Source organism: Vicugna pacos, unplaced genomic scaffold, assembly GCF_048564905.1.
Source record: "Vicugna pacos unplaced genomic scaffold, VicPac4 scaffold_20, whole genome shotgun sequence".
NCBI lineage: Eukaryota > Metazoa > Chordata > Mammalia > Artiodactyla > Camelidae > Vicugna > Vicugna pacos.
Window position 1 is genome coordinate 90,401,071 of NW_027328741.1, and position 71,600 is coordinate 90,472,670.

Here is a 71,600-nt window from a genome sequence, read left to right on the forward strand (position 1 = left end):
ATATTTACCTATACTGTCTTGAAAAAATGAGGCCTCATAAAGATTCAAGTTGAATCAAAGATTCCCCTCACTTACAACACTCCCTTCACCGCAGGGAAGATATAAACACAACATTTGCTGAATCTAGCGGAAGGCCATCGTTTCTAGGTGTGAGCTAAGTATTCAATTCCTATCTATTTCAGCCGAGACTATTTGAATTTTAAAGAGTTCACTGTTTTTTACAGAGTGTGAAGCTGGAGGAACTCTGAATCTAGGAGGAGCTTGCTCTTCTTGTAATGGCTTCATTGCAGCTCAGGTACTGATCATTCAAAATGGGTGCCTGAGAGGAGGGGAGGGAAGGGCAAGTGCTTGCTATCTAGGCCCAAACCTGGGAAAAGGCTTACCTGGGCTTGTTGAATTTTGGTCTGAATGGCTTGGGAATGCCCCTTGGGACGTGTGGATTCTCACGACCTCTTCCAAGAACAGGAGCGTTTTGATCATCTCTGCCATCTCTTTTCTTGCAACGTCAGAGACTTTGGACCCGTTCCTGGAGAAGAGAATTGAGGAACTTCCTCAAGTCCACATTGGCACTCCGTATGTTTCTGCCAATAGCAGCGAGGTTCAATATGTCTCATGAATGTCTTTTGAGCCTGGTATCCTCTACAGCTGTCTCCACGCCAGTATTCTCCATTGTAGCAGAACATCTCTCATCCATGTGTTCGCATCTCTCCTCAATCCGTGCAGCCAGCTTTTCGGCCAGCTTCTCTTCGTGTCTCCCCTAAAGTCGACTTCACCAGGACTGGGCAAGTCTGAAAGTACCTCGGAGCCTGACCAGTAAGCTGATGACAGGCAGATCTTCCACTGTCTGCCCTTTCAGGTTCTGGAAACTGACCTGTGACCTCAGGTCTTTGGGCAGCAGCAGTATCTCGAACTTACACAGCTTCCCGGACCAAACACCTAAGCCAAGCTCCACAGAGGGCGGCAGCCCCTCCATCACACTGATCCACCCACAGAACTCTGCCCGGTTACCTAGGATCCAACAGCCACAACAAGCCTCGCGGTAAACACCAACATTCCACCTGGAATCCAACCGCTAACTGCCATCCCCAATGGCTGCTGCATCTTGTCAGTGTTGGGGGAGGGGCTGCATCCGACGAGAGGTTCCTAAGGTAAATGTGATTCTACCCACTAGCGTCCCATGGGCCTTTCTTCTTCCCTCTTTCCTTTTGTTCAGAGCTCTATGCACCGTACCAATGGAGGGAAGGGTGTCCCTTTTCAGTTGATGGTTTCACACGTCTTTAAACTTTCTAACAGTTCACAGTACACAGGGACCCACTAAAGGAGACTTATGTTCCTATAATATCCGTACATCCGGAATACATATGCGTCGCCTGATTTCTGCTGAAACACCCACACTCTCAGGACATGGATCCATTGGATTCATGGGGGCTGAAATTCCAAGAAATGAAACCAACCCCAATGTGCACTTTGCTGTCGGTCTCTTTTGCACTTAGTACACTTTGGCAGAGCTACTTGCCTTTGTTATAGGCTTCTTACATTTCTTCTCTACGTAGCCTAGAATATGGCATTCCTTCATCCTGTTGGAAGACATACAAGTCTACATCACGGACTAGGAAACCATTTGATTCCAAATCGGCATTAGTGTTAGGTCACGATATGCTCTTATGAATCAAAATTTACGAATATGAATGCACGCTTCTGATTTCCGAATACAAGTGTGCTGAGTACATGCAAGCCACGATACTGGGTCGATGCGTTCTGAATGACCCTTGACCTCACCTTGAGTATTTTCTTTTGAATAATCATGGTTCCCTTTGTATGTGTCAGCCAACCATACCATTTTGGTGCTTGTTTGTTGGTTTGATTCTTTGTTGGTCTTCTTCTCGCTTGTTTTGCAAACACGTCAGGCCATGCATCTCTCCTTTCGCTTCAAACAGAGTCAAATAAGCTGATTCACTTAAGAGAGTGCTTCCAATCACCTATGATTTCCTGCTTCCCTCTCCCATCTTTAGGGTTTTGATGTCCTCCTTAAGTTCTTCTTCTTTCTTCTCTGCCACACATGCTCTTCTTGCATTTCCAATAATGGTTTCTTCTTTCCATTCCATCTTGCTGCTTTTCTATTCAGGGGAGTTTTCTCAACCTTTCTTTTAGAAAAACGTTTGAACTGCTGAATTCTTTTAAGATTTGCCGGTCTGTAGAATTCTCTAGCTCTGCCGTTATTTGAAATGGTGTTCATGTGGCATAGGCTACCCTAGGTGGCAGCATTTGGCCATTCAGGATATGGTCTGTGTCCTGGCACTCCTCCCTGTCCTGCAATATTGCTGCCGAGATATCAGCTGAAACCCCTCTGGAGGTTTCCTTGTGACTATGTTGTTTCCTCCAGGTGCATTGTAAATCACTCGGATATTCGTGAACTTTGTTGATTTGAATCATACAGCTGCTGGTAGGTCTATTGGGATTCCACCTCCTTCGGATGCTGTGTAATTCCTGAATTCGCATAGATGATTCTTTCTTGGCTTTCAGCAAGTTTCAGTCTGATTTTTCTACAGATAAATTCTCAGACACTTTTTGTTTCTTTATCTCTTGCTTTTCCATCTGGGGCTCATGATTTCTATTCTTTCATGCCCTGTCTTAACCCAGGGTTCAACTGCAATGTTTTCATTTGTTTGCACTTGCTTTCCTATGTCTGCTTCTGACCGAGGTTTTTCTCTTCCCCTGTCTTCAACAGTCATTCACGCGTCCCTCTGCATTATCTAGTCTGCTAAGGACTGAATTTTAGCCCTGATATTATCACAACCATTGAGTTTCCTGATATTTTTGGCTCGTGTTGAGACTTTCTCTTCCCCTTTTCTGGTATTCTGCCTTTTGTGATTCTGAGACACTGGTGTTCTTCAGTGTTTTCCTGACCTTCATTTTCAACACTTGTTCTGGATAGCGTTTTGCAGACTAGTTGTTTGAAAGCTTATCTTTTGCGCCTTCAATATCTTTGGAACTGAAAATGGTACTTCCTGTTTCTTTTACTGTTCTTCTTCATCTCTACTGGTCAGGTAATATCAGGTATCTAATGTAGACTTCTAGGGCTTTGTTAATTGAAAATTTTAGACTCTTGTCTCTACGCAATTCCATGGGATTTCTGTGAGGACAATTTCTCCTAGACATTGATGCCATAACCTGTACCTGTGTGTGTTGTTTGGTATATCTCCAATTGCTGGTGTTGCATTAGTTGTGATGAACAACCCATACTACTTCGATTAGCATAACTTCATTTTGATTATACTTATCTCACACTTCTGAAAGTGCACAGGACACTTCCTCTTGTGGAAATGAAGCTTCTAAAAGTTCTCAGCTCTGCATTCTTCTCTATGTCATTTTGGAGTGTTTCCAAAACAGCAAACTGAGAGTGCTCTTCTGCTTTTTATTGCCACGGGAATGTCCCAATGAAATCAGTTCTTTCCAGAGCTTCTCTGTCTACAGAAACACCAGTGGAAGCATATCTATGGATGTCACATATCAGGGCCTGCTGGAATGATCCCGCAGACCTTCCTTGTTGTCCTAGGTGCCGTACCGTGCCGGTGCCATCCAAAATGTAGCATCCGCCTTTGGGAGATAGTGCTGAAGGGAATGCTTCCTCTTCTCACGCTGTGGACTTGGACCACTCTCCCTTGTCCTCTCATCCTTGTGGCACGGGTGCACGAAGGCAACCACAGAGTTGTTGCGCATCCTGTGACTCAAAACAAACCATAATCCCAGCCCAGGTTATGAATGTAGCATATCCTAAGGCTTTTCATTCTGATTTCAAATTCAAGGCCCCCTGGATCCCTCAGACCAGATGCACGATATCTCTGATTCAGCCCCACACGTGCTCTATTGGCAAAATTCCCAATTGGTCCCTGGTCCTGCAGATGTACTGGGTGTGGCCATGGGACATATCGGTAATCGCAACCGCGCGACCAGTGTGGTTGATTTATTATTGGTACACAGTTCGGTTTGCTCTCTTGATTCGACCCACCACATCCCACAACGCACTCCAGATCCCTGAGACTCCGCGTGTGCCATCATCCGTAGCTCTATGCCTCACTGACCATTGCCTCTGCTACCTCAAATTTGGCAGCTTGGATCTTGGTCTCAGAATTAACTGTGGGGATATTTTGCGCTGGTTTCTTTGAGTTCTCTCAGCCAAGCATCTGCTGTGCACTCTTGTAAATCTCAGCACATCACCTTCAAACCCATGTCTCCTGTCCGCTTGAGAGTGTGCGTCCAAGTTAAACAGAGTTTCACCCTTGTTGCTCCATCACCAGGGGTCCGAACCTGCACTGGTTTCCATTCCCTGCTTTGCATTCTCCTGCTTCCAGGTGTCCTGAGGCCTCATCCTGTCTTTGGGAGTAACAGACCTCTCTTCGGCCAGTGTCCTATGCTAAGGGCTGGGTGAGTGGATGTTTCCATTGCTCTGTACATGGGAGCGAGTGAGTGCAGGTTGCACTTCTTCTCTGCCAACTGGGCATCGATGAATCAACACTACCCAGATACATTTCACAGAAATGTGATATTTGCTTAGCTCTTTGTTTCTATACAGCCGTGGTGGGAGGGATTGTCCGAAGACAACTATTTTGACATTGTGTTGATATCCCATTTGCAGTCTTTAAGAAGTTTAACAGAACTCATTTACATGTTTTGGGAGTTATACGAAAATGGAGTTATTTTTTGAAACACACTAAATCGACCTAGAAGCCAGACTTGTCAATTTTGGTAACATTGTGTCAGCTCTACGGAAAAGCTAGACAGATAGAATGCAAACTAGCAGTCCAAACTGTTCAAGGGGTCATGTCAGCTCTTTAAGGTTGAAGCCTCCGAAACCAACAGGAACCATGAAATAACTTTTGGAAACATGGAATAACCCCCAACCTTGGATACACTTGTGCATGTGGTGCCCTTTATCCCAATGACACCTACTGGCCAATGTTGGCATTTCACGGGGTAACATCCCTCTCTAGGAAAATACAAGAGGAAACAAACCAAATATATACATTTAGGTTTGAATCCAAAAGCACCTAGAGGCATTCTAGCTAGGAGAATCCTGCTGCAGTTATGCTAGTCTATTGAGAACCAGGTGTTTTTCTATCAGTGTTGAGAACGCTTAATCATCCGATCCTGTAGTTTAAAGCCATTTAACGCAACCAAGTCTGCACCCCCATGATATAGTGCCCCCGGGGGCTTGACTCAAGTGAAAGACGATCCACATAAGCTGTGTCTTTAATGTCATTGGCGACTTTTACAGTTCAGTTCACTTTCTGACTTGTACTATTTACCTTCACTGTCTTGAAAAACTGAAGCCTAATACAGATTCATGTTCAGTCAAAGATTCCCCTCACTTACCACACTCCCTTCACCCCAGGGAAGACATAAACACAACATTTGCTGAATCTAGCGGAAGGACATCGTTTCTAGGTGTGAGCTAAGTATTCAAGTTTACCTATTTCAGCCGAGACTATTTGACCTTTAAGGTGTTCACTGTTGTTCACAGAGAGTGAAGCTGGAGGAACTCTGATTCTAGGAGGGGCTTGCTCTTCTCGTAATGGCTTCATTGCAGCTCAGGTACTGATCCTTCAAAATGGATGCCTGAGTGGAGGGGAGGGAAGGGCAAGTGCTCACTAGCTAGGCCCAAACCTGGGAAAAGGCTTACCTGGGCTTGTTGAATTTTGGTCTGAATGGCTTGGGAATGCCCCTTGGGACGTGTGGATTCTCACGACCTCTTCCAAGAACAGGAGCGTTTTGATCATCTCTGCCATTTCTTCTCCTTCAGACGTCAGGGACCTTGGACCCGTTATTGGAGAAGAGAATTGAGGAACTTCCTCAAGTCCACGTTGGCACTCCGTATGTTTCTGCCTGTATCAGTGAGTTTCAATATGTCTCATGAATGTCTTTTGAGCCTGGTATCCTCTACAGCTGTCTCCACGCCAGTATTCTCCATTGTAGCAGAACATCTCTCATCCATGTGTTCGCATCTCTCCTCAATCCGTGCAGCCAGCTTATCGGCCAGCTTCTCTACGTGTCTCCCCTAAAGTCGACTTCACCAGGACTGGGCAAGTCTGAAAGTACCTCGGAGCCTGACCAGTAAGCTGATGACAGGCAGATCTTCCACTGTCTGCCCTTTCAGGTTCTGGAAACTGACCTGTGACCTCAGGTCTTTGGGCAGCAGCAGTATCTCGAACTTACACAGCTTCCCGGACCAAACACCTAAGCCAAGCTCCACAGAGGGCGGCAGCCCCTCCATCACACTGATCCACCCACAGAACTCTGCCCGGTTATCTAGGATCCAACAGCCACAACAAGCCTCGCGGTAAACACCAACATTCCACCTGGAATCCAACCGCTAACTGCCATCCCCAATGGCTGCTGCATCTTGTCAGTGTTGGGGGAGGGGCTGCATCCGACGAGAGGTTCCTAAGGTAAATGTGATTCTACCCACTAGCGTCCCATGGGCCTTTCTTCTTCCCTCTTTCCTTTTGTTCAGAGCTCTATGCACCGTACCAATGGAGGGAAGGGTGTCCCTTTTCAGTTGATGGTTTCACACGTCTTTAAACTTTCTAACAGTTCACAGTACACAGGGACCCACTAAAGGAGACTTATGTTCCTATAATATCCGTACATCCGGAATACATATGCGTCGCCTGATTTCTGCTGAAACACCCACACTCTCAGGACATGGATCCATTGGATTCATGGGGGCTGAAATTCCAAGAAATGAAACCAACCCCAATGTGCACTTTGCTGTCGGTCTCTTTTGCACTTAGTACACTTTGGCAGAGCTACTTGCCTTTGTTATAGGCTTCTTACATTTCTTCTCTACGTAGCCTAGAATATGGCATTCCTTCATCCTGTTGGAAGACATACAAGTCTACATCACGGACTAGGAAACCATTTGATTCCAAATCGGCATTAGTGTTAGGTCACGATATGCTCTTATGAATCAAAATTTACGAATATGAATGCACGCTTCTGATTTCCGAATACAAGTGTGCTGAGTACATGCAAGCCACGATACTGGGTCGATGCGTTCTGAATGACCCTTGACCTCACCTTGAGTATTTTCTTTTGAATAATCATGGTTCCCTTTGTATGTGTCAGCCAACCATACCATTTTGGTGCTTGTTTGTTGGTTTGATTCTTTGTTGGTCTTCTTCTCGCTTGTTTTGCAAACACGTCAGGCCATGCATCTCTCCTTTCGCTTCAAACAGAGTCAAATAAGCTGATTCACTTAAGAGAGTGCTTCCAATCACCTATGATTTCCTGCTTCCCTCTCCCATCTTTAGGGTTTTGATGTCCTCCTTAAGTTCTTCTTCTTTCTTCTCTGCCACACATGCTCTTCTTGCATTTCCAATAATGGTTTCTTCTTTCCATTCCATCTTGCTGCTTTTCTATTCAGGGGAGTTTTCTCAACCTTTCTTTTAGAAAAACGTTTGAACTGCTGAATTCTTTTAAGATTTGCCGGTCTGTAGAATTCTCTAGCTCTGCCGTTATTTGAAATGGTGTTCATGTGGCATAGGCTACCCTAGGTGGCAGCATTTGGCCATTCAGGATATGGTCTGTGTCCTGGCACTCCTCCCTGTCCTGCAATATTGCTGCCGAGATATCAGCTGAAACCCCTCTGGAGGTTTCCTTGTGACTATGTTGTTTCCTCCAGGTGCATTGTAAATCACTCGGATATTCGTGAACTTTGTTGATTTGAATCATACAGCTGCTGGTAGGTCTATTGGGATTCCACCTCCTTCGGATGCTGTGTAATTCCTGAATTCGCATAGATGATTCTTTCTTGGCTTTCAGCAAGTTTCAGTCTGATTTTTCTACAGATAAATTCTCAGACACTTTTTGTTTCTTTATCTCTTGCTTTTCCATCTGGGACTCATGATTTCTATTCTTTCATGCCCTGTCTTAACCCAGGGTTCAACTGCAATGTTTTCATTTGTTTGCACTTGCTTTCCTATGTCTGCTTCTGAACGAGGTTTTTCTCTTCCCCTGTCTTCAACAGTCATTCACGCGTCCCTCTGCATTATCTAGTCTGCTAAGGACTGAATTTTAGCCCTGATATTATCACAACCATTGAGTTTCCTGATATTTTTGGCTCGTGTTGAGACTTTCTCTTCCCCTTTTCTGGTATTCTGCCTTTTGTGATTCTGAGACACTGGTGTTCTTCAGTGTTTTCCTGACCTTCATTTTCAACACTTGTTCTGGATAGCGTTTTGCAGACTAGTTGTTTGAAAGCTTATCTTTTGCGCCTTCAATATCTTTGGAACTGAAAATGGTACTTCCTGTTTCTTTTACTGTTCTTCTTCATCTCTACTGGTCAGGTAATATCAGGTATCTAATGTAGACTTCTAGGGCTTTGTTAATTGAAAATTTTAGACTCTTGTCTCTACGCAATTCCATGGGATTTCTGTGAGGACAATTTCTCCTAGACATTGATGCCATAACCTGTACCTGTGTGTGTTGTTTGGTATATCTCCAATTGCTGGTGTTGCATTAGTTGTGATGAACAACCCATACTACTTCGATTAGCATAACTTCATTTTGATTATACTTATCTCACACTTCTGAAAGTGCACAGGACACTTCCTCTTGTGGAAATGAAGCTTCTAAAAGTTCTCAGCTCTGCATTCTTCTCTATGTCATTTTGGAGTGTTTCCAAAACAGCAAACTGAGAGTGCTCTTCTGCTTTTTATTGCCACGGGAATGTCCCAATGAAATCAGTTCTTTCCAGAGCTTCTCTGTCTACAGAAACACCAGTGGAAGCATATCTATGGATGTCACATATCAGGGCCTGCTGGAATGATCCCGCAGACCTTCCTTGTTGTCCTAGGTGCCGTACCGTGCCGGTGCCATCCAAAATGTAGCATCCGCCTTTGGGAGATAGTGCTGAAGGGAATGCTTCCTCTTCTCACGCTGTGGACTTGGACCACTCTCCCTTGTCCTCTCATCCTTGTGGCACGGGTGCACGAAGGCAACCACAGAGTTGTTGCGCATCCTGTGACTCAAACCAAACCATAATCCCAGCCCAGGTTATGAATGTAGCATATCCTAAGGCTTTTCATTCTGATTTCAAATTCAAGGCCCCCTGGATCCCTCAGACCAGATGCACGATATCTCTGATTCAGCCCCACACGTGCTCTATTGGCAAAATTCCCAATTGGTCCCTGGTCCTGCAGATGTACTGGGTGTGGCCATGGGACATATCGGTAATCGCAACCGCGCGACCAGTGTGGTTGATTTATTATTGGTACACAGTTCGGTTTGCTCTCTTGATTCGACCCACCACATCCCACAACGCACTCCAGATCCCTGAGACTCCGCGTGTGCCATCATCCGTAGCTCTATGCCTCACTGACCATTGCCTCTGCTACCTCAAATTTGGCAGCTTGGATCTTGGTCTCAGAATTAACTGTGGGGATATTTTGCGCTGGTTTCTTTGAGTTCTCTCAGCCAAGCATCTGCTGTGCACTCTTGTAAATCTCAGCACATCACCTTCAAACCCATGTCTCCTGTCCGCTTGAGAGTGTGCGTCCAAGTTAAACAGAGTTTCACCCTTGTTGCTCCATCACCAGGGGTCCGAACCTGCACTGGTTTCCATTCCCTGCTTTGCATTCTCCTGCTTCCAGGTGTCCTGAGGCCTCATCCTGTCTTTGGGAGTAACAGACCTCTCTTCGGCCAGTGTCCTATGCTAAGGGCTGGGTGAGTGGATGTTTCCATTGCTCTGTACATGGGAGCGAGTGAGTGCAGGTTGCACTTCTTCTCTGCCAACTGGGCATCGATGAATCAACACTATCCAGATACATTTCACAGAAATGTGATATTTGCTTAGCTCTTTGTTTCTATACAGCCGTGGTGGGAGGGATTGTCCGAAGACAACTATTTTGACATTGTGTTGATATCCCATTTGCAGTCTTTAAGAAGTTTAACAGAACTCATTTACATGTTTTGGGAGTTATACGAAAATGGAGTTATTTTTTGAAACACACTAAATCGACCTAGAAGCCAGACTTGTCAATTTTGGTAACATTGTGTCAGCTCTACGGAAAAGCTAGACAGATAGAATGCAAACTAGCAGTCCAAACTGTTCAAGGGGTCATGTCAGCTCTTTAAGGTTGAAGCCTCCGAAACCAACAGGAACCATGAAATAACTTTTGGAAACATGGAATAACCCCCAACCTTGGATACACTTGTGCATGTGGTGCCCTTTATCCCAATGACACCTACTGGCCAATGTTGGCATTTCACGGGGTAACATCCCTCTCTAGGAAAATACAAGAGGAAACAAACCAAATATATACATTTAGGTTTGAATCCAAAAGCACCTAGAGGCATTCTAGCTAGGAGAATCCTGCTGCAGTTATGCTAGTCTATTGAGAACCAGGTGTTTTTCTATCAGTGTTGAGAACGCTTAATCATCCGATCCTGTAGTTTAAAGCCATTTAACGCAACCAAGTCTGCACCCCCATGATATAGTGCCCCCGGGGGCTTGACTCAAGTGAAAGACGATCCACATAAGCTGTGTCTTTAATGTCATTGGCGACTTTTACAGTTCAGTTCACTTTCTGACTTGTACTATTTACCTTCACTGTCTTGAAAAACTGAAGCCTAATACAGATTCATGTTCAGTCAAAGATTCCCCTCACTTACCACACTCCCTTCACCCCAGGGAAGACATAAACACAACATTTGCTGAATCTAGCGGAAGGACATCGTTTCTAGGTGTGAGCTAAGTATTCAAGTTTACCTATTTCAGCCGAGACTATTTGACCTTTAAGGTGTTCACTGTTGTTCACAGAGAGTGAAGCTGGAGGAACTCTGATTCTAGGAGGGGCTTGCTCTTCTCGTAATGGCTTCATTGCAGCTCAGGTACTGATCCTTCAAAATGGATGCCTGAGTGGAGGGGAGGGAAGGGCAAGTGCTCACTAGCTAGGCCCAAACCTGGGAAAAGGCTTACCTGGGCTTGTTGAATTTTGGTCTGAATGGCTTGGGAATGCCCCTTGGGACGTGTGGATTCTCACGACCTCTTCCAAGAACAGGAGCGTTTTGATCATCTCTGCCATTTCTTCTCCTTCAGACGTCAGGGACCTTGGACCCGTTATTGGAGAAGAGAATTGAGGAACTTCCTCAAGTCCACGTTGGCACTCCGTATGTTTCTGCCTGTATCAGTGAGTTTCAATATGTCTCATGAATGTCTTTTGAGCCTGGTATCCTCTACAGCTGTCTCCACGCCAGTATTCTCCATTGTAGCAGAACATCTCTCATCCATGTGTTCGCATCTCTCCTCAATCCGTGCAGCCAGCTTATCGGCCAGCTTCTCTACGTGTCTCCCCTAAAGTCGACTTCACCAGGACTGGGCAAGTCTGAAAGTACCTCGGAGCCTGACCAGTAAGCTGATGACAGGCAGATCTTCCACTGTCTGCCCTTTCAGGTTCTGGAAACTGACCTGTGACCTCAGGTCTTTGGGCAGCAGCAGTATCTCGAACTTACACAGCTTCCCGGACCAAACACCTAAGCCAAGCTCCACAGAGGGCGGCAGCCCCTCCATCACACTGATCCACCCACAGAACTCTGCCCGGTTACCTAGGATCCAACAGCCACAACAAGCCTCGCGGTAAACACCAACATTCCACCTGGAATCCAACCGCTAACTGCCATCCCCAATGGCTGCTGCATCTTGTCAGTGTTGGGGGAGGGGCTGCATCCGACGAGAGGTTCCTAAGGTAAATGTGATTCTACCCACTAGCGTCCCATGGGCCTTTCTTCTTCCCTCTTTCCTTTTGTTCAGAGCTCTATGCACCGTACCAATGGAGGGAAGGGTGTCCCTTTTCAGTTGATGGTTTCACACGTCTTTAAACTTTCTAACAGTTCACAGTACACAGGGACCCACTAAAGGAGACTCATGTTCCTATAATATCCGTACATCCGGAATACATATGCGTCGCCTGATTTCTGCTGAAACACCCACACTCTCAGGACATGGATCCATTGGATTCATGGGGGCTGAAATTCCAAGAAATGAAACCAACCCCAATGTGCACTTTGCTGTCGGTCTCTTTTGCACTTAGTACACTTTGGCAGAGCTACTTGCCTTTGTTATAGGCTTCTTACATTTCTTCTCTACGTAGCCTAGAATATGGCATTCCTTCATCCTGTTGGAAGACATACAAATCTACATCACGGACTAGGAAACCATTTGATTCCAAATCGGCATTAGTGTTAGGTCACGATATGCTCTTATGAATCAAAATTTACGAATATGAATGCACGCTTCTGATTTCCGAATACAAGTGTGCTGAGTACATGCAAGCCACGATACTGGGTCGATGCGTTCTGAATGACCCTTGACCTCACCTTGAGTATTTTCTTTTGAATAATCATGGTTCCCTTTGTATGTGTCAGCCAACCATACCATTTTGGTGCTTGTTTGTTGGTTTGATTCTTTGTTGGTCTTCTTCTCACTTGTTTTGCAAACACGTCAGGCCATGCATCTCTCCTTTCGCTTCAAACAGAGTCAAATAAGCTGATTCACTTAAGAGAGTGCTTCCAATCACCTATGATTTCCTGCTTCCCTCTCCCATCTTTAGGGTTTTGATGTCCTCCTTAAGTTCTTCTTCTTTCTTCTCTGCCACACATGCTCTTCTTGCATTTCCAATAATGGTTTCTTCTTTCCATTCCATCTTGCTGCTTTTCTATTCAGGGGAGTTTTCTCAACCTTTCTTTTAGAAAAACGTTTGAACTGCTGAATTCTTTTAAGATTTGCCGGTCTGTAGAATTCTCTAGCTCTGCCGTTATTTGAAATGGTGTTCATGTGGCATAGGCTACCCTAGGTGGCAGCATTTGGCCATTCAGGATATGGTCTGTGTCCTGGCACTCCTCCCTGTCCTGCAATATTGCTGCCGAGATATCAGCTGAAACCCCTCTGGAGGTTTCCTTGTGACTATGTTGTTTCCTCCAGGTGCATTGTAAATCACTCGGATATTCGTGAACTTTGTTGATTTGAATCATACAGCTGCTGGTAGGTCTATTGGGATTCCACCTCCTTCGGATGCTGTGTAATTCCTGAATTCGCATAGATGATTCTTTCTTGGCTTTCAGCAAGTTTCAGTCTGATTTTTCTACAGATAAATTCTCAGACACTTTTTGTTTCTTTATCTCTTGCTTTTCCATCTGGGGCTCATGATTTCTATTCTTTCATGCCCTGTCTTAACCCAGGGTTCAACTGCAATGTTTTCATTTGTTTGCACTTGCTTTCCTATGTCTGCTTCTGACCGAGGTTTTTCTCTTCCCCTGTCTTCAACAGTCATTCACGCGTCCCTCTGCATTATCTAGTCTGCTAAGGACTGAATTTTAGCCCTGATATTATGACAACCATTGAGTTTCCTGATATTTTTGGCTCGTGTTGAGACTTTCTCTTCCCCTTTTCTGGTATTCTGCCTTTTGTGATTCTGAGACACTGGTGTTCTTCAGTGTTTTCCTGACCTTCATTTTCAACACTTGTTCTGGATAGCGTTTTGCAGACTAGTTGTTTGAAAGCTTATCTTTTGCGCCTTCAATATCTTTGGAACTGAAAATGGTACTTCCTGTTTCTTTTACTGTTCTTCTTCATCTCTACTGGTCAGGTAATATCAGGTATCTAATGTAGACTTCTAGGGCTTTGTTAATTGAAAATTTTAGACTCTTGTCTCTACGCAATTCCATGGGATTTCTGTGAGGACAATTTCTCCTAGACATTGATGCCATAACCTGTACCTGTGTGTGTTGTTTGGTATATCTCCAATTGCTGGTGTTGCATTAGTTGTGATGAACAACCCATACTACTTCGATTAGCATAACTTCATTTTGATTATACTTATCTCACACTTCTGAAAGTGCACAGGACACTTCCTCTTGTGGAAATGAAGCTTCTAAAAGTTCTCAGCTCTGCATTCTTCTCTATGTCATTTTGGAGTGTTTCCAAAACAGCAAACTGAGAGTGCTCTTCTGCTTTTTATTGCCACGGGAATGTCCCAATGAAATCAGTTCTTTCCAGAGCTTCTCTGTCTACAGAAACACCAGTGGAAGCATATCTATGGATGTCACATATCAGGGCCTGCTGGAATGATCCCGCAGACCTTCCTTGTTGTCCTAGGTGCCGTACCGTGCCGGTGCCATCCAAAATGTAGCATCCGCCTTTGGGAGATAGTGCTGAAGGGAATGCTTCCTCTTCTCACGCTGTGGACTTGGACCACTCTCCCTTGTCCTCTCATCCTTGTGGCACGGGTGCACGAAGGCAACCACAGAGTTGTTGCGCATCCTGTGACTCAAACCAAACCATAATCCCAGCCCAGGTTATGAATGTAGCATATCCTAAGGCTTTTCATTCTGATTTCAAATTCAAGGCCCCCTGGATCCCTCAGACCAGATGCACGATATCTCTGATTCAGCCCCACACGTGCTCTATTGGCAAAATTCCCAATTGGTCCCTGGTCCTGCAGATGTACTGGGTGTGGCCATGGGACATATCGGTAATCGCAACCGCGCGACCAGTGTGGTTGATTTATTATTGGTACACAGTTCGGTTTGCTCTCTTGATTCGACCCACCACATCCCACAACGCACTCCAGATCCCTGAGACTCCGCGTGTGCCATCATCCGTAGCTCTATGCCTCACTGACCATTGCCTCTGCTACCTCAAATTTGGCAGCTTGGATCTTGGTCTCAGAATTAACTGTGGGGATATTTTGCGCTGGTTTCTTTGAGTTCTCTCAGCCAAGCATCTGCTGTGCACTCTTGTAAATCTCAGCACATCACCTTCAAACCCATGTCTCCTGTCCGCTTGAGAGTGTGCGTCCAAGTTAAACAGAGTTTCACCCTTGTTGCTCCATCACCAGGGGTCCGAACCTGCACTGGTTTCCATTCCCTGCTTTGCATTCTCCTGCTTCCAGGTGTCCTGAGGCCTCATCCTGTCTTTGGGAGTAACAGACCTCTCTTCGGCCAGTGTCCTATGCTAAGGGCTGGGTGAGTGGATGTTTCCATTGCTCTGTACATGGGAGCGAGTGAGTGCAGGTTGCACTTCTTCTCTGCCAACTGGGCATCGATGAATCAACACTATCCAGATACATTTCACAGAAATGTGATATTTGCTTAGCTCTTTGTTTCTATACAGCCGTGGTGGGAGGGATTGTCCGAAGACAACTATTTTGACATTGTGTTGATATCCCATTTGCAGTCTTTAAGAAGTTTAACAGAACTCATTTACATGTTTTGGGAGTTATACGAAAATGGAGTTATTTTTTGAAACACACTAAATCGACCTAGAAGCCAGACTTGTCAATTTTGGTAACATTGTGTCAGCTCTACGGAAAAGCTAGACAGATAGAATGCAAACTAGCAGTCCAAACTGTTCAAGGGGTCATGTCAGCTCTTTAAGGTTGAAGCCTCCGAAACCAACAGGAACCATGAAATAACTTTTGGAAACATGGAATAACCCCCAACCTTGGATACACTTGTGCATGTGGTGCCCTTTATCCCAATGACACCTACTGGCCAATGTTGGCATTTCACGGGGTAACATCCCTCTCTAGGAAAATACAAGAGGAAACAAACCAAATATATACATTTAGGTTTGAATCCAAAAGCACCTAGAGGCATTCTAGCTAGGAGAATCCTGCTGCAGTTATGCTAGTCTATTGAGAACCAGGTGTTTTTCTATCAGTGTTGAGAACGCTTAATCATCCGATCCTGTAGTTTAAAGCCATTTAACGCAACCAAGTCTGCACCCCCATGATATAGTGCCCCCGGGGGCTTGACTCAAGTGAAAGACGATCCACATAAGCTGTGTCTTTAATGTCATTGGCGACTTTTACAGTTCAGTTCACTTTCTGACTTGTACTATTTACCTTCACTGTCTTGAAAAACTGAAGCCTAATACAGATTCATGTTCAGTCAAAGATTCCCCTCACTTACCACACTCCCTTCACCCCAGGGAAGACATAAACACAACATTTGCTGAATCTAGCGGAAGGACATCGTTTCTAGGTGTGAGCTAAGTATTCAAGTTTACCTATTTCAGCCGAGACTATTTGACCTTTAAGGTGTTCACTGTTGTTCACAGAGAGTGAAGCTGGAGGAACTCTGATTCTAGGAGGGGCTTGCTCTTCTCGTAATGGCTTCATTGCAGCTCAGGTACTGATCCTTCAAAATGGATGCCTGAGTGGAGGGGAGGGAAGGGCAAGTGCTCACTAGCTAGGCCCAAACCTGGGAAAAGGCTTACCTGGGCTTGTTGAATTTTGGTCTGAATGGCTTGGGAATGCCCCTTGGGACGTGTGGATTCTCACGACCTCTTCCAAGAACAGGAGCGTTTTGATCATCTCTGCCATTTCTTCTCCTTCAGACGTCAGGGACCTTGGACCCGTTATTGGAGAAGAGAATTGAGGAACTTCCTCAAGTCCACGTTGGCACTCCGTATGTTTCTGCCTGTATCAGTGAGTTTCAATATGTCTCATGAATGTCTTTTGAGCCTGGTATCCTCTACAGCTGTCTCCACGCCAGTATTCTCCATTGTAGCAGAACATCTCTCATCCATGTGTTCGCATCTCTCCTCAATCCGTGCAGCCAGCTTATCGGCCAGCTTCTCTACGTGTCTCCCCTAAAGTCGACTTCACCAGGACTGGGCAAGTCTGAAAGTACCTCGGAGCCTGACCAGTAAGCTGATGACAGGCAGATCTTCCACTGTCTGCCCTTTCAGGTTCTGGAAACTGACCTGTGACCTCAGGTCTTTGGGCAGCAGCAGTATCTCGAACTTACACAGCTTCCCGGACCAAACACCTAAGCCAAGCTCCACAGAGGGCGGCAGCCCCTCCATCACACTGATCCACCCACAGAACTCTGCCCGGTTACCTAGGATCCAACAGCCACAACAAGCCTCGCGGTAAACACCAACATTCCACCTGGAATCCAACCGCTAACTGCCATCCCCAATGGCTGCTGCATCTTGTCAGTGTTGGGGGAGGGGCTGCATCCGACGAGAGGTTCCTAAGGTAAATGTGATTCTACCCACTAGCGTCCCATGGGCCTTTCTTCTTCCCTCTTTCCTTTTGTTCAGAGCTCTATGCACCGTACCAATGGAGGGAAGGGTGTCCCTTTTCAGTTGATGGTTTCACACGTCTTTAAACTTTCTAACAGTTCACAGTACACAGGGACCCACTAAAGGAGACTCATGTTCCTATAATATCCGTACATCCGGAATACATATGCGTCGCCTGATTTCTGCTGAAACACCCACACTCTCAGGACATGGATCCATTGGATTCATGGGGGCTGAAATTCCAAGAAATGAAACCAACCCCAATGTGCACTTTGCTGTCGGTCTCTTTTGCACTTAGTACACTTTGGCAGAGCTACTTGCCTTTGTTATAGGCTTCTTACATTTCTTCTCTACGTAGCCTAGAATATGGCATTCCTTCATCCTGTTGGAAGACATACAAGTCTACATCACGGACTAGGAAACCATTTGATTCCAAATCGGCATTAGTGTTAGGTCACGATATGCTCTTATGAATCAAAATTTACGAATATGAATGCACGCTTCTGATTTCCGAATACAAGTGTGCTGAGTACATGCAAGCCACGATACTGGGTCGATGCGTTCTGAATGACCCTTGACCTCACCTTGAGTATTTTCTTTTGAATAATCATGGTTCCCTTTGTATGTGTCAGCCAACCATACCATTTTGGTGCTTGTTTGTTGGTTTGATTCTTTGTTGGTCTTCTTCTCGCTTGTTTTGCAAACACGTCAGGCCATGCATCTCTCCTTTCGCTTCAAACAGAGTCAAATAAGCTGATTCACTTAAGAGAGTGCTTCCAATCACCTATGATTTCCTGCTTCCCTCTCCCATCTTTAGGGTTTTGATGTCCTCCTTAAGTTCTTCTTCTTTCTTCTCTGCCACACATGCTCTTCTTGCATTTCCAATAATGGTTTCTTCTTTCCATTCCATCTTGCTGCTTTTCTATTCAGGGGAGTTTTCTCAACCTTTCTTTTAGAAAAACGTTTGAACTGCTGAATTCTTTTAAGATTTGCCGGTCTGTAGAATTCTCTAGCTCTGCCGTTATTTGAAATGGTGTTCATGTGGCATAGGCTACCCTAGGTGGCAGCATTTGGCCATTCAGGATATGGTCTGTGTCCTGGCACTCCTCCCTGTCCTGCAATATTGCTGCCGAGATATCAGCTGAAACCCCTCTGGAGGTTTCCTTGTGACTATGTTGTTTCCTCCAGGTGCATTGTAAATCACTCGGATATTCGTGAACTTTGTTGATTTGAATCATACAGCTGCTGGTAGGTCTATTGGGATTCCACCTCCTTCGGATGCTGTGTAATTCCTGAATTCGCATAGATGATTCTTTCTTGGCTTTCAGCAAGTTTCAGTCTGATTTTTCTACAGATAAATTCTCAGACACTTTTTGTTTCTTTATCTCTTGCTTTTCCATCTGGGGCTCATGATTTCTATTCTTTCATGCCCTGTCTTAACCCAGGGTTCAACTGCAATGTTTTCATTTGTTTGCACTTGCTTTCCTATGTCTGCTTCTGACCGAGGTTTTTCTCTTCCCCTGTCTTCAACAGTCATTCACGCGTCCCTCTGCATTATCTAGTCTGCTAAGGACTGAATTTTAGCCCTGATATTATGACAACCATTGAGTTTCCTGATATTTTTGGCTCGTGTTGAGACTTTCTCTTCCCCTTTTCTGGTATTCTGCCTTTTGTGATTCTGAGACACTGGTGTTCTTCAGTGTTTTCCTGACCTTCATTTTCAACACTTGTTCTGGATAGCGTTTTGCAGACTAGTTGTTTGAAAGCTTATCTTTTGCGCCTTCAATATCTTTGGAACTGAAAATGGTACTTCCTGTTTCTTTTACTGTTCTTCTTCATCTCTACTGGTCAGGTAATATCAGGTATCTAATGTAGACTTCTAGGGCTTTGTTAATTGAAAATTTTAGACTCTTGTCTCTACGCAATTCCATGGGATTTCTGTGAGGACAATTTCTCCTAGACATTGATGCCATAACCTGTACCTGTGTGTGTTGTTTGGTATATCTCCAATTGCTGGTGTTGCATTAGTTGTGATGAACAACCCATACTACTTCGATTAGCATAACTTCATTTTGATTATACTTATCTCACACTTCTGAAAGTGCACAGGACACTTCCTCTTGTGGAAATGAAGCTTCTAAAAGTTCTCAGCTCTGCATTCTTCTCTATGTCATTTTGGAGTGTTTCCAAAACAGCAAACTGAGAGTGCTCTTCTGCTTTTTATTGCCACGGGAATGTCCCAATGAAATCAGTTCTTTCCAGAGCTTCTCTGTCTACAGAAACACCAGTGGAAGCATATCTATGGATGTCACATATCAGGGCCTGCTGGAATGATCCCGCAGACCTTCCTTGTTGTCCTAGGTGCCGTACCGTGCCGGTGCCATCCAAAATGTAGCATCCGCCTTTGGGAGATAGTGCTGAAGGGAATGCTTCCTCTTCTCACGCTGTGGACTTGGACCACTCTCCCTTGTCCTCTCATCCTTGTGGCACGGGTGCACGAAGGCAACCACAGAGTTGTTGCGCATCCTGTGACTCAAACCAAACCATAATCCCAGCCCAGGTTATGAATGTAGCATATCCTAAGGCTTTTCATTCTGATTTCAAATTCAAGGCCCCCTGGATCCCTCAGACCAGATGCACGATATCTCTGATTCAGCCCCACACGTGCTCTATTGGCAAAATTCCCAATTGGTCCCTGGTCCTGCAGATGTACTGGGTGTGGCCATGGGACATATCGGTAATCGCAACCGCGCGACCAGTGTGGTTGATTTATTATTGGTACACAGTTCGGTTTGCTCTCTTGATTCGACCCACCACATCCCACAACGCACTCCAGATCCCTGAGACTCCGCGTGTGCCATCATCCATAGCTCTATGCCTCACTGACCATTGCCTCTGCTACCTCAAATTTGGCAGCTTGGATCTTGGTCTCAGAATTAACTGTGGGGATATTTTGCGCTGGTTTCTTTGAGTTCTCTCAGCCAAGCATCTGCTGTGCACTCTTGTAAATCTCAGCACATCACCTTCAAACCCATGTCTCCTGTCCGCTTGAGAGTGTGCGTCCAAGTTAAACAGAGTTTCACCCTTGTTGCTCCATCACCAGGGGTCCGAACCTGCACTGGTTTCCATTCCCTGCTTTGCATTCTCCTGCTTCCAGGTGTCCTGAGGCCTCATCCTGTCTTTGGGAGTAACAGACCTCTCTTCGGCCAGTGTCCTATGCTAAGGGCTGGGTGAGTGGATGTTTCCATTGCTCTGTACATGGGAGCGAGTGAGTGCAGGTTGCACTTCTTCTCTGCCAACTGGGCATCGATGAATCAACACTATCCAGATACATTTCACAGAAATGTGATATTTGCTTAGCTCTTTGTTTCTATACAGCCGTGGTGGGAGGGATTGTCCGAAGACAACTATTTTGACATTGTGTTGATATCCCATTTGCAGTCTTTAAGAAGTTTAACAGAACTCATTTACATGTTTTGGGAGTTATACGAAAATGGAGTTATTTTTTGAAACACACTAAATCGACCTAGAAGCCAGACTTGTCAATTTTGGTAACATTGTGTCAGCTCTACGGAAAAGCTAGACAGATAGAATGCAAACTAGCAGTCCAAACTGTTCAAGGGGTCATGTCAGCTCTTTAAGGTTGAAGCCTCCGAAACCAACAGGAACCATGAAATAACTTTTGGAAACATGGAATAACCCCCAACCTTGGATACACTTGTGCATGTGGTGCCCTTTATCCCAATGACACCTACTGGCCAATGTTGGCATTTCACGGGGTAACATCCCTCTCTAGGAAAATACAAGAGGAAACAAACCAAATATATACATTTAGGTTTGAATCCAAAAGCACCTAGAGGCATTCTAGCTAGGAGAATCCTGCTGCAGTTATGCTAGTCTATTGAGAACCAGGTGTTTTTCTATCAGTGTTGAGAACGCTTAATCATCCGATCCTGTAGTTTAAAGCCATTTAACGCAACCAAGTCTGCACCCCCATGATATAGTGCCCCCGGGGGCTTGACTCAAGTGAAAGACGATCCACATAAGCTGTGTCTTTAATGTCATTGGCGACTTTTACAGTTCAGTTCACTTTCTGACTTGTACTATTTACCTTCACTGTCTTGAAAAACTGAAGCCTAATACAGATTCATGTTCAGTCAAAGATTCCCCTCACTTACCACACTCCCTTCACCCCAGGGAAGACATAAACACAACATTTGCTGAATCTAGCGGAAGGACATCGTTTCTAGGTGTGAGCTAAGTATTCAAGTTTACCTATTTCAGCCGAGACTATTTGACCTTTAAGGTGTTCACTGTTGTTCACAGAGAGTGAAGCTGGAGGAACTCTGATTCTAGGAGGGGCTTGCTCTTCTCGTAATGGCTTCATTGCAGCTCAGGTACTGATCCTTCAAAATGGATGCCTGAGTGGAGGGGAGGGAAGGGCAAGTGCTCACTAGCTAGGCCCAAACCTGGGAAAAGGCTTACCTGGGCTTGTTGAATTTTGGTCTGAATGGCTTGGGAATGCCCCTTGGGACGTGTGGATTCTCACGACCTCTTCCAAGAACAGGAGCGTTTTGATCATCTCTGCCATTTCTTCTCCTTCAGACGTCAGGGACCTTGGACCCGTTATTGGAGAAGAGAATTGAGGAACTTCTTCAAGTCCACGTTGGCACTCCGTATGTTTCTGCCTGTATCAGTGAGTTTCAATATGTCTCATGAATGTCTTTTGAGCCTGGTATCCTCTACAGCTGTCTCCACGCCAGTATTCTCCATTGTAGCAGAACATCTCTCATCCATGTGTTCGCATCTCTCCTCAATCCGTGCAGCCAGCTTATCGGCCAGCTTCTCTACGTGTCTCCCCTAAAGTCGACTTCACCAGGACTGGGCAAGTCTGAAAGTACCTCGGAGCCTGACCAGTAAGCTGATGACAGGCAGATCTTCCACTGTCTGCCCTTTCAGGTTCTGGAAACTGACCTGTGACCTCAGGTCTTTGGGCAGCAGCAGTATCTCGAACTTACACAGCTTCCCGGACCAAACACCTAAGCCAAGCTCCACAGAGGGCGGCAGCCCCTCCATCACACTGATCCACCCACAGAACTCTGCCCGGTTACCTAGGATCCAACAGCCACAACAAGCCTCGCGGTAAACACCAACATTCCACCTGGAATCCAACCGCTAACTGCCATCCCCAATGGCTGCTGCATCTTGTCAGTGTTGGGGGAGGGGCTGCATCCGACGAGAGGTTCCTAAGGTAAATGTGATTCTACCCACTAGCGTCCCATGGGCCTTTCTTCTTCCCTCTTTCCTTTTGTTCAGAGCTCTATGCACCGTACCAATGGAGGGAAGGGTGTCCCTTTTCAGTTGATGGTTTCACACGTCTTTAAACTTTCTAACAGTTCACAGTACACAGGGACCCACTAAAGGAGACTCATGTTCCTATAATATCCGTACATCCGGAATACATATGCGTCGCCTGATTTCTGCTGAAACACCCACACTCTCAGGACATGGATCCATTGGATTCATGGGGGCTGAAATTCCAAGAAATGAAACCAACCCCAATGTGCACTTTGCTGTCGGTCTCTTTTGCACTTAGTACACTTTGGCAGAGCTACTTGCCTTTGTTATAGGCTTCTTACATTTCTTCTCTACGTAGCCTAGAATATGGCATTCCTTCATCCTGTTGGAAGACATACAAGTCTACATCACGGACTAGGAAACCATTTGATTCCAAATCGGCATTAGTGTTAGGTCACGATATGCTCTTATGAATCAAAATTTACGAATATGAATGCACGCTTCTGATTTCCGAATACAAGTGTGCTGAGTACATGCAAGCCACGATACTGGGTCGATGCGTTCTGAATGACCCTTGACCTCACCTTGAGTATTTTCTTTTGAATAATCATGGTTCCCTTTGTATGTGTCAGCCAACCATACCATTTTGGTGCTTGTTTGTTGGTTTGATTCTTTGTTGGTCTTCTTCTCGCTTGTTTTGCAAACACGTCAGGCCATGCATCTCTCCTTTCGCTTCAAACAGAGTCAAATAAGCTGATTCACTTAAGAGAGTGCTTCCAATCACCTATGATTTCCTGCTTCCCTCTCCCATCTTTAGGGTTTTGATGTCCTCCTTAAGTTCTTCTTCTTTCTTCTCTGCCACACATGCTCTTCTTGCATTTCCAATAATGGTTTCTTCTTTCCATTCCATCTTGCTGCTTTTCTATTCAGGGGAGTTTTCTCAACCTTTCTTTTAGAAAAACGTTTGAACTGCTGAATTCTTTTAAGATTTGCCGGTCTGTAGAATTCTCTAGCTCTGCCGTTATTTGAAATGGTGTTCATGTGGCATAGGCTACCCTAGGTGGCAGCATTTGGCCATTCAGGATATGGTCTGTGTCCTGGCACTCCTCCCTGTCCTGCAATATTGCTGCCGAGATATCAGCTGAAACCCCTCTGGAGGTTTCCTTGTGACTATGTTGTTTCCTCCAGGTGCATTGTAAATCACTCGGATATTCGTGAACTTTGTTGATTTGAATCATACAGCTGCTGGTAGGTCTATTGGGATTCCACCTCCTTCGGATGCTGTGTAATTCCTGAATTCGCATAGATGATTCTTTCTTGGCTTTCAGCAAGTTTCAGTCTGATTTTTCTACAGATAAATTCTCAGACACTTTTTGTTTCTTTATCTCTTGCTTTTCCATCTGGGGCTCATGATTTCTATTCTTTCATGCCCTGTCTTAACCCAGGGTTCAACTGCAATGTTTTCATTTGTTTGCACTTGCTTTCCTATGTCTGCTTCTGACCGAGGTTTTTCTCTTCCCCTGTCTTCAACAGTCATTCACGCGTCCCTCTGCATTATCTAGTCTGCTAAGGACTGAATTTTAGCCCTGATATTATGACAACCATTGAGTTTCCTGATATTTTTGGCTCGTGTTGAGACTTTCTCTTCCCCTTTTCTGGTATTCTGCCTTTTGTGATTCTGAGACACTGGTGTTCTTCAGTGTTTTCCTGACCTTCATTTTCAACACTTGTTCTGGATAGCGTTTTGCAGACTAGTTGTTTGAAAGCTTATCTTTTGCGCCTTCAATATCTTTGGAACTGAAAATGGTACTTCCTGTTTCTTTTACTGTTCTTCTTCATCTCTACTGGTCAGGTAATATCAGGTATCTAATGTAGACTTCTAGGGCTTTGTTAATTGAAAATTTTAGACTCTTGTCTCTACGCAATTCCATGGGATTTCTGTGAGGACAATTTCTCCTAGACATTGATGCCATAACCTGTACCTGTGTGTGTTGTTTGGTATATCTCCAATTGCTGGTGTTGCATTAGTTGTGATGAACAACCCATACTACTTCGATTAGCATAACTTCATTTTGATTATACTTATCTCACACTTCTGAAAGTGCACAGGACACTTCCTCTTGTGGAAATGAAGCTTCTAAAAGTTCTCAGCTCTGCATTCTTCTCTATGTCATTTTGGAGTGTTTCCAAAACAGCAAACTGAGAGTGCTCTTCTGCTTTTTATTGCCACGGGAATGTCCCAATGAAATCAGTTCTTTCCAGAGCTTCTCTGTCTACAGAAACACCAGTGGAAGCATATCTATGGATGTCACATATCAGGGCCTGCTGGAATGATCCCGCAGACCTTCCTTGTTGTCCTAGGTGCCGTACCGTGCCGGTGCCATCCAAAATGTAGCATCCGCCTTTGGGAGATAGTGCTGAAGGGAATGCTTCCTCTTCTCACGCTGTGGACTTGGACCACTCTCCCTTGTCCTCTCATCCTTGTGGCACGGGTGCACGAAGGCAACCACAGAGTTGTTGCGCATCCTGTGACTCAAACCAAACCATAATCCCAGCCCAGGTTATGAATGTAGCATATCCTAAGGCTTTTCATTCTGATTTCAAATTCAAGGCCCCCTGGATCCCTCAGACCAGATGCACGATATCTCTGATTCAGCCCCACACGTGCTCTATTGGCAAAATTCCCAATTGGTCCCTGGTCCTGCAGATGTACTGGGTGTGGCCATGGGACATATCGGTAATCGCAACCGCGCGACCAGTGTGGTTGATTTATTATTGGTACACAGTTCGGTTTGCTCTCTTGATTCGACCCACCACATCCCACAACGCACTCCAGATCCCTGAGACTCCGCGTGTGCCATCATCCATAGCTCTATGCCTCACTGACCATTGCCTCTGCTACCTCAAATTTGGCAGCTTGGATCTTGGTCTCAGAATTAACTGTGGGGATATTTTGCGCTGGTTTCTTTGAGTTCTCTCAGCCAAGCATCTGCTGTGCACTCTTGTAAATCTCAGCACATCACCTTCAAACCCATGTCTCCTGTCCGCTTGAGAGTGTGCGTCCAAGTTAAACAGAGTTTCACCCTTGTTGCTCCATCACCAGGGGTCCGAACCTGCACTGGTTTCCATTCCCTGCTTTGCATTCTCCTGCTTCCAGGTGTCCTGAGGCCTCATCCTGTCTTTGGGAGTAACAGACCTCTCTTCGGCCAGTGTCCTATGCTAAGGGCTGGGTGAGTGGATGTTTCCATTGCTCTGTACATGGGAGCGAGTGAGTGCAGGTTGCACTTCTTCTCTGCCAACTGGGCATCGATGAATCAACACTATCCAGATACATTTCACAGAAATGTGATATTTGCTTAGCTCTTTGTTTCTATACAGCCGTGGTGGGAGGGATTGTCCGAAGACAACTATTTTGACATTGTGTTGATATCCCATTTGCAGTCTTTAAGAAGTTTAACAGAACTCATTTACATGTTTTGGGAGTTATACGAAAATGGAGTTATTTTTTGAAACACACTAAATCGACCTAGAAGCCAGACTTGTCAATTTTGGTAACATTGTGTCAGCTCTACGGAAAAGCTAGACAGATAGAATGCAAACTAGCAGTCCAAACTGTTCAAGGGGTCATGTCAGCTCTTTAAGGTTGAAGCCTCCGAAACCAACAGGAACCATGAAATAACTTTTGGAAACATGGAATAACCCCCAACCTTGGATACACTTGTGCATGTGGTGCCCTTTATCCCAATGACACCTACTGGCCAATGTTGGCATTTCAAGGGGTAACATCCCTCTCTAGGAAAATACAAGAGGAAACAAACCAAATATATACATTTAGGTTTGAATCCAAAAGCACCTAGAGGCATTCTAGCTAGGAGAATCCTGCTGCAGTTATGCTAGTCTATTGAGAACCAGGTGTTTTTCTATCAGTGTTGAGAACGCTTAATCATCCGATCCTGTAGTTTAAAGCCATTTAACGCAACCAAGTCTGCACCCCCATGATATAGTGCCCCCGGGGGCTTGACTCAAGTGAAAGACGATCCACATAAGCTGTGTCTTTAATGTCATTGGCGACTTTTACAGTTCAGTTCACTTTCTGACTTGTACTATTTACCTTCACTGTCTTGAAAAACTGAAGCCTAATACAGATTCATGTTCAGTCAAAGATTCCCCTCACTTACCACACTCCCTTCACCCCAGGGAAGACATAAACACAACATTTGCTGAATCTAGCGGAAGGACATCGTTTCTAGGTGTGAGCTAAGTATTCAAGTTTACCTATTTCAGCCGAGACTATTTGACCTTTAAGGTGTTCACTGTTGTTCACAGAGAGTGAAGCTGGAGGAACTCTGATTCTAGGAGGGGCTTGCTCTTCTCGTAATGGCTTCATTGCAGCTCAGGTACTGATCCTTCAAAATGGATGCCTGAGTGGAGGGGAGGGAAGGGCAAGTGCTCACTAGCTAGGCCCAAACCTGGGAAAAGGCTTACCTGGGCTTGTTGAATTTTGGTCTGAATGGCTTGGGAATGCCCCATGGGACGTGTGGATTCTCACGACCTCTTCCAAGAACAGGAGCGTTTTGATCATCTCTGCCATTTCTTCTCCTTCAGACGTCAGGGACCTTGGACCCGTTATTGGAGAAGAGAATTGAGGAACTTCCTCAAGTCCACGTTGGCACTCCGTATGTTTCTGCCTGTATCAGTGAGTTTCAATATGTCTCATGAATGTCTTTTGAGCCTGGTATCCTCTACAGCTGTCTCCACGCCAGTATTCTCCATTGTAGCAGAACATCTCTCATCCATGTGTTCGCATCTCTCCTCAATCCGTGCAGCCAGCTTATCGGCCAGCTTCTCTACGTGTCTCCCCTAAAGTCGACTTCACCAGGACTGGGCAAGTCTGAAAGTACCTCGGAGCCTGACCAGTAAGCTGATGACAGGCAGATCTTCCACTGTCTGCCCTTTCAGGTTCTGGAAACTGACCTGTGACCTCAGGTCTTTGGGCAGCAGCAGTATCTCGAACTTACACAGCTTCCCGGACCAAACACCTAAGCCAAGCTCCACAGAGGGCGGCAGCCCCTCCATCACACTGATCCACCCACAGAACTCTGCCCGGTTACCTAGGATCCAACAGCCACAACAAGCCTCGCGGTAAACACCAACATTCCACCTGGAATCCAACCGCTAACTGCCATCCCCAATGGCTGCTGCATCTTGTCAGTGTTGGGGGAGGGGCTGCATCCGACGAGAGGTTCCTAAGGTAAATGTGATTCTACCCACTAGCGTCCCATGGGCCTTTCTTCTTCCCTCTTTCCTTTTGTTCAGAGCTCTATGCACCGTACCAATGGAGGGAAGGGTGTCCCTTTTCAGTTGATGGTTTCACACGTCTTTAAACTTTCTAACAGTTCACAGTACACAGGGACCCACTAAAGGAGACTCATGTTCCTATAATATCCGTACATCCGGAATACATATGCGTCGCCTGATTTCTGCTGAAACACCCACACTCTCAGGACATGGATCCATTGGATTCATGGGGGCTGAAATTCCAAGAAATGAAACCAACCCCAATGTGCACTTTGCTGTCGGTCTCTTTTGCACTTAGTACACTTTGGCAGAGCTACTTGCCTTTGTTATAGGCTTCTTACATTTCTTCTCTACGTAGCCTAGAATATGGCATTCCTTCATCCTGTTGGAAGACATACAAGTCTACATCACGGACTAGGAAACCATTTGATTCCAAATCGGCATTAGTGTTAGGTCACGATATGCTCTTATGAATCAAAATTTACGAATATGAATGCACGCTTCTGATTTCCGAATACAAGTGTGCTGAGTACATGCAAGCCACGATACTGGGTCGATGCGTTCTGAATGACCCTTGACCTCACCTTGAGTATTTTCTTTTGAATAATCATGGTTCCCTTTGTATGTGTCAGCCAACCATACCATTTTGGTGCTTGTTTGTTGGTTTGATTCTTTGTTGGTCTTCTTCTCGCTTGTTTTGCAAACACGTCAGGCCATGCATCTCTCCTTTCGCTTCAAACAGAGTCAAATAAGCTGATTCACTTAAGAGAGTGCTTCCAATCACCTATGATTTCCTGCTTCCCTCTCCCATCTTTAGGGTTTTGATGTCCTCCTTAAGTTCTTCTTCTTTCTTCTCTGCCACACATGCTCTTCTTGCATTTCCAATAATGGTTTCTTCTTTCCATTCCATCTTGCTGCTTTTCTATTCAGGGGAGTTTTCTCAACCTTTCTTTTAGAAAAACGTTTGAACTGCTGAATTCTTTTAAGATTTGCCGGTCTGTAGAATTCTCTAGCTCTGCCGTTATTTGAAATGGTGTTCATGTGGCATAGGCTACCCTAGGTGGCAGCATTTGGCCATTCAGGATATGGTCTGTGTCCTGGCACTCCTCCCTGTCCTGCAATATTGCTGCCGAGATATCAGCTGAAACCCCTCTGGAGGTTTCCTTGTGACTATGTTGTTTCCTCCAGGTGCATTGTAAATCACTCGGATATTCGTGAACTTTGTTGATTTGAATCATACAGCTGCTGGTAGGTCTATTGGGATTCCACCTCCTTCGGATGCTGTGTAATTCCTGAATTCGCATAGATGATTCTTTCTTGGCTTTCAGCAAGTTTCAGTCTGATTTTTCTACAGATAAATTCTCAGACACTTTTTGTTTCTTTATCTCTTGCTTTTCCATCTGGGGCTCATGATTTCTATTCTTTCATGCCCTGTCTTAACCCAGGGTTCAACTGCAATGTTTTCATTTGTTTGCACTTGCTTTCCTATGTCTGCTTCTGACCGAGGTTTTTCTCTTCCCCTGTCTTCAACAGTCATTCACGCGTCCCTCTGCATTATCTAGTCTGCTAAGGACTGAATTTTAGCCCTGATATTATCACAACCATTGAGTTTCCTGATATTTTTGGCTCGTGTTGAGACTTTCTCTTCCCCTTTTCTGGTATTCTGCCTTTTGTGATTCTGAGACACTGGTGTTCTTCAGTGTTTTCCTGACCTTCATTTTCAACACTTGTTCTGGATAGCGTTTTGCAGACTAGTTGTTTGAAAGCTTATCTTTTGCGCCTTCAATATCTTTGGAACTGAAAATGGTACTTCCTGTTTCTTTTACTGTTCTTCTTCATCTCTACTGGTCAGGTAATATCAGGTATCTAATGTAGACTTCTAGGGCTTTGTTAATTGAAAATTTTAGACTCTTGTCTCTACGCAATTCCATGGGATTTCTGTGAGGACAATTTCTCCTAGACATTGATGCCATAACCTGTACCTGTGTGTGTTGTTTGGTATATCTCCAATTGCTGGTGTTGCATTAGTTGTGATGAACAACCCATACTACTTCGATTAGCATAACTTCATTTTGATTATACTTATCTCACACTTCTGAAAGTGCACAGGACACTTCCTCTTGTGGAAATGAAGCTTCTAAAAGTTCTCAGCTCTGCATTCTTCTCTATGTCATTTTGGAGTGTTTCCAAAACAGCAAACTGAGAGTGCTCTTCTGCTTTTTATTGCCACGGGAATGTCCCAATGAAATCAGTTCTTTCCAGAGCTTCTCTGTCTACAGAAACACCAGTGGAAGCATATCTATGGATGTCACATATCAGGGCCTGCTGGAATGATCCCGCAGACCTTCCTTGTTGTCCTAGGTGCCGTACCGTGCCGGTGCCATCCAAAATGTAGCATCCGCCTTTGGGAGATAGTGCTGAAGGGAATGCTTCCTCTTCTCACGCTGTGGACTTGGACCACTCTCCCTTGTCCTCTCATCCTTGTGGCACGGGTGCACGAAGGCAACCACAGAGTTGTTGCGCATCCTGTGACTCAAACCAAACCATAATCCCAGCCCAGGTTATGAATGTAGCATATCCTAAGGCTTTTCATTCTGATTTCAAATTCAAGGCCCCCTGGATCCCTCAGACCAGATGCACGATATCTCTGATTCAGCCCCACACGTGCTCTATTGGCAAAATTCCCAATTGGTCCCTGGTCCTGCAGATGTACTGGGTGTGGCCATGGGACATATCGGTAATCGCAACCGCGCGACCAGTGTGGTTGATTTATTATTGGTACACAGTTCGGTTTGCTCTCTTGATTCGACCCACCACATCCCACAACGCACTCCAGATCCCTGAGACTCAGCGTGTGCCATCATCCGTAGCTCTATGCCTCACTGACCATTGCCTCTGCTACCTCAAATTTGGCAGCTTGGATCTTGGTCTCAGAATTAACTGTGGGGATATTTTGCGCTGGTTTCTTTGAGTTCTCTCAGCCAAGCATCTGCTGTGCACTCTTGTAAATCTCAGCACATCACCTTCAAACCCATGTCTCCTGTCCGCTTGAGAGTGTGCGTCCAAGTTAAACAGAGTTTCACCCTTGTTGCTCCATCACCAGGGGTCCGAACCTGCACTGGTTTCCATTCCCTGCTTTGCATTCTCCTGCTTCCAGGTGTCCTGAGGCCTCATCCTGTCTTTGGGAGTAACAGACCTCTCTTCGGCCAGTGTCCTATGCTAAGGGCTGGGTGAGTGGATGTTTCCATTGCTCTGTACATGGGAGCGAGTGAGTGCAGGTTGCACTTCTTCTCTGCCAACTGGGCATCGATGAATCAACACTACCCAGATACATTTCACAGAAATGTGATATTTGCTTAGCTCTTTGTTTCTATACAGCCGTGGTGGGAGGGATTGTCCGAAGACAACTATTTTGACATTGTGTTGATATCCCATTTGCAGTCTTTAAGAAGTTTAACAGAACTCATTTACATGTTTTGGGAGTTATACGAAAATGGAGTTATTTTTTGAAACACACTAAATCGACCTAGAAGCCAGACTTGTCAATTTTGGTAACATTGTGTCAGCTCTACGGAAAAGCTAGACAGATAGAATGCAAACTAGCAGTCCAAACTGTTCAAGGGGTCATGTCAGCTCTTTAAGGTTGAAGCCTCCGAAACCAACAGGAACCATGAAATAACTTTTGGAAACATGGAATAACCCCCAACCTTGGATACACTTGTGCATGTGGTGCCCTTTATCCCAATGACACCTACTGGCCAATGTTGGCATTTCACGGGGTAACATCCCTCTCTAGGAAAATACAAGAGGAAACAAACCAAATATATACATTTAGGTTTGAATCCAAAAGCACCTAGAGGCATTCTAGCTAGGAGAATCCTGCTGCAGTTATGCTAGTCTATTGAGAACCAGGTGTTTTTCTATCAGTGTTGAGAACGCTTAATCATCCGATCCTGTAGTTTAAAGCCATTTAACGCAACCAAGTCTGCACCCCCATGATATAGTGCCCCCGGGGGCTTGACTCAAGTGAAAGACGATCCACATAAGCTGTGTCTTTAATGTCATTGGCGACTTTTACAGTTCAGTTCACTTTCTGACTTGTACTATTTACCTTCACTGTCTTGAAAAACTGAAGCCTAATACAGATTCATGTTCAGTCAAAGATTCCCCTCACTTACCACACTCCCTTCACCCCAGGGAAGACATAAACACAACATTTGCTGAATCTAGCGGAAGGACATCGTTTCTAGGTGTGAGCTAAGTATTCAAGTTTACCTATTTCAGCCGAGACTATTTGACCTTTAAGGTGTTCACTGTTGTTCACAGAGAGTGAAGCTGGAGGAACTCTGATTCTAGGAGGGGCTTGCTCTTCTCGTAATGGCTTCATTGCAGCTCAGGTACTGATCCTTCAAAATGGATGCCTGAGTGGAGGGGAGGGAAGGGCAAGTGCTCACTAGCTAGGCCCAAACCTGGGAAAAGGCTTACCTGGGCTTGTTGAATTTTGGTCTGAATGGCTTGGGAATGCCCCTTGGGACGTGTGGATTCTCACGACCTCTTCCAAGAACAGGAGCGTTTTGATCATCTCTGCCATTTCTTCTCCTTCAGACGTCAGGGACCTTGGACCCGTTATTGGAGAAGAGAATTGAGGAACTTCCTCAAGTCCACGTTGGCACTCCGTATGTTTCTGCCTGTATCAGTGAGTTTCAATATGTCTCATGAATGTCTTTTGAGCCTGGTATCCTCTACAGCTGTCTCCACGCCAGTATTCTCCATTGTAGCAGAACATCTCTCATCCATGTGTTCGCATCTCTCCTCAATCCGTGCAGCCAGCTTATCGGCCAGCTTCTCTACGTGTCTCCCCTAAAGTCGACTTCACCAGGACTGGGCAAGTCTGAAAGTACCTCGGAGCCTGACCAGTAAGCTGATGACAGGCAGATCTTCCACTGTCTGCCCTTTCAGGTTCTGGAAACTGACCTGTGACCTCAGGTCTTTGGGCAGCAGCAGTATCTCGAACTTACACAGCTTCCCGGACCAAACACCTAAGCCAAGCTCCACAGAGGGCGGCAGCCCCTCCATCACACTGATCCACCCACAGAACTCTGCCCGGTTACCTAGGATCCAACAGCCACAACAAGCCTCGCGGTAAACACCAACATTCCACCTGGAATCCAACCGCTAACTGCCATCCCCAATGGCTGCTGCATCTTGTCAGTGTTGGGGGAGGGGCTGCATCCGACGAGAGGTTCCTAAGGTAAATGTGATTCTACCCACTAGCGTCCCATGGGCCTTTCTTCTTCCCTCTTTCCTTTTGTTCAGAGCTCTATGCACCGTACCAATGGAGGGAAGGGTGTCCCTTTTCAGTTGATGGTTTCACACGTCTTTAAACTTTCTAACAGTTCACAGTACACAGGGACCCACTAAAGGAGACTTATGTTCCTATAATATCCGTACACCCGGAATACATATGCGTCGCCTGATTTCTGCTGAAACACCCACACTCTCAGGACATGGATCCATTGGATTCATGGGGGCTGAAATTCCAAGAAATGAAACCAACCCCAATGTGCACTTTGCTGTCGGTCTCTTTTGCACTTAGTACACTTTGGCAGAGCTACTTGCCTTTGTTATAGGCTTCTTACATTTCTTCTCTACGTAGCCTAGAATATGGCATTCCTTCATCCTGTTGGAAGACATACAAGTCTACATCACGGACTAGGAAACCATTTGATTCCAAATCGGCATTAGTGTTAGGTCACGATATGCTCTTATGAATCAAAATTTACGAATATGAATGCACGCTTCTGATTTCCGAATACAAGTGTGCTGAGTACATGCAAGCCACGATACTGGGTCGATGCGTTCTGAATGACCCTTGACCTCACCTTGAGTATTTTCTTTTGAATAATCATGGTTCCCTTTGTATGTGTCAGCCAACCATACCATTTTGGTGCTTGTTTGTTGGTTTGATTCTTTGTTGGTCTTCTTCTCGCTTGTTTTGCAAACACGTCAGGCCATGCATCTCTCCTTTCGCTTCAAACAGAGTCAAATAAGCTGATTCACTTAAGAGAGTGCTTCCAATCACCTATGATTTCCTGCTTCCCTCTCCCATCTTTAGGGTTTTGATGTCCTCCTTAAGTTCTTCTTCTTTCTTCTCTGCCACACATGCTCTTCTTGCATTTCCAATAATGGTTTCTTCTTTCCATTCCATCTTGCTGCTTTTCTATTCAGGGGAGTTTTCTCAACCTTTCTTTTAGAAAAACGTTTGAACTGCTGAATTCTTTTAAGATTTGCCGGTCTGTAGAATTCTCTAGCTCTGCCGTTATTTGAAATGGTGTTCATGTGGCATAGGCTACCCTAGGTGGCAGCATTTGGCCATTCAGGATATGGTCTGTGTCCTGGCACTCCTCCCTGTCCTGCAATATTGCTGCCGAGATATCAGCTGAAACCCCTCTGGAGGTTTCCTTGTGACTATGTTGTTTCCTCCAGGTGCATTGTAAATCACTCGGATATTCGTGAACTTTGTTGATTTGAATCATACAGCTGCTGGTAGGTCTATTGGGATTCCACCTCCTTCGGATGCTGTGTAATTCCTGAATTCGCATAGATGATTCTTTCTTGGCTTTCAGCAAGTTTCAGTCTGATTTTTCTACAGATAAATTCTCAGACACTTTTTGTTTCTTTATCTCTTGCTTTTCCATCTGGGGCTCATGATTTCTATTCTTTCATGCCCTGTCTTAACCCAGGGTTCAACTGCAATGTTTTCATTTGTTTGCACTTGCTTTCCTATGTCTGCTTCTGACCGAGGTTTTTCTCTTCCCCTGTCTTCAACAGTCATTCACGCGTCCCTCTGCATTATCTAGTCTGCTAAGGACTGAATTTTAGCCCTGATATTATCACAACCATTGAGTTTCCTGATATTTTTGGCTCGTGTTGAGACTTTCTCTTCCCCTTTTCTGGTATTCTGCCTTTTGTGATTCTGAGACACTGGTGTTCTTCAGTGTTTTCCTGACCTTCATTTTCAACACTTGTTCTGGATAGCGTTTTGCAGACTAGTTGTTTGAAAGCTTATCTTTTGCGCCTTCAATATCTTTGGAACTGAAAATGGTACTTCCTGTTTCTTTTACTGTTCTTCTTCATCTCTACTGGTCAGGTAATATCAGGTATCTAATGTAGACTTCTAGGGCTTTGTTAATTGAAAATTTTAGACTCTTGTCTCTACGCAATTCCATGGGATTTCTGTGAGGACAATTTCTCCTAGACATTGATGCCATAACCTGTACCTGTGTGTGTTGTTTGGTATATCTCCAATTGCTGGTGTTGCGTTAGTTGTGATGAACAACCCATACTACTTCGATTAGCATAACTTCATTTTGATTATACTTATCTCACACTTCTGAAAGTGCACAGGACACTTCCTCTTGTGGAAATGAAGCTTCTAAAAGTTCTCAGCTCTGCATTCTTCTCTATGTCATTTTGGAGTGTTTCCAAAACAGCAAACTGAGAGTGCTCTTCTGCTTTTTATTGCCACGGGAATGTCCCAATGAAATCAGTTCTTTCCAGAGCTTCTCTGTCTACAGAAAGACCAGTGGAAGCATATCTATGGATGTCACATATCAGGGCCTGCTGGAATGATCCCGCAGACCTTCCTTGTTGTCCTAGGTGCCGTACCGTGCCGGTGCCATCCAAAATGTAGCATCCGCCTTTGGGAGATAGTGCTGAAGGGAATGCTTCCTCTTCTCACGCTGTGGACTTGGACCACTCTCCCTTGTCCTCTCATCCTTGTGGCACGGGTGCACGAAGGCAACCACAGAGTTGTTGCGCATCCTGTGACTCAAACCAAACCATAATCCCAGCCCAGGTTATGAATGTAGCATATCCTAAGGCTTTTCATTCTGATTTCAAATTCAAGGCCCCCTGGATCCCTCAGACCAGATGCACGATATCTCTGATTCAGCCCCACACGTGCTCTATTGGCAAAATTCCCAATTGGTCCCTGGTCCTGCAGATGTACTGGGTGTGGCCATGGGACATATCGGTAATCGCAACCGCGCGACCAGTGTGGTTGATTTATTATTGGTACACAGTTCGGTTTGCTCTCTTGATTCGACCCACCACATCCCACAACGCACTCCAGATCCCTGAGACTCCGCGTGTGCCATCATCCGTAGCTCTATGCCTCACTGACCATTGCCTCTGCTACCTCAAATTTGGCAGCTTGGATCTTGGTCTCAGAATTAACTGTGGGGATATTTTGCGCTGGTTTCTTTGAGTTCTCTCAGCCAAGCATCTGCTGTGCACTCTTGTAAATCTCAGCACATCACCTTCAAACCCATGTCTCCTGTCCGCTTGAGAGTGTGCGTCCAAGTTAAACAGAGTTTCACCCTTGTTGCTCCATCACCAGGGGTCCGAACCTGCACTGGTTTCCATTCCCTGCTTTGCATTCTCCTGCTTCCAGGTGTCCTGAGGCCTCATCCTGTCTTTGGGAGTAACAGACCTCTCTTCGGCCAGTGTCCTATGCTAAGGGCTGGGTGAGTGGATGTTTCCATTGCTCTGTACATGGGAGCGAGTGAGTGCAGGTTGCACTTCTTCTCTGCCAACTGGGCATCGATGAATCAACACTATCCAGATACATTTCACAGAAATGTGATATTTGCTTAGCTCTTTGTTTCTATACAGCCGTGGTGGGAGGGATTGTCCGAAGACAACTATTTTGACATTGTGTTGATATCCCATTTGCAGTCTTTAAGAAGTTTAACAGAACTCATTTACATGTTTTGGGAGTTATACGAAAATGGAGTTATTTTTTGAAACACACTAAATCGACCTAGAAGCCAGACTTGTCAATTTTGGTAACATTGTGTCAGCTCTACGGAAAAGCTAGACAGATAGAATGCAAACTAGCAGTCCAAACTGTTCAAGGGGTCATGTCAGCTCTTTAAGGTTGAAGCCTCCGAAACCAACAGGAACCATGAAATAACTTTTGGAAACATGGAATAACCCCCAACCTTGGATACACTTGTGCATGTGGTGCCCTTTATCCCAATGACACCTACTGGCCAATGTTGGCATTTCAAGGGGTAACATCCCTCTCTAGGAAAATACAAGAGGAAACAAACCAAATATATACATTTAGGTTTGAATCCAAAAGCACCTAGAGGCATTCTAGCTAGGAGAATCCTGCTGCAGTTATGCTAGTCTATTGAGAACCAGGTGTTTTTCTATCAGTGTTGAGAACGCTTAATCATCCGATCCTGTAGTTTAAAGCCATTTAACGCAACCAAGTCTGCACCCCCATGATATAGTGCCCCCGGGGGCTTGACTCAAGTGAAAGACGATCCACATAAGCTGTGTCTTTAATGTCATTGGCGACTTTTACAGTTCAGTTCACTTTCTGACTTGTACTATTTACCTTCACTGTCTTGAAAAACTGAAGCCTAATACAGATTCATGTTCAGTCAAAGATTCCCCTCACTTACCACACTCCCTTCACCCCAGGGAAGACATAAACACAACATTTGCTGAATCTAGCGGAAGGACATCGTTTCTAGGTGTGAGCTAAGTATTCAAGTTTACCTATTTCAGCCGAGACTATTTGACCTTTAAGGTGTTCACTGTTGTTCACAGAGAGTGAAGCTGGAGGAACTCTGATTCTAGGAGGGGCTTGCTCTTCTCGTAATGGCTTCATTGCAGCTCAGGTACTGATCCTTCAAAATGGATGCCTGAGTGGAGGGGAGGGAAGGGCAAGTGCTCACTAGCTAGGCCCAAACCTGGGAAAAGGCTTACCTGGGCTTGTTGAATTTTGGTCTGAATGGCTTGGGAATGCCCCTTGGGACGTGTGGATTCTCACGACCTCTTCCAAGAACAGGAGCGTTTTGATCATCTCTGCCATTTCTTCTCCTTCAGACGTCAGGGACCTTGGACCCGTTATTGGAGAAGAGAATTGAGGAACTTCCTCAAGTCCACGTTGGCACTCCGTATGTTTCTGCCTGTATCAGTGAGTTTCAATATGTCTCATGAATGTCTTTTGAGCCTGGTATCCTCTACAGCTGTCTCCACGCCAGTATTCTCCATTGTAGCAGAACATCTCTCATCCATGTGTTCGCATCTCTCCTCAATCCGTGCAGCCAGCTTATCGGCCAGCTTCTCTACGTGTCTCCCCTAAAGTCGACTTCACCAGGACTGGGCAAGTCTGAAAGTACCTCGGAGCCTGACCAGTAAGCTGATGACAGGCAGATCTTCCACTGTCTGCCCTTTCAGGTTCTGGAAACTGACCTGTGACCTCAGGTCTTTGGGCAGCAGCAGTATCTCGAACTTACACAGCTTCCCGGACCAAACACCTAAGCCAAGCTCCACAGAGGGCGGCAGCCCCTCCATCACACTGATCCACCCACAGAACTCTGCCCGGTTACCTAGGATCCAACAGCCACAACAAGCCTCGCGGTAAACACCAACATTCCACCTGGAATCCAACCGCTAACTGCCATCCCCAATGGCTGCTGCATCTTGTCAGTGTTGGGGGAGGGGCTGCATCCGACGAGAGGTTCCTAAGGTAAATGTGATTCTACCCACTAGCGTCCCATGGGCCTTTCTTCTTCCCTCTTTCCTTTTGTTCAGAGCTCTATGCACCGTACCAATGGAGGGAAGGGTGTCCCTTTTCAGTTGATGGTTTCACACGTCTTTAAACTTTCTAACAGTTCACAGTACACAGGGACCCACTAAAGGAGACTTATGTTCCTATAATATCCGTACACCCGGAATACATATGCGTCGCCTGATTTCTGCTGAAACACCCACACTCTCAGGACATGGATCCATTGGATTCATGGGGGCTGAAATTCCAAGAAATGAAACCAACCCCAATGTGCACTTTGCTGTCGGTCTCTTTTGCACTTAGTACACTTTGGCAGAGCTACTTGCCTTTGTTATAGGCTTCTTACATTTCTTCTCTACGTAGCCTAGAATATGGCATTCCTTCATCCTGTTGGAAGACATACAAGTCTACATCACGGACTAGGAAACCATTTGATTCCAAATCGGCATTAGTGTTAGGTCACGATATGCTCTTATGAATCAAAATTTACGAATATGAATGCACGCTTCTGATTTCCGAATACAAGTGTGCTGAGTACATGCAAGCCACGATACTGGGTCGATGCGTTCTGAATGACCCTTGACCTCACCTTGAGTATTTTCTTTTGAATAATCATGGTTCCCTTTGTATGTGTCAGCCAACCATACCATTTTGGTGCTTGTTTGTTGGTTTGATTCTTTGTTGGTCTTCTTCTCGCTTGTTTTGCAAACACGTCAGGCCATGCATCTCTCCTTTCGCTTCAAACAGAGTCAAATAAGCTGATTCACTTAAGAGAGTGCTTCCAATCACCTATGATTTCCTGCTTCCCTCTCCCATCTTTAGGGTTTTGATGTCCTCCTTAAGTTCTTCTTCTTTCTTCTCTGCCACACATGCTCTTCTTGCATTTCCAATAATGGTTTCTTCTTTCCATTCCATCTTGCTGCTTTTCTATTCAGGGGAGTTTTCTCAACCTTTCTTTTAGAAAAACGTTTGAACTGCTGAATTCTTTTAAGATTTGCCGGTCTGTAGAATTCTCTAGCTCTGCCGTTATTTGAAATGGTGTTCATGTGGCATAGGCTACCCTAGGTGGCAGCATTTGGCCATTCAGGATATGGTCTGTGTCCTGGCACTCCTCCCTGTCCTGCAATATTGCTGCCGAGATATCAGCTGAAACCCCTCTGGAGGTTTCCTTGTGACTATGTTGTTTCCTCCAGGTGCATTGTAAATCACTCGGATATTCGTGAACTTTGTTGATTTGAATCATACAGCTGCTGGTAGGTCTATTGGGATTCCACCTCCTTCGGATGCTGTGTAATTCCTGAATTCGCATAGATGATTCTTTCTTGGCTTTCAGCAAGTTTCAGTCTGATTTTTCTACAGATAAATTCTCAGACACTTTTTGTTTCTTTATCTCTTGCTTTTCCATCTGGGGCTCATGATTTCTATTCTTTCATGCCCTGTCTTAACCCAGGGTTCAACTGCAATGTTTTCATTTGTTTGCACTTGCTTTCCTATGTCTGCTTCTGACCGAGGTTTTTCTCTTCCCCTGTCTTCAACAGTCATTCACGCGTCCCTCTGCATTATCTAGTCTGCTAAGGACTGAATTTTAGCCCTGATATTATGACAACCATTGAGTTTCCTGATATTTTTGGCTCGTGTTGAGACTTTCTCTTCCCCTTTTCTGGTATTCTGCCTTTTGTGATTCTGAGACACTGGTGTTCTTCAGTGTTTTCCTGACCTTCATTTTCAACACTTGTTCTGGATAGCGTTTTGCAGACTAGTTGTTTGAAAGCTTATCTTTTGCGCCTTCAATATCTTTGGAACTGAAAATGGTACTTCCTGTTTCTTTTACTGTTCTTCTTCATCTCTACTGGTCAGGTAATATCAGGTATCTAATGTAGACTTCTAGGGCTTTGTTAATTGAAAATTTTAGACTCTTGTCTCTACGCAATTCCATGGGATTTCTGTGAGGACAATTTCTCCTAGACATTGATGCCATAACCTGTACCTGTGTGTGTTGTTTGGTATATCTCCAATTGCTGGTGTTGCATTAGTTGTGATGAACAACCCATACTACTTCGATTAGCATAACTTCATTTTGATTATACTTATCTCACACTTCTGAAAGTGCACAGGACACTTCCTCTTGTGGAAATGAAGCTTCTAAAAGTTCTCAGCTCTGCATTCTTCTCTATGTCATTTTGGAGTGTTTCCAAAACAGCAAACTGAGAGTGCTCTTCTGCTTTTTATTGCCACGGGAATGTCCCAATGAAATCAGTTCTTTCCAGAGCTTCTCTGTCTACAGAAAGACCAGTGGAAGCATATCTATGGATGTCACATATCAGGGCCTGCTGGAATGATCCCGCAGACCTTCCTTGTTGTCCTAGGTGCCGTACCGTGCCGGTGCCATCCAAAATGTAGCATCCGCCTTTGGGAGATAGTGCTGAAGGGAATGCTTCCTCTTCTCACGCTGTGGACTTGGACCACTCTCCCTTGTCCTCTCATCCTTGTGGCACGGGTGCACGAAGGCAACCACAGAGTTGTTGCGCATCCTGTGACTCAAACCAAACCATAATCCCAGCCCAGGTTATGAATGTAGCATATCCTAAGGCTTTTCATTCTGATTTCAAATTCAAGGCCCCCTGGATCCCTCAGACCAGATGCACGATATCTCTGATTCAGCCCCACACGTGCTCTATTGGCAAAATTCCCAATTGGTCCCTGGTCCTGCAGATGTACTGGGTGTGGCCATGGGACATATCGGTAATCGCAACCGCGCGACCAGTGTGGTTGATTTATTATTGGTACACAGTTCGGTTTGCTCTCTTGATTCGACCCACCACATCCCACAACGCACTCCAGATCCCTGAGACTCCGCGTGTGCCATCATCCGTAGCTCTATGCCTCACTGACCATTGCCTCTGCTACCTCAAATTTGGCAGCTTGGATCTTGGTCTCAGAGTTAACTGTGGGGATATTTTGCGCTGGTTTCTTTGAGTTCTCTCAGCCAAGCATCTGCTGTGCACTCTTGTAAATCTCAGCACATCACCTTCAAACCCATGTCTCCTGTCCGCTTGAGAGTGTGCGTCCAAGTTAAACAGAGTTTCACCCTTGTTGCTCCATCACCAGGGGTCCGAACCTGCACTGGTTTCCATTCCCTGCTTTGCATTCTCCTGCTTCCAGGTGTCCTGAGGCCTCATCCTGTCTTTGGGAGTAACAGACCTCTCTTCGGCCAGTGTCCTATGCTAAGGGCTGGGTGAGTGGATGTTTCCATTGCTCTGTACATGGGAGCGAGTGAGTGCAGGTTGCACTTCTTCTCTGCCAACTGGGCATCGATGAATCAACACTACCCAGATACATTTCACAGAAATGTGATATTTGCTTAGCTCTTTGTTTCTATACAGCCGTGGTGGGAGGGATTGTCCGAAGACAACTATTTTGACATTGTGTTGATATCCCATTTGCAGTCTTTAAGAAGTTTAACAGAACTCATTTACATGTTTTGGGAGTTATACGAAAATGGAGTTATTTTTTGAAACACACTAAATCGACCTAGAAGCCAGACTTGTCAATTTTGGTAACATTGTGTCAGCTCTACGGAAAAGCTAGACAGATAGAATGCAAACTAGCAGTCCAAACTGTTCAAGGGGTCATGTCAGCTCTTTAAGGTTGAAGCCTCCGAAACCAACAGGAACCATGAAATAACTTTTGGAAACATGGAATAACCCCCAACCTTGGATACACTTGTGCATGTGGTGCCCTTTATCCCAATGACACCTACTGGCCAATGTTGGCATTTCACGGGGTAACATCCCTCTCTAGGAAAATACAAGAGGAAACAAACCAAATATATACATTTAGGTTTGAATCCAAAAGCACCTAGAGGCATTCTAGCTAGGAGAATCCTGCTGCAGTTATGCTAGTCTATTGAGAACCAGGTGTTTTTCTATCAGTGTTGAGAACGCTTAATCATCCGATCCTGTAGTTTAAAGCCATTTAACGCAACCAAGTCTGCACCCCCATGATATAGTGCCCCCGGGGGCTTGACTCAAGTGAAAGACGATCCACATAAGCTGTGTCTTTAATGTCATTGGCGACTTTTACAGTTCAGTTCACTTTCTGACTTGTACTATTTACCTTCACTGTCTTGAAAAACTGAAGCCTAATACAGATTCATGTTCAGTCAAAGATTCCCCTCACTTACCACACTCCCTTCACCCCAGGGAAGACATAAACACAACATTTGCTGAATCTAGCGGAAGGACATCGTTTCTAGGTGTGAGCTAAGTATTCAAGTTTACCTATTTCAGCCGAGACTATTTGACCTTTAAGGTGTTCACTGTTGTTCACAGAGAGTGAAGCTGGAGGAACTCTGATTCTAGGAGGGGCTTGCTCTTCTCGTAATGGCTTCATTGCAGCTCAGGTACTGATCCTTCAAAATGGATGCCTGAGTGGAGGGGAGGGAAGGGCAAGTGCTCACTAGCTAGGCCCAAACCTGGGAAAAGGCTTACCTGGGCTTGTTGAATTTTGGTCTGAATGGCTTGGGAATGCCCCTTGGGACGTGTGGATTCTCACGACCTCTTCCAAGAACAGGAGCGTTTTGATCATCTCTGCCATTTCTTCTCCTTCAGACGTCAGGGACCTTGGACCCGTTATTGGAGAAGAGAATTGAGGAACTTCCTCAAGTCCACGTTGGCACTCCGTATGTTTCTGCCTGTATCAGTGAGTTTCAATATGTCTCATGAATGTCTTTTGAGCCTGGTATCCTCTACAGCTGTCTCCACGCCAGTATTCTCCATTGTAGCAGAACATCTCTCATCCATGTGTTCGCATCTCTCCTCAATCCGTGCAGCCAGCTTATCGGCCAGCTTCTCTACGTGTCTCCCCTAAAGTCGACTTCACCAGGACTGGGCAAGTCTGAAAGTACCTCGGAGCCTGACCAGTAAGCTGATGACAGGCAGATCTTCCACTGTCTGCCCTTTCAGGTTCTGGAAACTGACCTGTGACCTCAGGTCTTTGGGCAGCAGCAGTATCTCGAACTTACACAGCTTCCCGGACCAAACACCTAAGCCAAGCTCCACAGAGGGCGGCAGCCCCTCCATCACACTGATCCACCCACAGAACTCTGCCCGGTTACCTAGGATCCAACAGCCACAACAAGCCTCGCGGTAAACACCAACATTCCACCTGGAATCCAACCGCTAACTGCCATCCCCAATGGCTGCTGCATCTTGTCAGTGTTGGGGGAGGGGCTGCATCCGACGAGAGGTTCCTAAGGTAAATGTGATTCTACCCACTAGCGTCCCATGGGCCTTTCTTCTTCCCTCTTTCCTTTTGTTCAGAGCTCTATGCACCGTACCAATGGAGGGAAGGGTGTCCCTTTTCAGTTGATGGTTTCACACGTCTTTAAACTTTCTAACAGTTCACAGTACACAGGGACCCACTAAAGGAGACTTATGTTCCTATAATATCCGTACACCCGGAATACATATGCGTCGCCTGATTTCTGCTGAAACACCCACACTCTCAGGACATGGATCCATTGGATTCATGGGGGCTGAAATTCCAAGAAATGAAACCAACCCCAATGTGCACTTTGCTGTCGGTCTCTTTTGCACTTAGTACACTTTGGCAGAGCTACTTGCCTTTGTTATAGGCTTCTTACATTTCTTCTCTACGTAGCCTAGAATATGGCATTCCTTCATCCTGTTGGAAGACATACAAGTCTACATCACGGACTAGGAAACCATTTGATTCCAAATCGGCATTAGTGTTAGGTCACGATATGCTCTTATGAATCAAAATTTACGAATATGAATGCACGCTTCTGATTTCCGAATACAAGTGTGCTGAGTACATGCAAGCCACGATACTGGGTCGATGCGTTCTGAATGACCCTTGACCTCACCTTGAGTATTTTCTTTTGAATAATCATGGTTCCCTTTGTATGTGTCAGCCAACCATACCATTTTGGTGCTTGTTTGTTGGTTTGATTCTTTGTTGGTCTTCTTCTCGCTTGTTTTGCAAACACGTCAGGCCATGCATCTCTCCTTTCGCTTCAAACAGAGTCAAATAAGCTGATTCACTTAAGAGAGTGCTTCCAATCACCTATGATTTCCTGCTTCCCTCTCCCATCTTTAGGGTTTTGATGTCCTCCTTAAGTTCTTCTTCTTTCTTCTCTGCCACACATGCTCTTCTTGCATTTCCAATAATGGTTTCTTCTTTCCATTCCATCTTGCTGCTTTTCTATTCAGGGGAGTTTTCTCAACCTTTCTTTTAGAAAAACGTTTGAACTGCTGAATTCTTTTAAGATTTGCCGGTCTGTAGAATTCTCTAGCTCTGCCGTTATTTGAAATGGTGTTCATGTGGCATAGGCTACCCTAGGTGGCAGCATTTGGCCATTCAGGATATGGTCTGTGTCCTGGCACTCCTCCCTGTCCTGCAATATTGCTGCCGAGATATCAGCTGAAACCCCTCTGGAGGTTTCCTTGTGACTATGTTGTTTCCTCCAGGTGCATTGTAAATCACTCGGATATTCGTGAACTTTGTTGATTTGAATCATACAGCTGCTGGTAGGTCTATTGGGATTCCACCTCCTTCGGATGCTGTGTAATTCCTGAATTCGCATAGATGATTCTTTCTTGGCTTTCAGCAAGTTTCAGTCTGATTTTTCTACAGATAAATTCTCAGACACTTTTTGTTTCTTTATCTCTTGCTTTTCCATCTGGGGCTCATGATTTCTATTCTTTCATGCCCTGTCTTAACCCAGGGTTCAACTGCAATGTTTTCATTTGTTTGCACTTGCTTTCCTATGTCTGCTTCTGACCGAGGTTTTTCTCTTCCCCTGTCTTCAACAGTCATTCACGCGTCCCTCTGCATTATCTAGTCTGCTAAGGACTGAATTTTAGCCCTGATATTATGACAACCATTGAGTTTCCTGATATTTTTGGCTCGTGTTGAGACTTTCTCTTCCCCTTTTCTGGTATTCTGCCTTTTGTGATTCTGAGACACTGGTGTTCTTCAGTGTTTTCCTGACCTTCATTTTCAACACTTGTTCTGGATAGCGTTTTGCAGACTAGTTGTTTGAAAGCTTATCTTTTGCGCCTTCAATATCTTTGGAACTGAAAATGGTACTTCCTGTTTCTTTTACTGTTCTTCTTCATCTCTACTGGTCAGGTAATATCAGGTATCTAATGTAGACTTCTAGGGCTTTGTTAATTGAAAATTTTAGACTCTTGTCTCTACGCAATTCCATGGGATTTCTGTGAGGACAATTTCTCCTAGACATTGATGCCATAACCTGTACCTGTGTGTGTTGTTTGGTATATCTCCAATTGCTGGTGTTGCATTAGTTGTGATGAACAACCCATACTACTTCGATTAGCATAACTTCATTTTGATTATACTTATCTCACACTTCTGAAAGTGCACAGGACACTTCCTCTTGTGGAAATGAAGCTTCTAAAAGTTCTCAGCTCTGCATTCTTCTCTATGTCATTTTGGAGTGTTTCCAAAACAGCAAACTGAGAGTGCTCTTCTGCTTTTTATTGCCACGGGAATGTCCCAATGAAATCAGTTCTTTCCAGAGCTTCTCTGTCTACAGAAAGACCAGTGGAAGCATATCTATGGATGTCACATATCAGGGCCTGCTGGAATGATCCCGCAGACCTTCCTTGTTGTCCTAGGTGCCGTACCGTGCCGGTGCCATCCAAAATGTAGCATCCGCCTTTGGGAGATAGTGCTGAAGGGAATGCTTCCTCTTCTCACGCTGTGGACTTGGACCACTCTCCCTTGTCCTCTCATCCTTGTGGCACGGGTGCACGAAGGCAACCACAGAGTTGTTGCGCATCCTGTGACTCAAACCAAACCATAATCCCAGCCCAGGTTATGAATGTAGCATATCCTAAGGCTTTTCATTCTGATTTCAAATTCAAGGCCCCCTGGATCCCTCAGACCAGATGCACGATATCTCTGATTCAGCCCCACACGTGCTCTATTGGCAAAATTCCCAATTGGTCCCTGGTCCTGCAGATGTACTGGGTGTGGCCATGGGACATATCGGTAATCGCAACCGCGCGACCAGTGTGGTTGATTTATTATTGGTACACAGTTCGGTTTGCTCTCTTGATTCGACCCACCACATCCCACAACGCACTCCAGATCCCTGAGACTCCGCGTGTGCCATCATCCGTAGCTCTATGCCTCACTGACCATTGCCTCTGCTACCTCAAATTTGGCAGCTTGGATCTTGGTCTCAGAGTTAACTGTGGGGATATTTTGCGCTGGTTTCTTTGAGTTCTCTCAGCCAAGCATCTGCTGTGCACTCTTGTAAATCTCAGCACATCACCTTCAAACCCATGTCTCCTGTCCGCTTGAGAGTGTGCGTCCAAGTTAAACAGAGTTTCACCCTTGTTGCTCCATCACCAGGGGTCCGAACCTGCACTGGTTTCCATTCCCTGCTTTGCATTCTCCTGCTTCCAGGTGTCCTGAGGCCTCATCCTGTCTTTGGGAGTAACAGACCTCTCTTCGGCCAGTGTCCTATGCTAAGGGCTGGGTGAGTGGATGTTTCCATTGCTCTGTACATGGGAGCGAGTGAGTGCAGGTTGCACTTCTTCTCTGCCAACTGGGCATCGATGAATCAACACTACCCAGATACATTTCACAGAAATGTGATATTTGCTTAGCTCTTTGTTTCTATACAGCCGTGGTGGGAGGGATTGTCCGAAGACAACTATTTTGACATTGTGTTGATATCCCATTTGCAGTCTTTAAGAAGTTTAACAGAACTCATTTACATGTTTTGGGAGTTATACGAAAATGGAGTTATTTTTTGAAACACACTAAATCGACCTAGAAGCCAGACTTGTCAATTTTGGTAACATTGTGTCAGCTCTACGGAAAAGCTAGACAGATAGAATGCAAACTAGCAGTCCAAACTGTTCAAGGGGTCATGTCAGCTCTTTAAGGTTGAAGCCTCCGAAACCAACAGGAACCATGAAATAACTTTTGGAAACATGGAATAACCCCCAACCTTGGATACACTTGTGCATGTGGTGCCCTTTATCCCAATGACACCTACTGGCCAATGTTGGCATTTCACGGGGTAACATCCCTCTCTAGGAAAATACAAGAGGAAACAAACCAAATATATACATTTAGGTTTGAATCCAAAAGCACCTAGAGGCATTCTAGCTAGGAGAATCCTGCTGCAGTTATGCTAGTCTATTGAGAACCAGGTGTTTTTCTATCAGTGTTGAGAACGCTTAATCATCCGATCCTGTAGTTTAAAGCCATTTAACGCAACCAAGTCTGCACCCCCATGATATAGTGCCCCCGGGGGCTTGACTCAAGTGAAAGACGATCCACATAAGCTGTGTCTTTAATGTCATTGGCGACTTTTACAGTTCAGTTCACTTTCTGACTTGTACTATTTACCTTCACTGTCTTGAAAAACTGAAGCCTAATACAGATTCATGTTCAGTCAAAGATTCCCCTCACTTACCACACTCCCTTCACCCCAGGGAAGACATAAACACAACATTTGCTGAATCTAGCGGAAGGACATCGTTTCTAGGTGTGAGCTAAGTATTCAAGTTTACCTATTTCAGCCGAGACTATTTGACCTTTAAGGTGTTCACTGTTGTTCACAGAGAGTGAAGCTGGAGGAACTCTGATTCTAGGAGGGGCTTGCTCTTCTCGTAATGGCTTCATTGCAGCTCAGGTACTGATCCTTCAAAATGGATGCCTGAGTGGAGGGGAGGGAAGGGCAAGTGCTCACTAGCTAGGCCCAAACCTGGGAAAAGGCTTACCTGGGCTTGTTGAATTTTGGTCTGAATGGCTTGGGAATGCCCCTTGGGACGTGTGGATTCTCACGACCTCTTCCAAGAACAGGAGCGTTTTGATCATCTCTGCCATTTCTTCTCCTTCAGACGTCAGGGACGTTGGACCCGTTATTGGAGAAGAGAATTGAGGAACTTCCTCAAGTCCACGTTGGCACTCCGTATGTTTCTGCCTGTATCAGTGAGTTTCAATATGTCTCATGAATGTCTTTTGAGCCTGGTATCCTCTACAGCTGTCTCCACGCCAGTATTCTCCATTGTAGCAGAACATCTCTCATCCATGTGTTCGCATCTCTCCTCAATCCGTGCAGCCAGCTTATCGGCCAGCTTCTCTACGTGTCTCCCCTAAAGTCGACTTCACCAGGACTGGGCAAGTCTGAAAGTACCTCGGAGCCTGACCAGTAAGCTGATGACAGGCAGATCTTCCACTGTCTGCCCTTTCAGGTTCTGGAAACTGACCTGTGACCTCAGGTCTTTGGGCAGCAGCAGTATCTCGAACTTACACAGCTTCCCGGACCAAACACCTAAGCCAAGCTCCACAGAGGGCGGCAGCCCCTCCATCACACTGATCCACCCACAGAACTCTGCCCGGTTACCTAGGATCCAACAGCCACAACAAGCCTCGCGGTAAACACCAACATTCCACCTGGAATCCAACCGCTAACTGCCATCCCCAATGGCTGCTGCATCTTGTCAGTGTTGGGGGAGGGGCTGCATCCGACGAGAGGTTCCTAAGGTAAATGTGATTCTACCCACTAGCGTCCCATGGGCCTTTCTTCTTCCCTCTTTCCTTTTGTTCAGAGCTCTATGCACCGTACCAATGGAGGGAAGGGTGTCCCTTTTCAGTTGATGGTTTCACACGTCTTTAAACTTTCTAACAGTTCACAGTACACAGGGACCCACTAAAGGAGACTTATGTTCCTATAATATCCGTACATCCGGAATACATATGCGTCGCCTGATTTCTGCTGAAACACCCACACTCTCAGGACATGGATCCATTGGATTCATGGGGGCTGAAATTCCAAGAAATGAAACCAACCCCAATGTGCACTTTGCTGTCGGTCTCTTTTGCACTTAGTACACTTTGGCAGAGCTACTTGCCTTTGTTATAGGCTTCTTACATTTCTTCTCTACGTAGCCTAGAATATGGCATTCCTTCATCCTGTTGGAAGACATACAAGTCTACATCACGGACTAGGAAACCATTTGATTCCAAATCGGCATTAGTGTTAGGTCACGATATGCTCTTATGAATCAAAATTTACGAATATGAATGCACGCTTCTGATTTCCGAATACAAGTGTGCTGAGTACATGCAAGCCACGATACTGGGTCGATGCGTTCTGAATGACCCTTGACCTCACCTTGAGTATTTTCTTTTGAATAATCATGGTTCCCTTTGTATGTGTCAGCCAACCATACCATTTTGGTGCTTGTTTGTTGGTTTGATTCTTTGTTGGTCTTCTTCTCGCTTGTTTTGCAAACACGTCAGGCCATGCATCTCTCCTTTCGCTTCAAACAGAGTCAAATAAGCTGATTCACTTAAGAGAGTGCTTCCAATCACCTATGATTTCCTGCTTCCCTCTCCCATCTTTAGGGTTTTGATGTCCTCCTTAAGTTCTTCTTCTTTCTTCTCTGCCACACATGCTCTTCTTGCATTTCCAATAATGGTTTCTTCTTTCCATTCCATCTTGCTGCTTTTCTATTCAGGGGAGTTTTCTCAACCTTTCTTTTAGAAAAACGTTTGAACTGCTGAATTCTTTTAAGATTTGCCGGTCTGTAGAATTCTCTAGCTCTGCCGTTATTTGAAATGGTGTTCATGTGGCATAGGCTACCCTAGGTGGCAGCATTTGGCCATTCAGGATATGGTCTGTGTCCTGGCACTCCTCCCTGTCCTGCAATATTGCTGCCGAGATATCAGCTGAAACCCCTCTGGAGGTTTCCTTGTGACTATGTTGTTTCCTCCAGGTGCATTGTAAATCACTCGGATATTCGTGAACTTTGTTGATTTGAATCATACAGCTGCTGGTAGGTCTATTGGGATTCCACCTCCTTCGGATGCTGTGTAATTCCTGAATTCGCATAGATGATTCTTTCTTGGCTTTCAGCAAGTTTCAGTCTGATTTTTCTACAGATAAATTCTCAGACACTTTTTGTTTCTTTATCTCTTGCTTTTCCATCTGGGGCTCATGATTTCTATTCTTTCATGCCCTGTCTTAACCCAGGGTTCAACTGCAATGTTTTCATTTGTTTGCACTTGCTTTCCTATGTCTGCTTCTGACCGAGGTTTTTCTCTTCCCCTGTCTTCAACAGTCATTCACGCGTCCCTCTGCATTATCTAGTCTGCTAAGGACTGAATTTTAGCCCTGATATTATGACAACCATTGAGTTTCCTGATATTTTTGGCTCGTGTTGAGACTTTCTCTTCCCCTTTTCTGGTATTCTGCCTTTTGTGATTCTGAGACACTGGTGTTCTTCAGTGTTTTCCTGACCTTCATTTTCAACACTTGTTCTGGATAGCGTTTTGCAGACTAGTTGTTTGAAAGCTTATCTTTTGCGCCTTCAATATCTTTGGAACTGAAAATGGTACTTCCTGTTTCTTTTACTGTTCTTCTTCATCTCTACTGGTCAGGTAATATCAGGTATCTAATGTAGACTTCTAGGGCTTTGTTAATTGAAAATTTTAGACTCTTGTCTCTACGCAATTCCATGGGATTTCTGTGAGGACAATTTCTCCTAGACATTGATGCCATAACCTGTACCTGTGTGTGTTGTTTGGTATATCTCCAATTGCTGGTGTTGCATTAGTTGTGATGAACAACCCATACTACTTCGATTAGCATAACTTCATTTTGATTATACTTATCTCACACTTCTGAAAGTGCACAGGACACTTCCTCTTGTGGAAATGAAGCTTCTAAAAGTTCTCAGCTCTGCATTCTTCTCTATGTCATTTTGGAGTGTTTCCAAAACAGCAAACTGAGAGTGCTCTTCTGCTTTTTATTGCCACGGGAATGTCCCAATGAAATCAGTTCTTTCCAGAGCTTCTCTGTCTACAGAAACACCAGTGGAAGCATATCTATGGATGTCACATATCAGGGCCTGCTGGAATGATCCCGCAGACCTTCCTTGTTGTCCTAGGTGCCGTACCGTGCCGGTGCCATCCAAAATGTAGCATCCGCCTTTGGGAGATAGTGCTGAAGGGAATGCTTCCTCTTCTCACGCTGTGGACTTGGACCACTCTCCCTTGTCCTCTCATCCTTGTGGCACGGGTGCACGAAGGCAACCACAGAGTTGTTGCGCATCCTGTGACTCAAACCAAACCATAATCCCAGCCCAGGTTATGAATGTAGCATATCCTAAGGCTTTTCATTCTGATTTCAAATTCAAGGCCCCCTGGATCCCTCAGACCAGATGCACGATATCTCTGATTCAGCCCCACACGTGCTCTATTGGCAAAATTCCCAATTGGTCCCTGGTCCTGCAGATGTACTGGGTGTGGCCATGGGACATATCGGTAATCGCAACCGCGCGACCAGTGTGGTTGATTTATTATTGGTACACAGTTCGGTTTGCTCTCTTGATTCGACCCACCACATCCCACAACGCACTCCAGATCCCTGAGACTCCGCGTGTGCCATCATCCGTAGCTCTATGCCTCACTGACCATTGCCTCTGCTACCTCAAATTTGGCAGCTTGGATCTTGGTCTCAGAATTAACTGTGGGGATATTTTGCGCTGGTTTCTTTGAGTTCTCTCAGCCAAGCATCTGCTGTGCACTCTTGTAAATCTCAGCACATCACCTTCAAACCCATGTCTCCTGTCCGCTTGAGAGTGTGCGTCCAAGTTAAACAGAGTTTCACCCTTGTTGCTCCATCACCAGGGGTCCGAACCTGCACTGGTTTCCATTCCCTGCTTTGCATTCTCCTGCTTCCAGGTGTCCTGAGGCCTCATCCTGTCTTTGGGAGTAACAGACCTCTCTTCGGCCAGTGTCCTATGCTAAGGGCTGGGTGAGTGGATGTTTCCATTGCTCTGTACATGGGAGCGAGTGAGTGCAGGTTGCACTTCTTCTCTGCCAACTGGGCATCGATGAATCAACACTACCCAGATACATTTCACAGAAATGTGATATTTGCTTAGCTCTTTGTTTCTATACAGCCGTGGTGGGAGGGATTGTCCGAAGACAACTATTTTGACATTGTGTTGATATCCCATTTGCAGTCTTTAAGAAGTTTAACAGAACTCATTTACATGTTTTGGGAGTTATACGAAAATGGAGTTATTTTTTGAAACACACTAAATCGACCTAGAAGCCAGACTTGTCAATTTTGGTAACATTGTGTCAGCTCTACGGAAAAGCTAGACAGATAGAATGCAAACTAGCAGTCCAAACTGTTCAAGGGGTCATGTCAGCTCTTTAAGGTTGAAGCCTCCGAAACCAACAGGAACCATGAAATAACTTTTGGAAACATGGAATAACCCCCAACCTTGGATACACTTGTGCATGTGGTGCCCTTTATCCCAATGACACCTACTGGCCAATGTTGGCATTTCACGGGGTAACATCCCTCTCTAGGAAAATACAAGAGGAAACAAACCAAATATATACATTTAGGTTTGAATCCAAAAGCACCTAGAGGCATTCTAGCTAGGAGAATCCTGCTGCAGTTATGCTAGTCTATTGAGAACCAGGTGTTTTTCTATCAGTGTTGAGAACGCTTAATCATCCGATCCTGTAGTTTAAAGCCATTTAACGCAACCAAGTCTGCACCCCCATGATATAGTGCCCCCGGGGGCTTGACTCAAGTGAAAGACGATCCACATAAGCTGTGTCTTTAATGTCATTGGCGACTTTTACAGTTCAGTTCACTTTCTGACTTGTACTATTTACCTTCACTGTCTTGAAAAACTGAAGCCTAATACAGATTCATGTTCAGTCAAAGATTCCCCTCACTTACCACACTCCCTTCACCCCAGGGAAGACATAAACACAACATTTGCTGAATCTAGCGGAAGGACATCGTTTCTAGGTGTGAGCTAAGTATTCAAGTTTACCTATTTCAGCCGAGACTATTTGACCTTTAAGGTGTTCACTGTTGTTCACAGAGAGTGAAGCTGGAGGAACTCTGATTCTAGGAGGGGCTTGCTCTTCTCGTAATGGCTTCATTGCAGCTCAGGTACTGATCCTTCAAAATGGATGCCTGAGTGGAGGGGAGGGAAGGGCAAGTGCTCACTAGCTAGGCCCAAACCTGGGAAAAGGCTTACCTGGGCTTGTTGAATTTTGGTCTGAATGGCTTGGGAATGCCCCTTGGGACGTGTGGATTCTCACGACCTCTTCCAAGAACAGGAGCGTTTTGATCATCTCTGCCATTTCTTCTCCTTCAGACGTCAGGGACCTTGGACCCGTTATTGGAGAAGAGAATTGAGGAACTTCCTCAAGTCCACGTTGGCACTCCGTATGTTTCTGCCTGTATCAGTGAGTTTCAATATGTCTCATGAATGTCTTTTGAGCCTGGTATCCTCTACAGCTGTCTCCACGCCAGTATTCTCCATTGTAGCAGAACATCTCTCATCCATGTGTTCGCATCTCTCCTCAATCCGTGCAGCCAGCTTATCGGCCAGCTTCTCTACGTGTCTCCCCTAAAGTCGACTTCACCAGGACTGGGCAAGTCTGAAAGTACCTCGGAGCCTGACCAGTAAGCTGATGACAGGCAGATCTTCCACTGTCTGCCCTTTCAGGTTCTGGAAACTGACCTGTGACCTCAGGTCTTTGGGCAGCAGCAGTATCTCGAACTTACACAGCTTCCCGGACCAAACACCTAAGCCAAGCTCCACAGAGGGCGGCAGCCCCTCCATCACACTGATCCACCCACAGAACTCTGCCCGGTTACCTAGGATCCAACAGCCACAACAAGCCTCGCGGTAAACACCAACATTCCACCTGGAATCCAACCGCTAACTGCCATCCCCAATGGCTGCTGCATCTTGTCAGTGTTGGGGGAGGGGCTGCATCCGACGAGAGGTTCCTAAGGTAAATGTGATTCTACCCACTAGCGTCCCATGGGCCTTTCTTCTTCCCTCTTTCCTTTTGTTCAGAGCTCTATGCACCGTACCAATGGAGGGAAGGGTGTCCCTTTTCAGTTGATGGTTTCACACGTCTTTAAACTTTCTAACAGTTCACAGTACACAGGGACCCACTAAAGGAGACTTATGTTCCTATAATATCCGTACACCCGGAATACATATGCGTCGCCTGATTTCTGCTGAAACACCCACACTCTCAGGACATGGATCCATTGGATTCATGGGGGCTGAAATTCCAAGAAATGAAACCAACCCCAATGTGCACTTTGCTGTCGGTCTCTTTTGCACTTAGTACACTTTGGCAGAGCTACTTGCCTTTGTTATAGGCTTCTTACATTTCTTCTCTACGTAGCCTAGAATATGGCATTCCTTCATCCTGTTGGAAGACATACAAGTCTACATCACGGACTAGGAAACCATTTGATTCCAAATCGGCATTAGTGTTAGGTCACGATATGCTCTTATGAATCAAAATTTACGAATATGAATGCACGCTTCTGATTTCCGAATACAAGTGTGCTGAGTACATGCAAGCCACGATACTGGGTCGATGCGTTCTGAATGACCCTTGACCTCACCTTGAGTATTTTCTTTTGAATAATCATGGTTCCCTTTGTATGTGTCAGCCAACCATACCATTTTGGTGCTTGTTTGTTGGTTTGATTCTTTGTTGGTCTTCTTCTCGCTTGTTTTGCAAACACGTCAGGCCATGCATCTCTCCTTTCGCTTCAAACAGAGTCAAATAAGCTGATTCACTTAAGAGAGTGCTTCCAATCACCTATGATTTACTGCTTCCCTCTCCCATCTTTAGGGTTTTGATGTCCTCCTTAAGTTCTTCTTCTTTCTTCTCTGCCACACATGCTCTTCTTGCATTTCCAATAATGGTTTCTTCTTTCCATTCCATCTTGCTGCTTTTCTATTCAGGGGAGTTTTCTCAACCTTTCTTTTAGAAAAACTTTTGAACTGCTGAATTCTTCTAAGATTTGCCGGTCTGTAGAATTCTCTAGCTCTGCCGTTATTTGAAATGGTGTTCATGTGGCATAGGCTACCCTAGGTGGCAGCATTTGGCCATTCAGGATATGGTCTGTGTCCTGGCACTCCTCCCTGTCCTGCAATATTGCTGCCGAGATATCAGCTGAAACCCCTCTGGAGGTTTCCTTGTGACTATGTTGTTTCCTCCAGGTGCATTGTAAATCACTCGGATATTCGTGAACTTTGTTGATTTGAATCATACAGCTGCTGGTAGGTCTATTGGGATTCCACCTCCTTCGGATGCTGTGTAATTCCTGAATTCGCATAGATGATTCTTTCTTGGCTTTCAGCAAGTTTCAGTCTGATTTTTCTACAGATAAATTCTCAGACACTTTTTGTTTCTTTATCTCTTGCTTTTCCATCTGGGACTCATGATTTCTATTCTTTCATGCCCTGTCTTAACCCAGGGTTCAACTGCAATGTTTTCATTTGTTTGCACTTGCTTTCCTATGTCTGCTTCTGACCGAGGTTTTTCTCTTCCCCTGTCTTCAACAGTCATTCACGCGTCCCTCTGCATTATCTAGTCTGCTAAGGACTGAATTTTAGCCCTGATATTATCACAACCATTGAGTTTCCTGATATTTTTGGCTCGTGTTGAGACTTTCTCTTCCCCTTTTCTGGTATTCTGCCTTTTGTGATTCTGAGACACTGGTGTTCTTCAGTGTTTTCCTGACCTTCATTTTCAACACTTGTTCTGGATAGCGTTTTGCAGACTAGTTGTTTGAAAGCTTATCTTTTGTGCCTTCAATATCTTTGGAACTGAAAATGGTACTTCCTGTTTCTTTTACTGTTCTTCTTCATCTCTACTGGTCAGGTAATATCAGGTATCTAATGTAGACTTCTAGGGCTTTGTTAATTGAAAATTTTAGACTCTTGTCTCTACGCAATTCCATGGGATTTCTGTGAGGACAATTTCTCCTAGACATTGATGCCATAACCTGTACCTGTGTGTGTTGTTTGGTATATCTCCAATTGCTGGTGTTGCATTAGTTGTGATGAACAACCCATACTACTTCGATTAGCATAACTTCATTTTGATTATACTTATCTCACACTTCTGAAAGTGCACAGGACACTTCCTCTTGTGGAAATGAAGCTTCTAAAAGTTCTCAGCTCTGCATTCTTCTCTATGTCATTTTGGAGTGTTTCCAAAACAGCAAACTGAGAGTGCTCTTCTGCTTTTTATTGCCACGGGAATGTCCCAATGAAATCAGTTCTTTCCAGAGCTTCTCTGTCTACAGAAAGACCAGTGGAAGCATATCTATGGATGTCACATATCAGGGCCTGCTGGAATGATCCCGCAGACCTTCCTTGTTGTCCTAGGTGCCGTACCGTGCCGGTGCCATCCAAAATGTAGCATCCGCCTTTGGGAGATAGTGCTGAAGGGAATGCTTCCTCTTCTCACGCTGTGGACTTGGACCACTCTCCCTTGTCCTCTCATCCTTGTGGCACGGGTGCACGAAGGCAACCACAGAGTTGTTGCGCATCCTGTGACTCAAACCAAACCATAATCCCAGCCCAGGTTATGAATGTAGCATATCCTAAGGCTTTTCATTCTGATTTCAAATTCAAGGCCCCCTGGATCCCTCAGACCAGATGCACGATATCTCTGATTCAGCCCCACACGTGCTCTATTGGCAAAATTCCCAATTGGTCCCTGGTCCTGCAGATGTACTGGGTGTGGCCATGGGACATATCGGTAATCGCAACCGCGCGACCAGTGTGGTTGATTTATTATTGGTACACAGTTCGGTTTGCTCTCTTGATTCGACCCACCACATCCCACAACGCACTCCAGATCCCTGAGACTCCGCGTGTGCCATCATCCGTAGCTCTATGCCTCACTGACCATTGCCTCTGCTACCTCAAATTTGGCAGCTTGGATCTTGGTCTCAGAATTAACTGTGGGGATATTTTGCGCTGGTTTCTTTGAGTTCTCTCAGCCAAGCATCTGCTGTGCACTCTTGTAAATCTCAGCACATCACCTTCAAACCCATGTCTCCTGTCCGCTTGAGAGTGTGCGTCCAAGTTAAACAGAGTTTCACCCTTGTTGCTCCATCACCAGGGGTCCGAACCTGCACTGGTTTCCATTCCCTGCTTTGCATTCTCCTGCTTCCAGGTGTCCTGAGGCCTCATCCTGTCTTTGGGAGTAACAGACCTCTCTTCGGCCAGTGTCCTATGCTAAGGGCTGGGTGAGTGGATGTTTCCATTGCTCTGTACATGGGAGCGAGTGAGTGCAGGTTGCACTTTTTCTCAGCCAACTGGGCATCGATGAATCAACACTATCCAGATACATTTCACAGAAATGTGATATTTGATTAGCTCTTTGTTTCTATACAGCCGTGGTGGGAGGGATTGTCCGAAGACAACTATTTTGACATTGTGTTGATATCCCATTTGCAGTCTTTAAGAAGTTTAACAGAACTCATTTACATGTTTTGGGAGTTATACGAAAATGGAGTTATTTTTTGAAACACACTAAATCGACCTAGAAGCCAGACTTGTCAATTTTGGTAACATTGTGTCAGCTCTACGGAAAAGCTAGACAGATAGAATGCAAACTAGCAGTCCAAACTGTTCAAGGGGTCATGTCAGCTCTTTAAGGTTGAAGCCTCCGAAACCAACAGGAACCATGAAATAACTTTTGGAAACATGGAATAACCCCCAACCTTGGATACACTTGTGCATGTGGTGCCCTTTATCCCAATGACACCTACTGGCCAATGTTGGCATTTCAAGGGGTAACATCCCTCTCTAGGAAAATACAAGAGGAAACAAACCAAATATATACATTTAGGTTTGAATCCAAAAGCACCTAGAGGCATTCTAGCTAGGAGAATCCTGCTGCAGTTATGCTAGTCTATTGAGAACCAGGTGTTTTTCTATCAGTGTTGAGAACGCTTAATCATCCGATCCTGTAGTTTAAAGCCATTTAACGCAACCAAGTCTGCACCCCCATGATATAGTGCCCCCGGGGGCTTGACTCAAGTGAAAGACGATCCACATAAGCTGTGTCTTTAATGTCATTGGTGACTTTTACAGTTCAGTTCACTTTCTGACTTGTACTATTTACCTTCACTGTCTTGAAAAACTGAAGCCTAATACAGATTCATGTTCAGTCAAAGATTCCCCTCACTTACCACACTCCCTTCACCCCAGGGAAGACATAAACACAACATTTGCTGAATCTAGCGGAAGGACATCGTTTCTAGGTGTGAGCTAAGTATTCAAGTTTACCTATTTCAGCCGAGACTATTTGACCTTTAAGGTGTTCACTGTTGTTCACAGAGAGTGAAGCTGGAGGAACTCTGATTCTAGGAGGGGCTTGCTCTTCTCGTAATGGCTTCATTGCAGCTCAGGTACTGATCCTTCAAAATGGATGCCTGAGTGGAGGGGAGGGAAGGGCAAGTGCTCACTAGCTAGGCCCAAACCTGGGAAAAGGCTTACCTGGGCTTGTTGAATTTTGGTCTGAATGGCTTGGGAATGCCCCTTGGGACGTGTGGATTCTCACGACCTCTTCCAAGAACAGGAGCGTTTTGATCATCTCTGCCATTTCTTCTCCTTCAGACGTCAGGGACCTTGGACCCGTTATTGGAGAAGAGAATTGAGGAACTTCCTCAAGTCCACGTTGGCACTCCGTATGTTTCTGCCTGTATCAGTGAGTTTCAATATGTCTCATGAATGTCTTTTGAGCCTGGTATCCTCTACAGCTGTCTCCACGCCAGTATTCTCCATTGTAGCAGAACATCTCTCATCCATGTGTTCGCATCTCTCCTCAATCCGTGCAGCCAGCTTATCGGCCAGCTTCTCTACGTGTCTCCCCTAAAGTCGACTTCACCAGGACTGGGCAAGTCTGAAAGTACCTCGGAGCCTGACCAGTAAGCTGATGACAGGCAGATCTTCCACTGTCTGCCCTTTCAGGTTCTGGAAACTGACCTGTGACCTCAGGTCTTTGGGCAGCAGCAGTATCTCGAACTTACACAGCTTCCCGGACCAAACACCTAAGCCAAGCTCCACAGAGGGCGGCAGCCCCTCCATCACACTGATCCACCCACAGAACTCTGCCCGGTTACCTAGGATCCAACAGCCACAACAAGCCTCGCGGTAAACACCAACATTCCACCTGGAATCCAACCGCTAACTGCCATCCCCAATGGCTGCTGCATCTTGTCAGTGTTGGGGGAGGGGCTGCATCCGACGAGAGGTTCCTAAGGTAAATGTGATTCTACCCACTAGCGTCCCATGGGCCTTTCTTCTTCCCTCTTTCCTTTTGTTCAGAGCTCTATGCACCGTACCAATGGAGGGAAGGGTGTCCCTTTTCAGTTGATGGTTTCACACGTCTTTAAACTTTCTAACAGTTCACAGTACACAGGGACCCACTAAAGGAGACTTATGTTCCTATAATATCCGTACACCCGGAATACATATGCGTCGCCTGATTTCTGCTGAAACACCCACACTCTCAGGACATGGATCCATTGGATTCATGGGGGCTGAAATTCCAAGAAATGAAACCAACCCCAATGTGCACTTTGCTGTCGGTCTCTTTTGCACTTAGTACACTTTGGCAGAGCTACTTGCCTTTGTTATAGGCTTCTTACATTTCTTCTCTACGTAGCCTAGAATATGGCATTCCTTCATCCTGTTGGAAGACATACAAGTCTACATCACGGACTAGGAAACCATTTGATTCCAAATCGGCATTAGTGTTAGGTCACGATATGCTCTTATGAATCAAAATTTACGAATATGAATGCACGCTTCTGATTTCCGAATACAAGTGTGCTGAGTACATGCAAGCCACGATACTGGGTCGATGCGTTCTGAATGACCCTTGACCTCACCTTGAGTATTTTCTTTTGAATAATCATGGTTCCCTTTGTATGTGTCAGCCAACCATACCATTTTGGTGCTTGTTTGTTGGTTTGATTCTTTGTTGGTCTTCTTCTCGCTTGTTTTGCAAACACGTCAGGCCATGCATCTCTCCTTTCGCTTCAAACAGAGTCAAATAAGCTGATTCACTTAAGAGAGTGCTTCCAATCACCTATGATTTCCTGCTTCCCTCTCCCATCTTTAGGGTTTTGATGTCCTCCTTAAGTTCTTCTTCTTTCTTCTCTGCCACACATGCTCTTCTTTCATTTCCTATAATGGTTTCTTCTTTCCATTCCATCTTGCTGCTTTTCTATTCAGGGGAGTTTTCTCGACCTTTCTTTTAGAAAAACTTTTGAACTGCTGAATTCTTCTAAGATTTGCCGGTCTGTAGAATTCTCTAGCTCTGCCGTTATTTGAAATGGTGTTCATGTGGCATAGGCTACCCTAGGTGGCAGCATTTGGCCATTCAGGATATGGTCTGTGTCCTGGCACTCCTCCCTGTCCTGCAATATTGCTGCCGAGATATCAGCTGAAACCCCTCTGGAGGTTTCCTTGTGACTATGTTGTTTCCTCCAGGTGCATTGTAAATCACTCGGATATTCGTGAACTTTGTTGATTTGAATCATACAGCTGCTGGTAGGTCTATTGGGATTCCACCTCCTTCGGATGCTGTGTAATTCCTGAATTCGCATAGATGATTCTTTCTTGGCTTTCAGCAAGTTTCAGTCTGATTTTTCTACAGATAAATTCTCAGACACTTTTTGTTTCTTTATCTCTTGCTTTTCCATCTGGGGCTCATGATTTCTATTCTTTCATGCCCTGTCTTAACCCAGGGTTCAACTGCAATGTTTTCATTTGTTTGCACTTGCTTTCCTATGTCTGCTTCTGACCGAGGTTTTTCTCTTCCCCTGTCTTCAACAGTCATTCACGCGTCCCTCTGCATTATCTAGTCTGCTAAGGACTGAATTTTAGCCCTGATATTATCACAACCATTGAGTTTCCTGATATTTTTGGCTCGTGTTGAGACTTTCTCTTCCCCTTTTCTGGTATTCTGCCTTTTGTGATTCTGAGACACTGGTGTTCTTCAGTGTTTTCCTGACCTTCATTTTCAACACTTGTTCTGGATAGCGTTTTGCAGACTAGTTGTTTGAAAGCTTATCTTTTGCGCCTTCAATATCTTTGGAACTGAAAATGGTACTTCCTGTTTCTTTTACTGTTCTTCTTCATCTCTACTGGTCAGGTAATATCAGGTATCTAATGTAGACTTCTAGGGCTTTGTTAATTGAAAATTTTAGACTCTTGTCTCTACGCAATTCCATGGGATTTCTGTGAGGACAATTTCTCCTAGACATTGATGCCATAACCTGTACCTGTGTGTGTTGTTTGGTATATCTCCAATTGCTGGTGTTGCATTAGTTGTGATGAACAACCCATACTACTTCGATTAGCATAACTTCATTTTGATTATACTTATCTCACACTTCTGAAAGTGCACAGGACACTTCCTCTTGTGGAAATGAAGCTTCTAAAAGTTCTCAGCTCTGCATTCTTCTCTATGTCATTTTGGAGTGTTTCCAAAACAGCAAACTGAGAGTGCTCTTCTGCTTTTTATTGCCACGGGAATGTCCCAATGAAATCAGTTCTTTCCAGAGCTTCTCTGTCTACAGAAACACCAGTGGAAGCATATCTATGGATGTCACATATCAGGGCCTGCTGGAATGATCCCGCAGACCTTCCTTGTTGTCCTAGGTGCCGTACCGTGCCGGTGCCATCCAAAATGTAGCATCCGCCTTTGGGAGATAGTGCTGAAGGGAATGCTTCCTCTTCTCACGCTGTGGACTTGGACCACTCTCCCTTGTCCTCTCATCCTTGTGGCACGGGTGCACGAAGGCAACCACAGAGTTGTTGCGCATCCTGTGACTCAAACCAAACCATAATCCCAGCCCAGGTTATGAATGTAGCATATCCTAAGGCTTTTCATTCTGATTTCAAATTCAAGGCCCCCTGGATCCCTCAGACCAGATGCACGATATCTCTGATTCAGCCCCACACGTGCTCTATTGGCAAAATTCCCAATTGGTCCCTGGTCCTGCAGATGTACTGGGTGTGGCCATGGGACATATCGGTAATCGCAACCGCGCGACCAGTGTGGTTGATTTATTATTGGTACACAGTTCGGTTTGCTCTCTTGATTCGACCCACCACATCCCACAACGCACTCCAGATCCCTGAGACTCAGCGTGTGCCATCATCCGTAGCTCTATGCCTCACTGACCATTGCCTCTGCTACCTCAAATTTGGCAGCTTGGATCTTGGTCTCAGAATTAACTGTGGGGATATTTTGCGCTGGTTTCTTTGAGTTCTCTCAGCCAAGCATCTGCTGTGCACTCTTGTAAATCTCAGCACATCACCTTCAAACCCATGTCTCCTGTCCGCTTGAGAGTGTGCGTCCAAGTTAAACAGAGTTTCACCCTTGTTGCTCCATCACCAGGGGTCCGAACCTGCACTGGTTTCCATTCCCTGCTTTGCATTCTCCTGCTTCCAGGTGTCCTGAGGCCTCATCCTGTCTTTGGGAGTAACAGACCTCTCTTCGGCCAGTGTCCTATGCTAAGGGCTGGGTGAGTGGATGTTTCCATTGCTCTGTACATGGGAGCGAGTGAGTGCAGGTTGCACTTCTTCTCTGCCAACTGGGCATCGATGAATCAACACTACCCAGATACATTTCACAGAAATGTGATATTTGCTTAGCTCTTTGTTTCTATACAGCCGTGGTGGGAGGGATTGTCCGAAGACAACTATTTTGACATTGTGTTGATATCCCATTTGCAGTCTTTAAGAAGTTTAACAGAACTCATTTACATGTTTTGGGAGTTATACGAAAATGGAGTTATTTTTTGAAACACACTAAATCGACCTAGAAGCCAGACTTGTCAATTTTGGTAACATTGTGTCAGCTCTACGGAAAAGCTAGACAGATAGAATGCAAACTAGCAGTCCAAACTGTTCAAGGGGTCATGTCAGCTCTTTAAGGTTGAAGCCTCCGAAACCAACAGGAACCATGAAATAACTTTTGGAAACATGGAATAACCCCCAACCTTGGATACACTTGTGCATGTGGTGCCCTTTATCCCAATGACACCTACTGGCCAATGTTGGCATTTCAAGGGGTAACATCCCTCTCTAGGAAAATACAAGAGGAAACAAACCAAATATATACATTTAGGTTTGAATCCAAAAGCACCTAGAGGCATTCTAGCTAGGAGAATCCTGCTGCAGTTATGCTAGTCTATTGAGAACCAGGTGTTTTTCTATCAGTGTTGAGAACGCTTAATCATCCGATCCTGTAGTTTAAAGCCATTTAACGCAACCAAGTCTGCACCCCCATGATATAGTGCCCCCGGGGGCTTGACTCAAGTGAAAGACGATCCACATAAGCTGTGTCTTTAATGTCATTGGCGACTTTTACAGTTCAGTTCACTTTCTGACTTGTACTATTTACCTTCACTGTCTTGAAAAACTGAAGCCTAATACAGATTCATGTTCAGTCAAAGATTCCCCTCACTTACCACACTCCCTTCACCCCAGGGAAGACATAAACACAACATTTGCTGAATCTAGCGGAAGGACATCGTTTCTAGGTGTGAGCTAAGTATTCAAGTTTACCTATTTCAGCCGAGACTATTTGACCTTTAAGGTGTTCACTGTTGTTCACAGAGAGTGAAGCTGGAGGAACTCTGATTCTAGGAGGGGCTTGCTCTTCTCGTAATGGCTTCATTGCAGCTCAGGTACTGATCCTTCAAAATGGATGCCTGAGTGGAGGGGAGGGAAGGGCAAGTGCTCACTAGCTAGGCCCAAACCTGGGAAAAGGCTTACCTGGGCTTGTTGAATTTTGGTCTGAATGGCTTGGGAATGCCCCTTGGGACGTGTGGATTCTCACGACCTCTTCCAAGAACAGGAGCGTTTTGATCATCTCTGCCATTTCTTCTCCTTCAGACGTCAGGGACCTTGGACCCGTTATTGGAGAAGAGAATTGAGGAACTTCCTCAAGTCCACGTTGGCACTCCGTATGTTTCTGCCTGTATCAGTGAGTTTCAATATGTCTCATGAATGTCTTTTGAGCCTGGTATCCTCTACAGCTGTCTCCACGCCAGTATTCTCCATTGTAGCAGAACATCTCTCATCCATGTGTTCGCATCTCTCCTCAATCCGTGCAGCCAGCTTATCGGCCAGCTTCTCTTCGTGTCTCCCCTAAAGTCGACTTCACCAGGACTGGGCAAGTCTGAAAGTACCTCGGAGCCTGACCAGTAAGTTGATGACAGGCAGATCTTCCACTGTCTGCCCTTTCAGGTTCTGGAAACTGACCTGTGACCTCAGGTCTTTGGGCAGCAGCAGTATCTCGAACTTACACAGCTTCCCGGACCAAACACCTAAGCCAAGCTCCACAGAGGGCGGCAGCCCCTCCATCACACTGATCCACCCACAGAACTCTGCCCGGTTACCTAGGATCCAACAGCCACAACAAGCCTCGCGGTAAACACCAACATTCCACCTGGAATCCAACCGCTAACTGCCATCCCCAATGGCTGCTGCATCTTGTCAGTGTTGGGGGAGGGGCTGCATCCGACGAGAGGTTCCTAAGGTAAATGTGATTCTACCCACTAGCGTCCCATGGGCCTTTCTTTTTCCCTCTTTCCTTTTGTTCAGAGCTCTATGCACTGTACCAATGGAGGGAAGGGTGTCCCTTTTCAGTTGATGGTTTCACACGTCTTTAAACTTTCTAACAGTTCACAGTACACAGGGACCCACTAAAGGAGACTTATGTTCCTATAATATCCGTACACCCGGAATACATATGCGTCGCCTGATTTCTGCTGAAACACCCACACTCTCAGGACATGGATCCATTGGATTCATGGGGGCTGAAATTCCAAGAAATGAAACCAACCCCAATGTGCACTTTGCTGTCGGTCTCTTTTGCACTTAGTACACTTTGGCAGAGCTACTTGCCTTTGTTATAGGCTTCTTACATTTCTTCTCTACGTAGCCTAGAATATGGCATTCCTTCATCCTGTTGGAAGACATACAAGTCTACATCACGGACTAGGAAACCATTTGATTCCAAATCGGCATTAGTGTTAGGTCACGATATGCTCTTATGAATCAAAATTTACGAATATGAATGCACGCTTCTGATTTCCGAATACAAGTGTGCTGAGTACATGCAAGCCACGATACTGGGTCGATGCGTTCTGAATGACCCTTGACCTCACCTTGAGTATTTTCTTTTGAATAATCATGGTTCCCTTTGTATGTGTCAGCCAACCATACCATTTTGGTGCTTGTTTGTTGGTTTGATTCTTTGTTGGTCTTCTTCTCGCTTGTTTTGCAAACACGTCAGGCCATGCATCTCTCCTTTCGCTTCAAACAGAGTCAAATAAGCTGATTCACTTAAGAGAGTGCTTCCAATCACCTATGATTTCCTGCTTCCCTCTCCCATCTTTAGGGTTTTGATGTCCTCCTTAAGTTCTTCTTCTTTCTTCTCTGCCACACATGCTCTTCTTGCATTTCCAATAATGGTTTCTTCTTTCCATTCCATCTTGCTGCTTTTCTATTCAGGGGAGTTTTCTCGACCTTTCTTTTAGAAAAACTTTTGAACTGCTGAATTCTTTTAAGATTTGCCGGTCTGTAGAATTCTCTAGCTCTGCCGTTATTTGAAATGGTGTTCATGTGGCATAGGCTACCCTAGGTGGCAGCATTTGGCCATTCAGGATATGGTCTGTGTCCTGGCACTCCTCCCTGTCCTGCAATATTGCTGCCGAGATATCAGCTGAAACCCCTCTGGAGGTTTCCTTGTGACTATGTTGTTTCCTCCAGGTGCATTGTAAATCACTCGGATATTCGTGAACTTTGTTGATTTGAATCATACAGCTGCTGGTAGGTCTATTGGGATTCCACCTCCTTCGGATGCTGTGTAATTCCTGAATTCGCATAGATGATTCTTTCTTGGCTTTCAGCAAGTTTCAGTCTGATTTTTCTACAGATAAATTCTCAGACACTTTTTGTTTCTTTATCTCTTGCTTTTCCATCTGGGACTCATGATTTCTATTCTTTCATGCCCTGTCTTAACCCAGGGTTCAACTGCAATGTTTTCATTTGTTTGCACTTGCTTTCCTATGTCTGCTTCTGAACGAGGTTTTTCTCTTCCCCTGTCTTCAACAGTCATTCACGCGTCCCTCTGCATTATCTAGTCTGCTAAGGACTGAATTTTAGCCCTGATATTATGACAACCATTGAGTTTCCTGATATTTTTGGCTCGTGTTGAGACTTTCTCTTCCCCTTTTCTGGTATTCTGCCTTTTGTGATTCTGAGACACTGGTGTTCTTCAGTGTTTTCCTGACCTTCATTTTCAACACTTGTTCTGGATAGCGTTTTGCAGACTAGTTGTTTGAAAGCTTATCTTTTGCGCCTTCAATATCTTTGGAACTGAAAATGGTACTTCCTGTTTCTTTTACTGTTCTTCTTCATCTCTACTGGTCAGGTAATATCAGGTATCTATTGTAGACTTCTAGGGCTTTGTTAATTGAAAATTTTAGACTCTTGTCTCTACGCAATTCCATGGGATTTCTGTGAGGACAATTTCTCCTAGACATTGATGCCATAACCTGTACCTGTGTGTGTTGTTTGGTATATCTCCAATTGCTGGTGTTGCATTAGTTGTGATGAACAACCCATACTACTTCGATTAGCATAACTTCATTTTGATTATACTTATCTCACACTTCTGAAAGTGCACAGGACACTTCCTCTTGTGGAAATGAAGCTTCTAAAAGTTCTCAGCTCTGCATTCTTCTCTATGTCATTTTGGAGTGTTTCCAAAACAGCAAACTGAGAGTGCTCTTCTGCTTTTTATTGCCACGGGAATGTCCCAATGAAATCAGTTCTTTCCAGAGCTTCTCTGTCTACAGAAACACCAGTGGAAGCATATCTATGGATGTCACATATCAGGGCCTGCTGGAATGATCCCGCAGACCTTCCTTGTTGTCCTAGGTGCCGTACCGTGCCGGTGCCATCCAAAATGTAGCATCCGCCTTTGGGAGATAGTGCTGAAGGGAATGCTTCCTCTTCTCACGCTGTGGACTTGGACCACTCTCCCTTGTCCTCTCATCCTTGTGGCACGGGTGCACGAAGGCAACCACAGAGTTGTTGCGCATCCTGTGACTCAAACCAAACCATAATCCCAGCCCAGGTTATGAATGTAGCATATCCTAAGGCTTTTCATTCTGATTTCAAATTCAAGGCCCCCTGGATCCCTCAGACCAGATGCACGATATCTCTGATTCAGCCCCACACGTGCTCTATTGGCAAAATTCCCAATTGGTCCCTGGTCCTGCAGATGTACTGGGTGTGGCCATGGGACATATCGGTAATCGCAACCGCGCGACCAGTGTGGTTGATTTATTATTGGTACACAGTTCGGTTTGCTCTCTTGATTCGACCCACCACATCCCACAACGCACTCCAGATCCCTGAGACTCCGCGTGTGCCATCATCCGTAGCTCTATGCCTCACTGACCATTGCCTCTGCTACCTCAAATTTGGCAGCTTGGATCTTGGTCTCAGAATTAACTGTGGGGATATTTTGCGCTGGTTTCTTTGAGTTCTCTCAGCCAAGCATCTGCTGTGCACTCTTGTAAATCTCAGCACATCACCTTCAAACCCATGTCTCCTGTCCGCTTGAGAGTGTGCGTCCAAGTTAAACAGAGTTTCACCCTTGTTGCTCCATCACCAGGGGTCCGAACCTGCACTGGTTTCCATTCCCTGCTTTGCATTCTCCTGCTTCCAGGTGTCCTGAGGCCTCATCCTGTCTTTGGGAGTAACAGACCTCTCTTCGGCCAGTGTCCTATGCTAAGGGCTGGGTGAGTGGATGTTTCCATTGCTCTGTACATGGGAGCGAGTGAGTGCAGGTTGCACTTCTTCTCTGCCAACTGGGCATCGATGAATCAACACTACCCAGATACATTTCACAGAAATGTGATATTTGCTTAGCTCTTTGTTTCTATACAGCCGTGGTGGGAGGGATTGTCCGAAGACAACTATTTTGACATTGTGTTGATATCCCATTTGCAGTCTTTAAGAAGTTTAACAGAACTCATTTACATGTTTTGGGAGTTATACGAAAATGGAGTTATTTTTTGAAACACACTAAATCGACCTAGAAGCCAGACTTGTCAATTTTGGTAACATTGTGTCAGCTCTACGGAAAAGCTAGACAGATAGAATGCAAACTAGCAGTCCAAACTGTTCAAGGGGTCATGTCAGCTCTTTAAGGTTGAAGCCTCCGAAACCAACAGGAACCATGAAATAACTTTTGGAAACATGGAATAACCCCCAACCTTGGATACACTTGTGCATGTGGTGCCCTTTATCCCAATGACACCTACTGGCCAATGTTGGCATTTCACGGGGTAACATCCCTCTCTAGGAAAATACAAGAGGAAACAAACCAAATATATACATTTAGGTTTGAATCCAAAAGCACCTAGAGGCATTCTAGCTAGGAGAATCCTGCTGCAGTTATGCTAGTCTATTGAGAACCAGGTGTTTTTCTATCAGTGTTGAGAACGCTTAATCATCCGATCCTGTAGTTTAAAGCCATTTAACGCAACCAAGTCTGCACCCCCATGATATAGTGCCCCCGGGGGCTTGACTCAAGTGAAAGACGATCCACATAAGCTGTGTCTTTAATGTCATTGGCGACTTTTACAGTTCAGTTCACTTTCTGACTTGTACTATTTACCTTCACTGTCTTGAAAAACTGAAGCCTAATACAGATTCATGTTCAGTCAAAGATTCCCCTCACTTACCACACTCCCTTCACCCCAGGGAAGACATAAACACAACATTTGCTGAATCTAGCGGAAGGACATCGTTTCTAGGTGTGAGCTAAGTATTCAAGTTTACCTATTTCAGCCGAGACTATTTGACCTTTAAGGTGTTCACTGTTGTTCACAGAGAGTGAAGCTGGAGGAACTCTGATTCTAGGAGGGGCTTGCTCTTCTCGTAATGGCTTCATTGCAGCTCAGGTACTGATCCTTCAAAATGGATGCCTGAGTGGAGGGGAGGGAAGGGCAAGTGCTCACTAGCTAGGCCCAAACCTGGGAAAAGGCTTACCTGGGCTTGTTGAATTTTGGTCTGAATGGCTTGGGAATGCCCCTTGGGACGTGTGGATTCTCACGACCTCTTCCAAGAACAGGAGCGTTTTGATCATCTCTGCCATTTCTTCTCCTTCAGACGTCAGGGACCTTGGACCCGTTATTGGAGAAGAGAATTGAGGAACTTCCTCAAGTCCACGTTGGCACTCCGTATGTTTCTGCCTGTATCAGTGAGTTTCAATATGTCTCATGAATGTCTTTTGAGCCTGGTATCCTCTACAGCTGTCTCCACGCCAGTATTCTCCATTGTAGCAGAACATCTCTCATCCATGTGTTCGCATCTCTCCTCAATCCGTGCAGCCAGCTTTTCGGCCAGCTTCTCTTCGTGTCTCCCCTAAAGTCGACTTCACCAGGACTGGGCAAGTCTGAAAGTACCTCGGAGCCTGACCAGTAAGCTGATGACAGGCAGATCTTCCACTGTCTGCCCTTTCAGGTTCTGGAAACTGACCTGTGACCTCAGGTCTTTGGGCAGCAGCAGTATCTCGAACTTACACAGCTTCCCGGACCAAACACCTAAGCCAAGCTCCACAGAGGGCGGCAGCCCCTCCATCACACTGATCCACCCACAGAACTCTGCCCGGTTACCTAGGATCCAACAGCCACAACAAGCCTCGCGGTAAACACCAACATTCCACCTGGAATCCAACCGCTAACTGCCATCCCCAATGGCTGCTGCATCTTGTCAGTGTTGGGGGAGGGGCTGCATCCGACGAGAGGTTCCTAAGGTAAATGTGATTCTACCCACTAGCGTCCCATGGGCCTTTCTTCTTCCCTCTTTCCTTTTGTTCAGAGCTCTATGCACCGTACCAATGGAGGGAAGGGTGTCCCTTTTCAGTTGATGGTTTCACACGTCTTTAAACTTTCTAACAGTTCACAGTACACAGGGACCCACTAAAGGAGACTTATGTTCCTATAATATCCGTACACCCGGAATACATATGCGTCGCCTGATTTCTGCTGAAACACCCACACTCTCAGGACATGGATCCATTGGATTCATGGGGGCTGAAATTCCAAGAAATGAAACCAACCCCAATGTGCACTTTGCTGTCGGTCTCTTTTGCACTTAGTACACTTTGGCAGAGCTACTTGCCTTTGTTATAGGCTTCTTACATTTCTTCTCTACGTAGCCTAGAATATGGCATTCCTTCATCCTGTTGGAAGACATACAAGTCTACATCACGGACTAGGAAACCATTTGATTCCAAATCGGCATTAGTGTTAGGTCACGATATGCTCTTATGAATCAAAATTTACGAATATGAATGCACGCTTCTGATTTCCGAATACAAGTGTGCTGAGTACATGCAAGCCACGATACTGGGTCGATGCGTTCTGAATGACCCTTGACCTCACCTTGAGTATTTTCTTTTGAATGATCATGGTTCCCTTTGTATGTGTCAGCCAACCATACCATTTTGGTGCTTGTTTGTTGGTTTGATTCTTTGTTGGTCTTCTTCTCGCTTGTTTTGCAAACACGTCAGGCCATGCATCTCTCCTTTCGCTTCAAACAGAGTCAAATAAGCTGATTCACTTAAGAGAGTGCTTCCAATCACCTATGATTTCCTGCTTCCCTCTCCCATCTTTAGGGTTTTGATGTCCTCCTTAAGTTCTTCTTCTTTCTTCTCTGCCACACATGCTCTTCTTGCATTTCCAATAATGGTTTCTTCTTTCCATTCCATCTTGCTGCTTTTCTATTCAGGGGAGTTTTCTCGACCTTTCTTTTAGAAAAACTTTTGAACTGCTGAATTCTTTTAAGATTTGCCGGTCTGTAGAATTCTCTAGCTCTGCCGTTATTTGAAATGGTGTTCATGTGGCATAGGCTACCCTAGGTGGCAGCATTTGGCCATTCAGGATATGGTCTGTGTCCTGGCACTCCTCCCTGTCCTGCAATATTGCTGCCGAGATATCAGCTGAAACCCCTCTGGAGGTTTCCTTGTGACTATGTTGTTTCCTCCAGGTGCATTGTAAATCACTCGGATATTCGTGAACTTTGTTGATTTGAATCATACAGCTGCTGGTAGGTCTATTGGGATTCCACCTCCTTCGGATGCTGTGTAATTCCTGAATTCGCATAGATGATTCTTTCTTGGCTTTCAGCAAGTTTCAGTCTGATTTTTCTACAGATAAATTCTCAGACACTTTTTGTTTCTTTATCTCTTGCTTTTCCATCTGGGACTCATGATTTCTATTCTTTCATGCCCTGTCTTAACCCAGGGTTCAACTGCAATGTTTTCATTTGTTTGCACTTGCTTTCCTATGTCTGCTTCTGAACGAGGTTTTTCTCTTCCCCTGTCTTCAAC

At 45.2% G+C, this 71,600-nt stretch overlaps 8 long non-coding RNA genes across 8 annotated transcripts in view; all 8 read left to right on the plus strand.

Annotated features, from left to right (window-relative positions):
- Nucleotides 1–993: 993 nt before the first annotated feature.
- On the plus strand, nt 994–5,891 carry LOC140693758 (uncharacterized). The gene is made up of 3 exons (XR_012069456.1): nt 994–1,148; nt 5,522–5,592; nt 5,801–5,891. It is a non-coding gene; the product is annotated as an uncharacterized lncRNA (long non-coding RNA).
- A 5,694-nt stretch (nt 5,892–11,585) lies between these two features.
- On the plus strand, nt 11,586–16,492 carry LOC140693741 (uncharacterized). The gene is made up of 3 exons (XR_012069439.1): nt 11,586–11,744; nt 16,118–16,188; nt 16,397–16,492. It is a non-coding gene; the product is annotated as an uncharacterized lncRNA (long non-coding RNA).
- A 5,666-nt stretch (nt 16,493–22,158) lies between these two features.
- On the plus strand, nt 22,159–27,075 carry LOC140693750 (uncharacterized). Its single transcript, XR_012069448.1, has 3 exons — nt 22,159–22,340; nt 26,714–26,784; nt 26,993–27,075. It is a non-coding gene; the product is annotated as an uncharacterized lncRNA (long non-coding RNA).
- Nucleotides 27,076–32,754: 5,679 nt separating this feature from the next.
- Nucleotides 32,755–37,671, plus strand: LOC140693742 (uncharacterized). Its single transcript, XR_012069440.1, has 3 exons — nt 32,755–32,936; nt 37,310–37,380; nt 37,589–37,671. It is a non-coding gene; the product is annotated as an uncharacterized lncRNA (long non-coding RNA).
- Nucleotides 37,672–38,061: 390 nt separating this feature from the next.
- Nucleotides 38,062–42,969, plus strand: LOC140693763 (uncharacterized). Its single transcript, XR_012069461.1, has 3 exons — nt 38,062–38,234; nt 42,608–42,678; nt 42,887–42,969. It is a non-coding gene; the product is annotated as an uncharacterized lncRNA (long non-coding RNA).
- A 5,688-nt stretch (nt 42,970–48,657) lies between these two features.
- Nucleotides 48,658–53,564, plus strand: LOC140693764 (uncharacterized). The gene is made up of 3 exons (XR_012069462.1): nt 48,658–48,830; nt 53,204–53,274; nt 53,483–53,564. It is a non-coding gene; the product is annotated as an uncharacterized lncRNA (long non-coding RNA).
- A 382-nt stretch (nt 53,565–53,946) lies between these two features.
- Nucleotides 53,947–58,876, plus strand: LOC140693747 (uncharacterized). Its single transcript, XR_012069445.1, has 3 exons — nt 53,947–54,128; nt 58,502–58,572; nt 58,781–58,876. It is a non-coding gene; the product is annotated as an uncharacterized lncRNA (long non-coding RNA).
- A 10,964-nt stretch (nt 58,877–69,840) lies between these two features.
- Nucleotides 69,841–71,600, plus strand: part of LOC140693749 (uncharacterized) — a 4,930-nt gene continuing 3,170 nt past the window's right edge. The window contains exon 1 of the long non-coding RNA XR_012069447.1: nt 69,841–70,022. This is a non-coding gene — a long non-coding RNA (uncharacterized lncRNA). The remainder of the gene's footprint in view (nt 70,023–71,600) is intronic.